Source organism: Lethenteron reissneri, chromosome 34 (genome assembly GCF_015708825.2).
Source record: "Lethenteron reissneri isolate LAM-NWPU_2019-01 chromosome 34, ASM1570882v1, whole genome shotgun sequence".
Lineage (NCBI taxonomy): Eukaryota > Metazoa > Chordata > Hyperoartia > Petromyzontiformes > Petromyzontidae > Lethenteron > Lethenteron reissneri.
In genome coordinates, this window is record NC_083812.1 from 2,856,121 (window position 1) to 2,915,256 (window position 59,136).

General features: G+C 45.5%; 3 protein-coding genes across 10 annotated transcripts; all 3 read right to left on the reverse strand.

Moving 5' to 3' along the window:
- Positions 1–1,830: 1,830 nt before the first annotated feature.
- Positions 1,831–7,787, reverse strand: LOC133350546 (CDGSH iron-sulfur domain-containing protein 1-like). Its single transcript, XM_061564978.1, has 3 exons — positions 7,530–7,787; positions 5,836–6,065; positions 1,831–2,639 (listed from the first exon to the last, which is right to left on the reverse strand). The coding sequence occupies exons 1-3, from the start codon at positions 7,543–7,545 to the stop codon at positions 2,544–2,546; spliced, it is 342 nt and encodes a 113-aa protein (XP_061420962.1). The 5' UTR covers positions 7,546–7,787; the 3' UTR covers positions 1,831–2,543.
- A 4,717-nt stretch (positions 7,788–12,504) lies between these two features.
- On the reverse strand, positions 12,505–23,615 carry LOC133350547 (dnaJ homolog subfamily B member 14-like). 8 transcript variants are annotated; one of them, XM_061564983.1, is made up of 7 exons: positions 23,285–23,615; positions 21,888–21,920; positions 20,602–20,815; positions 19,033–19,084; positions 18,125–18,270; positions 15,977–16,215; positions 12,505–13,384 (listed from the first exon to the last, which is right to left on the reverse strand). In XM_061564983.1, the coding sequence occupies exons 3-7, from the start codon at positions 20,753–20,755 to the stop codon at positions 13,238–13,240; spliced, it is 738 nt and encodes a 245-aa protein (XP_061420967.1). In that variant the 5' UTR covers positions 20,756–20,815; positions 21,888–21,920; positions 23,285–23,615; the 3' UTR covers positions 12,505–13,237. The 8 variants fall into 8 exon arrangements, with proteins under 8 accessions (XP_061420967.1, XP_061420965.1, XP_061420969.1 ...); XM_061564981.1 differs by having other exon boundaries at positions 23,246–23,615; XM_061564985.1 differs by lacking the exon at positions 21,888–21,920 and adding an exon at positions 14,980–15,110 and having other exon boundaries at positions 23,246–23,613.
- A 13,260-nt stretch (positions 23,616–36,875) lies between these two features.
- Positions 36,876–42,400, reverse strand: LOC133350476 (uncharacterized). Its single transcript, XM_061564815.1, has 2 exons — positions 41,824–42,400; positions 36,876–38,264 (listed from the first exon to the last, which is right to left on the reverse strand). Exons 1-2 carry the CDS (start codon positions 42,050–42,052, stop codon positions 37,585–37,587), a joined length of 909 nt encoding a protein of 302 aa, XP_061420799.1. The 5' UTR covers positions 42,053–42,400; the 3' UTR covers positions 36,876–37,584.
- Between the last annotated feature and the right edge of the window lie 16,736 nt (positions 42,401–59,136).

The window sequence follows — 59,136 nt, forward strand, 5'->3', positions numbered from 1 at the left end:
TCATGAATATTCAGCACAGCCACCTAAGCTCCACACATGTGATTTTCCCTCTATATCCTTTATCCCACTCTTACGAATGCATCTCCCGCATATCGCTTTTCTAACCTCTGATATTTCTGATGGGCACAATTAGGAATTATACCACGTAAAAACGCAGCAGCATCTCAAGTCACGGTTCAAAGAGTAGGGGTCAATCGAAGGCAGGATTCAAAAGACTTGAGCCTGGACTTGAGCAGGGGTAGAGAATAAGAATCGCAGATTGATAAGGGGGCATTCTCGACGATGTGGGCAATGATCGAGAGGAAGCCAAAGAGGAAAAAATACTATTCAGTGCATAACCAACCGCGCTAATCGGAGGTGCGGGGAAGGACAACACAACTAAAAACACAAAGCAGTTCTCAAGACATCTATAATCCCTACCTATAATCCACATACGTATGCATTACTGCAGGAGGCATGGCTGCTATTTTCCAATATTGGGATGCAAACGTTGAGTTATCAGCCTCAGGGAATATTCTAGACTGACGTTCCCTGTCCAGTTTGATCCAGCATGTTCCTTTTCATTCAGCACGTGGACCCTCTGTTCTTCAAGTTATCCAACGGCACATTCTTTTTTAACCTCTTGACCCTTTCCCCATCCTTCCGAGCTTCCATCAGCAAGCCTTCTCCTCTGACAATATGCCCCATTTATATCTCGTCATGAAAAATAGTGGCAAGTGCACCCTCATATACCCAAGACGGAAAATGCGTTTATTGACTTGGGTCTGGCCATACCTGTTGGGATTCAAATGGAGTCACATTTCAGTCATTTTTTTTGCAGCCATCATCATACACACTAGGCATGCATTCAGATCATTCATTTGGCATTGTCCATCGACCGGTCAGAGACACAATAAGCTCCTCCATGTGCCTGTCTTGTGCTGCTAACATCTGTCCGCGCTCTTCCTTTTTCGTTTTCATCGCCGCTCGTTGTCTTCCTCTTGGTCTTTTCCCAAAGAATCCTCCATCGATCACCGCCTTCAGCTCATTCCCTCCCCACGACATGCCCAATTCAGATGTTCCTCTTTTCATCGATTCAAATCCTTACACTATGGATCATTCATTGAATCGTGCGTGCAAATACGATTTAAGAAAATACACCAACAATTGTTTTTACTATCTTTATATGAAGCTTTCGTGACTGCAGGAATCCATACTCTTTGGTCCTTTCAGGAAAAGCCACGTGACTTTACCGAAAAAACCAAAGAGTATGAATTATCTTAACTACTCTTCAATGTACATGCCCATAAATAAATCCACGGATCTTCATATTATCCACATTAATAGCAAATATCAGGACTTGTAACTATAACTGGTGGCAATGTCACATCGTCAGGATTATCAACATTAACTGAGCAAATCAGTGGCCCATGCTTTGTGCACTGCACTCTGAACCAGTAAAGACAAGTTCATTTCTAACCACAGCTAACATCGCTCAGCTCCTATAAGCACAGTTAGCTACGTACGGTGCAAAAGAAGTTCAACGAACAATACAATCGTTGATAAGTGATATCTGTACACCAGTCCTTCCCCTACCCTTTCGCCAACTTGCGCTCACCAGAAAAAAGTTCGGTAAAACAACCCCCCGTTACCAGCGGTCGATCAGTAAAACTGCTGGAAATTATGACTACACTATACACACATGCACAATAAATATCACGAGTGACAATCTATCCGCTGCTGGCTAAAGGCTTCAAGCCGTTAGTAAGTAGCCCTCAATTGAGCTGAATTTAGCAGTTTCCCCCAAAGAAGCAAAAATTTAAAAGAACAAGACAAGTTTTGAAAAACCCATTTTGCAATGAATGTTATTTATTAATAATCAACACAGAGCATTGCAATTCAATCGAAAATACCCTTATACATTTACATATCTACCATAAAGCGTTTTTGAGGTCATGGATTAAGTTTATTTTTACTCTGCAGCAATTACAAGTTAAGGCTATGTGATTTGTAATTCAAATCAATTTAGTGCATTCCCACAAAAATAATGAATGGCAGCTGAAACATTAAATGCTTGCCTTCGTTTTGCCACAGGTTATTTTTGCACAGCCTGTTCCAGAAAACGGGATGATTAAATATAATTGTATTCTGTTAATTTCACATATTCGGAATTGCACATATCAGTGATGATTTTGTTTCCGCCAAGAATTTTTTTTTCTTCCAAAAATAGATGGCTTCTGTCTAAAAGGCAATCATGTTACCGAAGGCAGAATTAAGTCCTATACGTATATATGTGCACTTGGATATGCAACAATAAATGAATTCTGTATACGAATAAAGAATTATCTTTACTATTCCTCTTTCACCATCCTGTCCACACCTTGTACAGTATATTTCACTGGCAGATAAAATAATCGGAGGCAGCACGCTTTAAACACCAAATATCTGACATTTAACCCAAAAAAATGTTTATTACACCAAAATGAACCCAGATCGATAACCAAACTCTTCCCAGGGTGGACGGACGGACCACTCATGCCCAGCTGCAGTGGATCTTGGACGTCTCATTCGGAGCTCTTCTTGTTGTTGATGATGAGTGGTCCGACGTTGTCTCCCGTCGTCTCATTGTGCTTGGCGTGCGCGCCGTCACAGTACGGGAACTGGGATGTCGGTAGGCAAGCACAGGCACAAGCGCGCGCACACACGCACACATCACTTCTATCCATTACGGTGGGCACCGAAGAGCTTACGTTGCAATAGAACTTCACGCTTTATCTTCTTGGTTCTTTCGGTAAAGTCACGTAGAAGGGAAACAATAAAATAATAAAATTCAAATGTACATTTTTTTATTAATTTATAATAAAATAATAAAAATAAAGCATAATTAAATAATTATTTTGTTGGTTCTTTCGGTAAAGTCACGTAGAAGGGAAATAATAAAATAATAAAAATAAAACGTTATAAAATCATTATTTTATTTTATTATGTTTATTTTTATTTCCCTTATACGCGACTTTACCGAAAGAACCAATAAAATAATTATTTTATTATGCTTTACTTTTATTATTTTATTATTTCCCTTCTACGTGACTTTACCGAAAGAACCAAGAAGATGAATCCCTGCAGGCACGAAAGTTTTAAATCGAAATTTCACGCTTTATCTTCATCTAATTACTTAATTGTGGGAAAAAAAAACATATAGCGATGTGGCCGCACCACTGGCAAAAACTCATGCTCATTTGCAGGCTGGAACCCGATACAAATTTAAAACGTCAAAAGTTGCCTCTCGGAGTCCCCCCCGTGGCTCCACTGCAGCAGCGCAGTGTAATGGTTTTGAGATGAATTGTGGTGTCAAGTGGCGTGTGTTGCTGAGGCACGAAAATGCTGCCTGAATGCGAAATCCTTTTCCTTGTCAATTAAGCCCTGGATGAAGGCCTCCAACCACCACGTCGGTCATGGAAGTTGTCTCAACGTGCTTCCCCATATGAGTCGGTACAAGTTGGTGGAGGGAGGGGCCCCACAACTGATTCAGTTATCACCTGCCGCTAGTACTCGCTCTGGCTGTGAAATGAACTTTGGTCACTGGTTTCATAATCTAGTGCATTTACCACTTAGCTAAGTTGAAACTGCATCTGTCTCCATTATAAGAAACGTAATTTGTCTATCTGTAATTCAGTATTTCAGTTACTGAACTTATAAGAGTATTTTTCTTTCTTGCAGAGCAAGGGCTTAACATGAGCTATTGTATAAACTACAAACTACGTAAATCTATAACCTTTTACCGAGAGCAAAACAATCTGATAGTGAACATGCACCATGGAAAATCTAATGGCATTTTGTTACTTTCAAGTTCCTAGATGTTTAGTGTTGAGAGTTTGACATTTTTTGTAAAATGCCAAAAAATCTAAGTACCTTCACAATTGATGGTCTAAGCATAGCGAGGCTTCAAGTCACTCATGCAATGTAGCTTGATTAAAAAAAATTCTTTCAACAAAGATTAACTGCCTATAAAACGGTTTATTACTGGCTTGTATTTGCTATAAGAATAGCCAATTTCCATCTCGTCAACACCACAACTCCAACGTTTTCAAAATGTACGCTTAAATACTTCAATATGCTCCATAATGGCTGAGACACGGAGGGAGGCATATTTAACATTTTAAATAAAGCAAAAACAGAAGCCATGGTTTTGCAATATACAACAGCAGAGTTTGGCATCTCTCCCACTTAGTCAAGGCGAAAACTGACAAACGCTACCGAGAGGACCTATCACATGTTTCAAATTTTCCTGTTACAATAGAATAATTAGGCCGTCACCACTATTCTCGGAAAATTCCATTATATACCTGGAAACGAAAAATCATGAAAAGGTACATCTATAGTGTGAGCCACCCATGCAAAATATACACAGAAAGTATGTGTATAGGTTGTTTGAGACAAAGCCAATAATGTCCAAGGGCTTTAATGCTTGAATGTTCAGACAAGCATCGCAATTGTTTTTGGGCCAACAGAAGTCAAAACCAACCGCAGGCGTATGTGTTGGCAGACGTCGAATATTCTTTAGTTGGCTGTGAACTCTGCGGTTTTATTCACACACTTCATAAACCAATGTTATGATTTCGATTTAAAGTTTTCGTGACTGCAGGGTTTCATCTTCTTGGTTCTTTCGGTAAAGTCACATAGAAGGAAAATAGGAATTTAAAAAAATTCTCACGACGTTTCGGCCACAACACAGAATGGCTGCTTGCGTTGTGGCCGAAACGTCGTGAAAATTTTTTTTTTCTGCGTGACTTTACCGAAAAAAACAAGAAGAACAATGTTATGATGTATTACTGTATTCCATAGGGAGGGTGGGTAAGCAGTAGCACGGTGGTCAGTGCACTTTGCTATGAACCAGAAAACCTGATTTTGTTTTCTGGCCATGGCTAAAATCAGTGATGAGTCACATCTGAACTGATATTGACCCACTTCACCAGTTCCCGCAATTTACCAGTGTGAAGTATGGTAAAAAAAAACCTCAACGATCGACATGTCGGAGGGAAGTCTTCACCTGGCAATGTATTGACAAAAAGCTGCCAATTAGTATTAATGTATAAAGCAGGTCGGGGTAAAGCTATGAAACATGTGCTTTGCTCATGCCACAACTTGCACAAGAGCCTCCGCCACTACATGGAGAACTAGGGAGTGCTCATACTTTATCCTGTTGGGTGAGCGGAGGTGAAGGGGAGATTTTTTGTTTTAAAAGACGTGTTTACTGTTTCAACGACTGCATCAAGAGATCGAATATAACCGGCCACGCTCGGAGTTAAAATCCAGTGTGCTAACCATTCTACCACGACATGCCCTCTTGTGACCCCTACGTGCCCTCTGTTACGGTTACTCATTCCTCGGCCCTTGCACGCCCCTGCCATCTCCAAGTAACTCAAATTGTGTCCCCGCTTTTTAAACTATGTAAAGCGCCTTGAACTAAGGCGCTCTGTAAACAAAAGATAAGATATAGGTCACAAACACTACAGGCCACAGGCAATGCTTATACACGAACGAGGTGTAAAACGCATGTAGCCCATGCAGAAAGCAATAACCGTGGGCACACACCCGTGTCATGTACGCATGTCGAGTGTGGAATACATCTTCTTGGTTCTTTCGGTAAAGTCACGTAGAAGGGAAGTAATAAAATAATAAATAATAAAACATAATAAAATAATTCTCACTGTCATACCTAACCATTATGTTTTATTTTTATTATTTTATTACTTCCCTTCTACGTGACTTTACCGAAAGAACCAAGAAGATGCATCCCTGCAGTCACGAAAGCTTTAAATCGAAAAAATGTGGAATACATGTCAAGCAATTTGCCTTTTTGGAGCGCCAGCAGCGACAGAAGGCAGCCTTCTCGCCGAGATCTTCCACATCAATGGCGTGAACCACCTTGGGGTTGTCCTTGTCCAGTCCCGGGTTCGCCTGGCACTCCTTGCCAGAGCAGCAGCCACCTTTTTTCGCGTAGCAACACTTGTAGCCCTTGTAGCCCAGGTAGCCGACGAGCGCTACGCCACCCGTCACTCCAAGAAGCTTGGCCCAGTTCCAATCTGAAATCGTTTTGATTTGCAAAGGACGTGCGAGTGAGACCAGTTGTGGACCCCCCCACACATCATTTTTAGCGATTGGGATTGTCCACTATGGCGCGTGAACTCAACACATTTCCTCGTGTGCATCGCCAAAAAAACTACACATTGCCAAGAGGAATCACACTATAAGCGACTAAAGAGCAGTGATACATCAGTTCACGTGCAGGAGATGGTGTGAAACAGCGGTATCAAATTTCGATTTAAAGCTTTCGTGACTGCAGGGATTCATCTTCTTGGTTCTTTCGGTAAAGTCACGTAGAATGGAAATAATAAAATAATAAAAATAAAACAGACTCTGTCTACTCGACAGACCTGCTCTCCACCTGAGGACGGCTGCTTGCGTTGTGGCCGAAACGTCGTGAGAATTATTTTATGTTTTATTTTTATTATTTTATTATTTCTATTCTACGTGACTTTACCGATAGAACCAAGAAGACAGCGGGATCAATTGACGCAAACAGCGTGGAAAGAACGTCATCCAGATGTGATGTGGATAACTAATGACCGATGATGATGCGCTGGATGAGAAAATTAAGATAATGCTTGGGTATGGCAATACGTTCTGGAGCTAAATGTAAGTGTCGAGGTCTGCAAGCCACGAGATTGCTTCAGCAGAGAGGTCGTGTAGTTGTGATATTACTCCTCCTTACAAGGAGTGCAGACTATCGTGGTTTACTGCATGGTCCACAGGCGTAACGTGGCTAGAGTCGCACTGTAGCTAGTTTTTAATGTTCTATTCACGAAGGAGATGTGCGCATCGGCCTGTAGATGTTCTGATGCAGTTCATGGTTCCATCACCGGTGTCTTCGAGAAATGTCAAAGTCAGGATGTGTCAGGCGTTTGGGTATCGAATTAGTTGGTTCATTACGGGCGTGCCAATTGTTCCACTCTCTTCGCCAGCATACTTGCGGTTCTGGGTGAGTCTAGGATGGTGACAACGCAAACCCAGAATGGTTTCATAATTATGCCGATGAACGAATCTAATCAACAATGACTGCGGCAAAGGATGGTAATGATGGTGGTGGTTGATGATAATGATTGATACATTTGATTTTTAATTAATTATCGTGTGTTTATTACAAGCAGGCTGTGCAGGCATCGACAATCAATGATTCGTCCCAAGCAACGTACGCTAACTGCGATCAATCGGGCGCCAACCGGTGTCCATCCATGAGCGCGCACACCACCCGGCAACGCTTCCAGACAAGACCGTGGTCGCAATCCAGGCCTAGAGCGAGGCGCGGTGAACGGGACCGCGAACAAGCTGGGTTTTTTTTACTTTACCTAAAATAACTTCCAGTTAAAAACACCCACGCACACACACAGACACAAGGGCAAGGCGATGAAAGCTTCGCTGACATCTAGGAGGGGGGGGAGGTAGGCGCGCACGTAAAGAAAGGAGGTAAAGGATGAGGCGAGCGATACCTTTCAGGACATCCATGTCGGCGCACGGGTCGAACACGTGTGTACTTGGGTCAAGGGCGTTAGGCGCTTCCGGGCCACGTGACCCAGGCGGTTACGCGGTTGCCGTGGCGACGCGATTACCGTGGCGACGCGGTTGCCATGGCGATCCGGTTACCAGGGCAACCGCGCGACTTTATTCGCTGTCGTTAAGTGTGGTCCAGAATCAGACTGATCACAATTCGCATTTGTACTGGAGGAATCCGATGAGCTGTAAGCCTGTAACCTACAAACAATACAAAAAAAAGAACACGATAAGAGTGCGAAGTATAGCAAAAGGTAAACAAATCACTTCGGCATAAAATATGTATACACAAATAAAAGTAAAAAAAATATATTTTATTTTACACAGATGAGGCCCACTGAGCTATGTAGCCACTTTTTCAGAAGCGAACCGGTCAAATAATCTAAACGCGTGATTTTGATTCTAAATGTGGAGGAAAAAAAAGCGGAAGACCCGGAGAATATCAACGCGACCACGGGGAGAGAGACACGCAAACTCCAAATATACAGCAGGTTGGGATCGAACCGACGACCTCCTGCATACCAGGTGACTCCATGAAGCAAAACTTAATTGGTGATGCTGCTGCTCCTGCGTTGGCAGAGGTGCATAAGCACAAATAACAACAACAACATCCTAGACACGCTCATCATTAGCACTGTGTTCTTAAAAGGAAAAAGATATATAACACATTCCTGCGGAGGGAGCTGGTAGGAACGTTGGGTTGCTCGGTCAATGGCCTGCAGGGTCAACGGCGGCGTGGTGTATTCCGCAAATATGCCCGACTGTGAGGGCGGGCACAAGCCGGCGTGAGTAGGTTAAATGTTGAGTTCTATAAGGGCACCACGGGGTGACCAGCCCCTCCCCACCCAGCCCCACCCCTCCCACCCCCCACCCAGCCCCACCATCCCCACCCAGCCCCTCCCCACCCAGCCCCACCCCACCCAGCCCCACCCTCCCCACCCAGCCCCACCCCTCCCACCCCCTACCCAGCCCCACCCTCCCGACCCAGCCCCTCCCCACCCTCCCCACCCAGCCCCTCTCACCCTCCCCTCCCCTCCCCACCCATCCTTACCCCTCCCATTTTTGGATGCAGGACGGGCGGACGGACACAATAATCCCCTGTGGGCTGGTGGAACCAGGAGGTTCCTACCAGTATAATATTTAAAATTAAGCAATATACAGCAGCAGAGTTTGGCATCTCTCCCACTTAGTCAAGGCCAAATCTGACAAATGCTACCGAGAGGACCTATCACATGTTTCAAATTTTCCTGTTACAAGTAGAATAATTAGGCCGACGCCACTGCGTGTTATCTTTGAGTCAGGACTGCTTTGAAGTTCCTCGCACTACAACAGCTGATGACACTCTTGGAAGGCTTCTCTTCAGGAGACCCAGATGTTGTCACCTAATCCTAACCCAACGCGACTCTGACAACCAGTACGTGTGTTTATTATTGCAAACGGGGAATTCCTTATCTGTTAAAATGATGTTTCTTCCTCTGACGTTCACACCTGTGACGACATCGCATTTATCGCCTCGATTTAAGACCATAACCAGAGGATTTCTCAAACAACTGCCCTCTATTGCCCACCACGTACCTCCACAGCATTTAACACTCGTTACGCACGGCGGACACACCCCATCACTATCCAGGTTTCAGAGATCTGCTAATGAGATATGGCACATTCTCGGTGACTGTTTAATAGGCCAGGACAGGTAAATTAACTGCATTTTGTCTCTGGTGCAGCCTCCAGCAAGGTGGGGGAAGGGTGGGGGGGTCCTTGGCCCCCTCCTCCCTGACACTGTGGGGGCTGCTATCTACAACGGTGTGCTGCTCTCATATCCATGCCATGCGCTCCGATAGCCACGCCAAACGGTGTGGACAGTACTTGATTCACATGCAACGGGCGCAGCACTCATGGAGGGTAAATATTCCGGTTTGTTTCCATTTACTTTACCGAGTGTTAACATCCCCAGTGTTTAACAGTACTCTCTTTATTGTCAGCCAACATTGGTATAAACATGGGCATTTTCGTTCTTTTCTATCATGTGTATCAACAGGTGCTTGTGCATAGGCATGTCCACGTACACTTGCACCCCTTGCTCTCTTTTAGCCCTCCCCCCCTTCCAATACGTTCCATTCATTGGCATCTTGAATCCCTGCCTCACTTGATGCAGCAAATCTGGCTGTGACGGTCCCACCTGATGACGGAGACTTGTGTTGCCTCCGAAACGTCGTGATTTTTATTTTATTTTTCATTAATAAAAATTTAATTTTCTACCTACGTGACTTTACCGAAAGAACTAAGAGTGTGAAACGGAAACTTGAAGTTTGATGTGTCAATGCCTTCACGTTTGTGTACCTGACGCAGTGACCCCCTGGGGTGTGATGCACGGTGATTTCCAATTATCTTCTTGCATATAGAAATGTTCAGAAGCTAAATGCCAATGTCAGGGTCTGTTAGCTACGAGGGCTTCAGAAGAGATTGGGTGTAGTCTTGATTTAGAAACGTGCGTTTAGAGTATTTGGCTGCTATAAATTTCCACGTGATAAGCCACTTTGTTGAAATATAATTTGTGGCCAAGGCACTTCTGAAAAAGTGCTATATAGCTCAGTGTGTCTTACATGGTAAAATAAAATAAAGTTTCGTTCTAGTTTATTTCTCAAATGAATGACCGCTGATTATAATGGTTTAGTTTAAAACGTAGGCTTTCGCGACCAATATTATTCATAATCAACGTTTTTGGGTTTCGATCGCGTTATTTATAAATGTGTCGTAACCCTCCATCACCCGACACGGCCAATCAGTAAAAAAGTGTCACGTTGACAAAAGACAAATAGTTCACTGCTTTAGCCCACCGGTGTGTTGAAGCGTGAAACCACAACATTTACAAAAAAAAAATTTCATGATTTTGCCTGTCCATTGCATAATGGGGGAATTCCAATGAAGTAACATGGTCCAGCAGGAGCTGGGTACAGGAAAAGTGACAATCGGTTATGAGCACTTGGCATATTCCTCTCAAACACTCATTCTTCTAAAGCAAGTTTACATATGAATAAATTATACGGCTGATACAGGACTCATTTAATGACGTTTAAGTAACATGTTTATTGGGATAATAAACAGAAGACGTATAATGATGCATTCATATCGATTCTTAAACTCTTACACATACATGGAAATTCATGTGTAGGAATCAATGTTTCTTAATTCCTATATATACATTATTGCTTTGTGTTTCACGTGATCCCTTTAGCCTACTAATAATATCGATTTTGGAATCAAATCTTGGCGATCAATCTCGACAATTCATTGAACTGAATTTCAACAGGCACTTTCATCATCAGTAACAAAAACACAACATTTGGTTCCATCTGCCTATGGTCCTTTTGAACTCATGTTTTCCAGCAGCATGATTGTCTGATGGGAACGCAGCTTCAACGAACACTTTGAGTCCCAATCACTGCAGTCCAGCATTATTTAAAACAAATATTGGGAGCCGTACACCCATTATGCACAGATATACGCTAAGGACCACTGCATTCTATTCAGCTGCTCCAATACTTACGTGATTCATGTTTTTTCTACATTTCTCACATTTTGATTAAAATAAAAAATACTCAAGTGTTTTTCCCCCCCGCTCAATGGAGCACAGGGCCCTCCCTACATTCTCCATTCCAATATCGGGGGCCGGACTCTTCATCGGATAACTGCCCTATAGAGGGGTGAAGGGCCGAGTTTAACCCTGAACTGTGATTTTAACTAGCAACCTTCCGAATATAAGACACACACTCTAGACATTCCATTCATTGGCTGCCACACCATAATTATTCTTGAACCATCATCCATATTCTAGCGATGTGTCCTGTTCAAGGGCAAGCTATTTTCTAAACAGTTTGAATTTATCACATCCCTGTGATGGTGTGCAGAGGTCTTGTCCAGCAGGTGATAGGAAATGGCTGCTGCTGATGATGATGGTAGTAAAAGAGCTCTGTATTTTTTTCTTAAAACAGAATAAAACGAATATTTCACAAAACTCACAAGCAAAAAAAGGTTTTGTATTTGTCGCCTGAAGAGTGTTTTTATACTGAGGCTTACGACGAAAATTGCATCTCTTCTCAATTACTCTTCATGAAACTTAGCAACAATTGTAGATATTTATATAGAGTAACCTAATTAATATTTGACTTTTTTATGACATGGCCTCCATCCTTTCCGAATGGCACTTATCCCAACACGGAACTAAGAGGCAGTATTCCACCATTGTAAACAGATCAACCGTCATCACGTACAGTAGTGCCATTTTTTATAATGTTTCCAACATAACCCATCAAATCGCAGAAAATGCTCAAGTGTGAGGGTGCCAGGAATTGGCTGTAGAGTAGATGATGCAGCACCATCGGCTCAACTGGAAAATGACTTCTGACGTCCTTGGGCTCATGCGTAGTCAGGCATTTCCACTATCGGATGTTTCAAAAATAACACCATATAAGTCCGCTGCTGTTATTTTGTGAGTCTAGAGCAGGGTTTCTTAAACGGCAGTCCTCGTGACCAACCACGCTATGTTTTACCGCGTTCACCAATTTACTCCTCTCATTCCCATTCAACTATTTACTCGCTCCACGCGGCACGCGCTCGATGATTGTAAAACGTGTCCTATGAGGACTCGAGTTTTGGACACCCTGGCTTAGAGCAGATTATGTTAATTTGCAAATTTGTTTGGCAAGCCTTGGTAAATATACTGGTAGGAACCCACTGGTCCCACCAGCCCACAGGAGATTATTGTGTCCGTCCGTCGTGCAGGGAGGGGCTGAGTGGGGAGGGAGGGGCTGGGAGGGGAGGGTGGGAAGGGGCTGGGTGGGGAGGTTGGGGCTGGGTGGGGGGTGGGAGGGGTGGGGCTGGATGGGGTTGGGCTGGGTGGGGAGGGGCTGGTCACCCCGTGGTGCCCTTATAAAACTCAACGTTTAACCTACTCACGCCGGCTTATGCCCGCCCTCACAGTCAGGGCATATTTGCGGAATACACCACGCCGCCGTTGACCCTGGCCATTGACCGAGCAACCCAACGTTCCTACCAGCTCCCTCCGCAGGAATGTGTTACCACACATATCTATGGGCCCATTTTTTGCCAGTATCTAAAATGGTGTTTGAACATCTTAACACCTGTTTATTGGCAGAAAGGGAAAAACCTATTTTTACCACAGAGCAGTCGAGAATATGTTTTTCAATTATATGATACAATAATTTTTTTAAAAGCTCCTGCAATATACATTCACAATTACAATGCAAGTTTTGAAAATTGCGAACATCTTAAGTATGCAAAACACAGTTCCTGATAAAAATAATAATAATCATAGTAATTCGTGCACATAGCTATATAAATATCTATATAAAAGCATATGCACATAAAGTGTCGTCGTGTTTTAGATCAAGAAGATAATTTGTGTTCTTGACATTCTGTTTCAGAGTGTTGTGGATAATGTGTTTGGTTGTATTCCAAATTGTCTCATTGCATCATCATGTTCTATATCTTATCTGATTTTGTTCCAGATAGTGTGTGTGTTTGTCATCATATACTGGCTCTTCCGTCGAGCGTAGTAAAAAATAGTAAAGGTATTACCAATGTAACTGGAATATTCGTACTCAATAAAAACGAAGTATTTCTGAGTTCACCCATTCTGGCATGGTAACTTCAGCCACCGAAGTGTGTGTTGCAAAGGCTGGTAGCACAGAGGGGCAGTGTGACCCAGAGTTGACACCACAAGAACGTCATCTTGCTCATCCTTCATGAAGGAGATTCTCAACATCTTTAGAGCCTGCAACGTCATTAGAATGATTAGAGTATCACGAGTCAAACATTGCGAAGTGTATCTATTTGGGTAAGTCTGCCACAACACTTTGTTTTTAAAGCTAACAGTTAATACATCTTGACTTAAAGCTTTCGTGACTGCAGGAATTCATATTCTTGACTTTACCGAAAGACCCAAGAATACTAACATTTTATACGTTTTCATTTCTACACGAATAGCACACGTACTCCCTCGTGCCATCCTGTTAAAGCTGCATTGTGAATAACTCAAATGTGTCAAAAGCTGTGAAAACGCGTTAGCTTTCCTGTACATGTCTTCCTCCATTTTATTCGTGCTCATGGCTGAATTCATTTATGCTCCATAGAGTGTGTATAATAAAGCATGCCTTGATGTATAACTTACATTAATCTCAAGCAATTTCTACAGCGAAATTATCAAAGTTCGCCACTTTCTGTAATCGATATTTTTGCAGTCATTTTTCAATACAATGCTGCATGAAAGCCTCCCCACACAATGTTGGTCACGGCAGTTATTTTACCGTACTTCACCACACTGGTCAATGTGGGTTAATGAGAAGAAGGCCCAGGAGGGGGGGGGGGGGGGTTAGATATTACTTGCCGCTAATGTTAGCTGTGGCAGAGAGTCTAACTCACGTGGCCAGGTTCACAGGGCAGTATGTGAACGACTGCTTTCTCCTCCTCCCAAGACCTCGTAACATCACCATAATTAATCCTCATCAGTTCTCATCAACCGAACGGATATATGTCAATAAGTTCTACCCCTTCTAATAGCTACAACATATTATTTATTACCTATAGCTGTCATAGTAAGTCGTATCCTGTATGGAAACATTTGTGTTTTGGTAACCACCAACAACAGAGAGTTGTATTGGACTGCCCACTAAGATGTGCAATATCCAGCTCGCTGGGTGACTCAGGAGGCTGATACACTGCCAGTCAGCACTGCAGAGAGCCTGGGTTTAAATCTGGGTTTTAGACGCCAATGATAAAACCAGTTTATGAAGTGGAGAAACTTGGTGGTTTCAGCCGTGTCAACAATGACTGCAGAAAGAAAACATCACCAGGGGTTTTCACCAAAGTTGACTCAATTCCAGCTCTGAGGATAAGGTGTTCCATTTTGGCATGCAATTAATATTGTCTATCGGTAAGGCATTTGAGAATAAGTACCACCTTGTGTGGATGAGAGGCAATGGAAGGGATTTCAAAAGTAATTCTGTAGTACTCCTTGGTTCTTTCGGCAAAGTCACGTAGTTAGAAATAAAATAAAACAAATCACGACGTTTCGATTGGAACACAAGCAATTTTCATCAGGTGGTAAAACCACAGGAAGAAAAGAATTGCTGAAGTAGGAGAGAGAGCTGCCGTGGCAAGAGGTTATATAGGTAAGAAGAAGGGAGGAGCAAGGAGGGAGAGAGAGAGGGGGGGTAGGGGAGCGCTGCGTGAGCGCTAAGGGGAGAGAAGATGCGAGGCTGGGGGGGAAGTGGATGGGGCTGGAAGTAGTTCTCTAACATGCAGTGATGTTCCACTGCTTTCTGTCAAAGTCACAAATACAAATGCCTTCGTCATTATCAATGGCCTCACCGAAATATATGCATCTTTAGTTTCGGAGACCACTTGTATAAGGATATCTGGTACATCGTGCTCGCCACCATTACCACCACAAGGCCAAGTAATATCCAGTTGAAATCGGCACAAAACTTCTGCACTCGACGCTGGCAGAGGGGGGAGAGGGGCCAATAAACAATCAGTTCTAGATTTGAAGCTTTCGTGACTGCAAGGATTCATACTCTTAGTTCTTTCGGTAAAGGTACGTAGGTAAAAAATGAAATTAAAATTAATCAAAATAAAATTAAAATAAAAATCACGACGTTTCGGAGGCAAAACAAGTCTCCGTCATCAGGTGGGACCGTCACAGCCAGATTTGCTGCATCAAGTGAGGCATGGATTCAAGATGCAAGCTCTTAAATACAAGTTAAGGGGGAGGAGAGGGGGGGGGGAGCTTATCAGACCTCCTGATTACGGAGACTTGTGTTGCCTCCGAAACGTCGTGATTTTTATTTTTATTTAATTTGTATTAATTTTTATTTCATTTTTTACCTACGTGACTTTACCGAAAGAACTAAGAGTAGTAACAATCAGCTGTAACAACCGTAGTCTACATTCGACTGAGCTCGAGACGTCATCGTGCAGCACCTCTGCAAAATGTTTTCCAGAGTAATTTACGGAATGATAGTTACATGAACTCGATATGTTCGCTGTAAATGTATTTGCTTCATTATTTACTTAAGTAATTGACAGCATTTGCACTCTAAGCGTTGTAGATTGTGGAGTTGCAATGCTTAATATACTTGTCAAGATTATGTGGAGTGGACCGCAGTTTAATTACTTTGATGTCAACGTTCTTTATTATATACTGGAGGTACAGCAACGCACAACAATTATACAATAACATTCCCAAGTACAATTGCACACGTAGGAAACTGATATAGCGATAGGTCACATTGTGAAAATTGCTTTGTATTGTACAGTGAAAGATGACACCGTGCCACATCCTGTCATTAAGTCACCCAAAACTTACCCTGACGGTCTTGGCTCCATATTCCCTTCTTGTAAATGAGTGGCACGGCTTGCGTGGGGATGATGGCGCGTCTCCGTCACTGTTGCTGGAGCACGTGTCGCGGTTCGCGCTGCGTTGGAAGGGGCGGCTGTCTTCGGCGTTGTCGCTGTCGCTGTATCTTGACGCGAACGTATGCCACCCAAGATCGTATCTGCCACGTTCTACCGGATCCGTGAGCACCTCGTGAGACGCGTTGAGTTCTAAAAAACCATTGCAGGCACGGACAATGTCATTCTGACAGGGCCGTTATCTTCCATTGTGTCTGCAGCATGGACATATGCGTGACTTGCAAAGAGTTTAAAAGGCACAAAACAGAAAATATGCAAAAAGCTGCTGTGCTGCTTGAGCAAACCATCGCACTCGTAATTGGTTCACAGTTACGTACAGAGGTTTGTCTAAGAGATGTGCTCATGCTCAACTTTTTCCTTCCACACCAGTATGGGATCGTGCTCACGGAATTATGTAACCGAGTGGCAATGATGTATGATGTCACGTCTTGCTGATTAGACTCAATGAAGTTGAAATCGGTCCACAGTTTCCATTCTCAAACACATACATGAATATCGAATTCCTCTTGACTAGAGGATTAAACCTTCTTGGTTCTTTCGGTAAAGTCACGTAGAAGGGAAGTAATAAAATAATTAGTCACGTAGAAGGGAAGTAATAATTATTTTATTACTTCCCTTCTACGTGACTTTACCGAAAGAACCAAGAAGATGAATCCCTGCAGTCACGAAAGCTTTAAATCGAAATTTAGAGGATTAAACTCGATTTGCTTGAATAAAATTAAGTACATTCTTTTTGTTGCTTAGTTCATTTATGAAAGCACACCTGAGCATAGATCACCATGGACTATTACCAGGTGTAAGGACAAAAGTGTTTGGATAATGGCTCAATATAATCAATGCCCAAGAGATGGCTGCGTGGTGTGGGTGGCTGATACCAAGTAAGAGACAGAGCAGATGGGGGTACTGCTGGAGATGCTGGGTTTGAATAATAGCAGATGCCTATGATTACATACATTTATTAAGTATAGCAAGTTGACAGTCGCAGTCACTTGATACAGCTATCGTGCTGTGACTGTTCCACCTGAAGACGGAAGCTTGTGTTGCTTCCGAAACGTCGTGATTTTTTATTTTATTTTTATTTTACTTTTATTAATTTTAATGTTTTACCTACGTGACTTTACCGAAAAAACTTAAGAATATGAATTATTGCAGTCACGAAAGCTTCAAATCTAGAAGTCGCAGTCAGACCGCGAATGATGGCTTAAAAATAACCGTATTATTACATTCGGATTTCCATTTGGAATATGTCAGTTCAGGGTTATAGACACGTTGGTGTCCTTGCCATAACGTGAACTCTCTTTGCAGGCCTTATAGGAGAAGTGTGCCCCTAACATGGATACAAAGGCTTTTAAAGTGGCACCAACATTATTCCCGTGCCATCATGTTCCAAAGGCGATCTGCGACACGAGGTGTTTGCACAGTTGTATGCATTTCTGTCGACATTCTTTCACACCGTGCGTCGCCAACCGTGCGAATCGGAGGTGCAGGGTAAGGACAGTTGGCTGAGAGTTCTGTATTGCAATGTCTAGAGTTCTGTGACAGATAATTGGTTTTTTACCCTTTTATCTGGCAACAAAACTGACACCTTTTTTACGAGGAGTCATGTTTGCATAGACCACAATACCTGCAGTCATAATGCAAACAAAAAACATTACTCTGATAATGTATGCACTGTCCTTGAAGTTGATTGGTTCACACCCGAGACAGCTTTCCTTAGAGCCTAGTCTCACATGGGTTGGACCAGATGACGCCAAAAGGCGCACAACTCAAAGACAATGCACCATCAGAGTATGGGAGCTCGGGGTAAGCATTTACACCATTGGTACCTCATTTGCCAGTAAAAAAAATTATAATTAGTTTTTTACCCTTTTATCTGGCAACAAAACTGACACCTTTTAAAAAAAAGTTCTGTGACAATTTGCCAAGAGCACACGTGGAACGTACAGTTGAGGAGTAATAAACAAATTAAAGAATCAATGCACGGATGCGTTGTGATAAATGGATTTCGATTTTTGTGAAAGACAAAGCGTAGCTTGTTTACTTTTGAATGCATCCGCAGCTCGTGGCATGTGGTTCTTGTCTGGATGAACTTTCAAAGACTGCAACTTGAATGCCCGTCTGATCTCCTCTGTCGACGCTGCAGACTGGACCTCCAACACTTCATAGTAGTTACACGCATTGCATATCCTGTCCATTGGAAGACAATACCGGCCAGCAATTTTGCAAGTTAAAGCTAAAAGTGCAATTGTTTAGCCACATTAGAACTCAAGGGACTCGGAGAGTCTCATTTCCCAGGGTGACCTGGATCACTAAAATGGCAAAAGCAATGGCATAAAATAAAATAGCATCTTGAAGGAAATCTAAATTGGAGATTAAACAATCATACATGTGTGGAGAGAACACATTTATAATGAACTGACAAGGATTTGGTCTTTATATATATAATTAACGTACAGCGTTATGGGATGCACCCAGCTTGAATAACGCTATATAAAATTCAATTATTTTTACAAGTCTGCCTCTCGTTGTACAATGTGTCTACCTGCATACGGGCCTTCCAGACCCCAACGTTATAAAATAATGTGTTTTCATCATATAACTCTGTATCTTGGCAATTAATGCAATCATGGAGAATCATCCATGGAGAATCGTCACGTGCTATAATGAATGGAGCAGGACCTGTTTTCAGCAGTGGCAAAATTAAAAACTGTAACATTTTGGACTGTGAGCCACATTTTTTCAGCAACATTTGTTTAAGCGTGCAAAGTCTGGGCTGATTTTGACCGTCGGACCTTTTAACAACTGCTACTGCCAAATGTTTTTGCAAAGACTACTTGACGAAAATTGTAGAGGCCCATTCAGCAAAAACAAAAAGCCCGATGCAAAGGCCAGCGTGCGCTGTGGTGGAAGAACAAGAGTAAAACAAAAACGTAAATGTGTGGCCCTCACCTCTCCACGTCCTTCAACATCACTGCGGCTTCTTCAACGCGGGCCAGCAGCTCTGCGCGAGAGGCCAACACACGAGGCGTGGAGTTCTCTGGTCTCCGCTCAAACATAAATCGGCCCACTGTACAACGTGCGCTGCCACCAGCAGTCAACTCCATCATCAACATCATATTTTTCATCATCATTTATTTTTTATACCGCGCCTCCAACGCAGTATATCATAAAGGCGCGCTGTGGCAGGGGGCACCCGAAGGCAGCTGTCCCTGTGCAGTGCAAAATGAATGCAACACCGGTCCTGCAAGTGGACTTGAGTCTGCCAGGAGGGGGACCATGTTGCTGTCACTCTCATTGAGGTACTATGCGTGGCATTTATCAAACTGGGAAGATTTAAACCGCGATGTCGGCACGCCCGCAATTATTTCAAATGACACCATGGAGTTGCTCACGTCTCCTGTTTAGCAGGAGTGTCTTTGTCGTGGACACACCTGCAGTATTAACCAGGACGGCCGCTGTCCTTGAACCACAAACCGTCGCAACAAAGTGGCAAATGCGCTGTCACCGCCAGTATCATTACACTTATTTTAGCCTGCCATGCCTTTTCTGGTTCATACGTTTTTTTTCGTGAGCAAGTATTAAGAGTTGGTTTATCCTTTCCCTGAATGGATAAAAAAAACACTAAAGGTGATGGCCAGATGATGATGAAGATGATGTCAGTGATCGCAATGAAGGTAATACAAATAGACGAGTTTAAATTTTGACTTTAAACTTTTGTGACTGCAGGAATTCATATTATATGGTTCTTTCGGTAAAGTCACGTAGATAGAAAATGTAATGAAAATAATAAAATATTTTAAAAATATAAAAAAACAAAAAAACTCACGACGCTTCGATCGCAACACAAGCGGTCGTCATCAGGCGGAGAGAAAAAAGGGGGGCAAGCCTCTAACTGCAACTGCTTATAAAGGTCTAGAATGGGCGCACGAGCAGTGGAGCAGCATGAATGGACGAACTAAAGTTGTGAGTGGGCTGGGGACAAGAGTCGTGGTGCCGTGCTCGTTCGGCGTAGTCCAAGTGTGCCAGCAGCATGGGCGGGGCAGCAAATGTTGATGTTGATGTAGGAGATTTTATTCAAACCTTCTTTCCCCCAAATATAAAAGGACCTGTCAAATGTACCAAACGTCTATAAGCAAAATCCTCCAGGTACGTAAGAGGATTTACTGGGAAAAGGAATAAATATTAGGCCTACTCTACACAAATATAATTAAATAAACGCATGAATCACGAACACTGCCTTCAAAAGGTAAACATAAAAACGATTCTAGCCATTCTCAATCCACTAATGGATGAAGGCCTCACCTTGCCACATCAGTTCGGGGAATTTTTTTTTACCATTCTTCACCACACTGGTCAGTGAGGGTTGGTGAAGGTGGGGGGGGGGGGCATGACTGATTCTGATACAACTTAGTTGTGGCCGGGAATCAAACTCGGGGCTCCCGTGGTCATGCTGCCTTAAAGAGCCCTCCGCTAGTTCGTGATAAATTCTGACGACGGAGGGTGCGTGGTTGCAGTTACCATGATCTTCCTCGTCGCAGGGGTAAAGTTGCTGGGCCTTGTCGATGAATCTTCTCGCTTGCTTCGTGTCGCCTATACCCAGAGCCGCTCGGGCATTCTCTCGACAGCTCATTGCTGCGTCTCTATTGGCCTCCATAGTCCCGAGCAGATCCATTACCCGCTACCGGAAGAGAGGAACAGCTCAACCCGGCTGAACTGGGCCTCTTCCAGTCACCTGCTTGCAAAAGAGAAAAGCCATTTACTCCATCACTGCCATCATCAACATCATCTTTGACAATTACAGTATTCTACTGCAACTGAATGACTCCCACCTGCAATCCGCCGCGATATTGCAGCGCTACCAGAGATGGGAAGAAAAAAACAGAAGCAACACCGACCTTCCCATCCACCAACACCTGAACAATCAAACACAAAAGCGGTGAAAATCATTACCGGCCATTCTGGGAAACAAGCGGCCAATATCCATGCAGCTGGTACCAACCCATTATCGGCATTTACGGAATGGCAACGTCAAAAACCGACACTTCATGAACATCCTAACAGCATTGGTCCTTGGCGATGCGGCCACCTCTTTCACAAGTGGCAGATAAGGGATGCCCCCAGGTGCGACTGTGGCCACGAGTCCCAGACGGTAGCACGTATCGCATTGACCTGCACATGAAGGTCTGTTGTGGTAGGGGATAGCACAACGAGACATTCCATTTTTTTTTCAATTTAAAGCTTTCGTGACTGCAGGGATTCATATTCTTGGTTCTTTTGGTAAATTCACGTAGAAGGGAAACGTCGTGAGAATTTTATTGTTTTATTTTTATTATTTTATTAATTCCCTTCTACGTGACATTACCGAAAGAACCAAGAATACAGACATTCCATTGTGAGCTTTTCCCATAATACAAATTATCGTTGACAATTACAGTACGGCAGTCATCATCTATTACAATGACAAAGCACTGAAGATGTGGATACAGATACCTAATAACTGTATTCCTGCAATGCCGCACCTTAACTTTTAAACATAATAAAGTGTGGTGAACTTGTATTCGTTCAGTAACCTATTACATTACAAGTGAAATGTAAGCACCACCACCACTAAAACCCTTCCGATAGCGAACCACATCAATATCTAGCAGTGCTTCGCAACCAGTGCATAGTGCGCTGCAGGAAAAGTTCCAGAGTGTGTTACAGGAAAGTAATGAACCTCTTTCCGTTGGCCCCAAGTGCTACGTTTACTGGGTATATTTTCATGATCATCACACACTCAGGACAAGTGAAGAAGCTCAACTCACCACAAGAGTTGAAGGGATGGCGGTTGTGAATGGCTGTGACCCGGATCACACCCACAGAGTGAATGATACATTAGTTGCAGATCGCTGGCACACCGACGAGCCATAATTACTTACTAAGAGTTGCAAGCGATTGGATGGAACCTTAAGTGCCCTCGCTCAACGCGGCGTTCTTCATTGCAACATCGGGCGCGGTCTTTCATGCGGTAAAAAAAACGTAAGAGGCAAAAAAGAAACCATCGCGATCGTGCTGTCAAACCCGAGCACGTGGCCGACCTCACACCGATGCTGTCTTATCGGCGAAAAATGAATGAAGAGCACACTGGGTTCAAACCTCTCCGACTACACAGGCGGCCCGCAGCGTAACAATGATACACACGTGCCGTGAAATATCACGCGCTAATCCTGCCAGTCGGGATGTGATAGTGTCTCAAGGAAATCAGAATATTCATTAATACTGGAAGAATCCGATGAGCTGTAAAGCTCTGCTTCACAGGTCAGAAGGTTACAGCAAATACAACAAAAAAACACGATAGGAGTGCGATGTGTAGGAAAGGTAAACGCATCACTTCAAAATACGCACACAAATGAAACTCAACTACTTTTTTACACTTCCCAGGTAAGGCCCACCGAGTTATTAGCTTATTGTTCACAAGTGGACCCGGCCACGACCGAACGATGGCTCATCAGGTGTGGCTTCTCATGTGGACATTTTTTTTATAATCACGAGTCGCCGGACAGCTGTTCCATCGGTCGATCTCGTTGAGTTGTCGCCGTTTCCTTCCGCCGTGTCTGCGCGCCACTACCGATGCACTACGTGTACTGTGTTGACCAAATATCGTTCACGTTGCGGTGAACCGGAATAGCGGCGTCTAGTGGCTGGAGGAATGAACACAAAACGGGCACGAAAGCGACGATGCTTATCCACACACACGCACCGTGTGAGCTGTTATTATTATGATGACAATCAGCCCTTTGTCTTGGTTCTTTCGGTAAAGTCACGTAGAAGGGAAATAATAAAATAAATAAAATAAACAATCAAATAACATTCTCACGACGTTTCGGCCACAACGCAAGCAGCCGTCCTCAGCTGAACAACAGGGCTGTCGGAAAGACAGCGTCCGAATGTTTGATTTTTATTACTTCCCTTCTACGTGACTTTACCGAAAGAACCAAGAAGATGAATCACTGCAGTCACGAACGCTTTCAATCGAAATCAGCCCTTTGTCAATCCACCGCTGGATGAAGTTCCTCCTCCTCCTGCTGCTGCTGCACGCCGTGTCAGCTCTGCGGTTGTTTATCAATACCTCAACCATTGCGCGTGTTCCGTGAACAGGAGGGCCCAGACACAACGCGATTACCGTGCGTGAAATCCGCGCGTGGGCGAGCGGGGCTCGAACCGGGATGTGCCCGGTTCGGGGCGCGGTGCGCTCCACTCCACGGCCGCCGCTGGACACATCGCGGAATCGCTGCCCCGTAGCGCGCCTCTTGTTTACGACTCTTCACGAACGAAACGAAAGACTTGCGGACAACGGATCCGGCACGGGAGTTCAACGGAGCGCGCATCGGGGAGGAGGGTGGCCCAGCCTCGACGCGGAAGTTGAAACTTGCCACGTCGGTGCGACTCGCAACCCGCCCGCGGGCAACTCTCGCTCCAGCGACTTAGTTGCATCCAGCCCCTCGCTCCCGTCTCCCTCCTTCCCTCCATCTCTCTCCTCCCCCCCACCTCTCTTTTTTTATTAATATTTTTTGTGTTATTTATTTCTTTTTGTATCGTGAAAACTGATAACGGCGGTGTATATTTTCAGGTTAGGAGCAGAGTTGGAATGACCGTCCGAAACCCATTGCCCCCTTTATTTCTAGAATTACATTACGGGAAAAAGCCATTCCTATTAACGACATTTCGTTGTACCCGCGTATCTCTCTTTAAGAACGCCCATCCCTTTCCGTAAATCCACTCCCTCCCTCCCTCCACTCCCTCCCTCCACTCCCTCCCTCTCTCTCCGTGCGCGGTGCGTCGAGCGCCACAGCGCGTGGATGTATAGTGTTTGTTATTTGTCTGCTGGTGACTTTGTGTATTTCGTATCGGAATCGCCTCCAGTGCTGGTGCTGTTGCTGCTGGCGGCAATAAAAGTTGTTTAAAAGTCAAAAGTCTCCGTGCCTCCATCTCTCTCCGTGCCTCCATCTCTCTCTGTTCTTCTCTGTCTCCCGCCATTTCTCGGAACGACCGGCAAATGGCATCCGTGGAAAAGGCTGTGCATATATAGACTTTTGACTTTTAAACAACTTTTATTGCCGCCAGCAGCAACAGCACCGGAGGTGCAAAGTCACCAGCAAACAAATGAAACAAACGCTATTCATAGTAGAAGAAGACAACCCTGACGATTGATTGAAGTCAGTGATGAGAAGGAAACCGGCACTAATTTGGACACAGCGGGGGCATTTAAAAGTGCGTTGTTCCCGTTTTTTTCGAGAAAATTTGAAGGAACCGGAGAGAGAGAGTAAGACTTTCAAGAGAATGGGCTTGGCCACGACGACGTCAGAGATTGATGCCGGAAAGAGGTGGCCCACCACTTGAGAACAAGACAGAGGAAAGTGGGAACAAATTGCGACATGTGCTGTGTACACATCAAGTTCAAGTTCATTCAAGTTCATTTATTAGGTGTAGCCCTGTGAGCCATTCGGCTCTTGAATCGGGTGCAACCGCAACAAACAAACAAAATTACAAGAAAACATATTAAAGTGAATATGTGACTAAGTGCAAACAGAAAATCCAAGCAAAGACAGCAAAATATTGCAGAAAAAACACCGTACACACATACGGTCTATCTTCCCAGTGGATCGTCATGGTGAGGATGATGGCTCACTTGGAAGCGAGACCAAATGAAGGTTAATAGAGGCATTAGGCTAAAGAGGAGGAACGCGTCTAATTACGTATTACACATTGTAAAAACAAAAGTTAGCAAACTTTATTTATGTACCCATGTAAAATCAACACGTGTATTCGACTCATAGCTAATTCATCAAACATGTAAAAACAAAACTCACTACATGTATTTCTTCAAACAAACAACTTTCATCTTGATTTGAAGCTTTCGTGACTGCAGGAATCCATACTCTTTGGTTCTTTCGGTAAAGTCACGTAGGGAGGATAAATAAAATATAAAATCAATTACGACGTTTCGATCGCAACACAAGCGGTCGTCCTCAGGCGGCCCGCAGTCTGTTTACATGACAACCCTTACTAGTTGGCTGTGTCGGGTGGTGGCGGGTTTTAACGACGCATTTATATATTTACGCGATCTAACCCAAAAAAACCTCCGTTATGAACTACGAATAAGTTTGAACCCATATGTTAACCTAGAACAATATAAACTACCTTTATAAACTCACTGATCATACACAATGCGGTTTCCAAGAGTAACCAGCGAGCGCTTCGAGTGCGTCCGTTGAATTTTAGTTGTATTCGCTAGCTAGTTAGAATTCCTCACAAAATGGCCAATTTATTAAAATATTGATGTTCATTATTCATACATTTATTTCTCTGAACCATGTTGGGTCAGGCAAGGTGGGGGGGGGGGGGTACTCGGTTGTAACTAAATTCAACAAGGGGATTACAGTAGCCAAATAAGTTTGAGAACCACTGCTTTAGATAATCTGCTTGACAAAGGGCTGTGAAATCTTATTGAAGTACCTGTATGCATCAGGCCGCAACCATCATCACCGCAATGTAAAAAAAAAAACCCCAATCTATTCTTGAATCGAATCAACATCCGAAATCTTGCCAGTGAAATCGTCGCGAAAGTGCCTTGAATCGTTATTACACAACGTATTTGCGTGAGATGATGGCAGATGGTCGAGAACAATGACGGAGTCGCAGCATAGGAATGGAACGCGCGCAAATGGAGCGATGAAATCAATTCACGTGCAAGGCGCCGGATGGGTTGTTGTATCACAGTGTGTCTGCGCGTTGCACTTCTTTCGCGCCGTACGTAGCCAACCGTGCTAATCGGAGGCGGCTTTGGGAGGGTCGTCTACTCGTCTCCCATCGGTGGCTTGAGCCACGGAGTGAGAGCGATGGTGATTTTTTGTCTTCTGCTAAACAGTCCGCTAGAGGGCACCATCGCTCAACACCACGGCCTGCTAACGTCTCGTCGAATTCTGGGCTGATGCGGCAGAGGGTGCGGGGGTAACCCCCATTCGAGGTCTGTTTGGTTATTGGATGAGAACCCTTTATATGCAGTACAGTACATTGTATATATCTGCTACGGTGTTTAAGGTCGAACAATCCAAAGGGTAGCTGATCACAGCCACGCTCCTGTCTCTGTGGCAACAACAAATGACACACGTGACTGACAGCCAATTAGTACGGTTTGTCACGTAAACGAAACATGCCAAATGCGTTACTAGTCCAGCACACCGGTGATTACAACTAGCATCATCAGGCGACAGCCAGAGTGGTGGAGACATCTTCCTGTGTCGGTCTTAAATCGAGGTGGTGAATGTGATGTCGTCACTTGTGAGTTAATCAGGTGCGAAGGCCAGCTGAGATTGGTGAGGGGGGGGGGTTAATGTATACATGTAAATTACCATGCCAAACAAGAATTGCAACGACCGCATTTATACAAGATCAACAAAGACGTCTGCACAACGACTATGGGCAGTGCATATAATAAACAGAGCTCATAAAACACCTTGCAGCCTCTGTCGAGTTCACCGATCATCTCAGACGGCTGTATTGTCAATTCACTGCTGGATGAGTGCCCCCCCCCCCCCCACAACAGACGTTGCAATTCTTGATTGGCATTGTAATTTATATGTATACATTAACCCCCCCCCCCCCCACCAATCTCATCTGGCCTTCGCACCTGATTGACTCACAAGTAACGGCATCACATTCACCCCCTCGATTTAAGACCGAAACGGAATCCATCGACGAAAGGAATGATGGATTGAGACTCGTGGTGGAATGGCAGCCGAAAGAGAGAACGTAACACGAGAGGGAGGACCGCCTTCCTCCAGCAGTGGATAGAGCATGGCTCGTGACGATGGTGATTAAATAAAGCTGCCCCAAAGACGCTTTGCAATCTCAACATATGACACGGACTTTAAGTTTTGGTTTATTGAAAACGATTTAAAAGGAGGGAAATGGGTACTGTAGTTGCAGTGGTTCGTTAACGGCGCTATAAAGTTAGTTGCTTACGTTTAATTGGTGGACAAAATAAATCTAAATCAGTACTCTTACTCCCACCTTGCACCAAACACACATTGACCAGCGTGGTGAAGTATGGTCAACCGACCGCCGTGTTTGACATGGAATGGGAATCCTGCATTAGATTGACCAAGGTCTGCAAATTATTGTTCGCCATTAGAATTATAACAACTCGTAAAATATGACATTATAAACGCTCTTTCGAATTGTTGTTGAAAAACAACGATGAGCTCTTCAGTTCCAGTTCGGGTTGGAGAGTGAGTTGCAAATTTGACGTCAACAAAAAACAAAGAACTCGCTGTTCGAACGTTTTCGATATTTCAGTTGAACGTGTAGAAAATTGTCATCTATTATTAACTTACATTTTTAAAACAATAATCTGTTGAACGAACATTACGAACGGGAACACAGGCACAAGCCAATCCCCCCCCCCCCAAAAAAAAGAGTATAACCCCTACCAATAATTATATTTACTGTACTGTCAGATAAACAAAAGTGTTTATCCAATTGCATACGCAATCACTGTACGGCAAATCAGTCTGAGATGTTTCATTGGTGTTGGCAAGTCTTCGTATTGTCAATAAATATAAACAAGACTGATACACGATTATTTACAGCCCTTGTTAATACACTGCTGGAAAAAGCCATTCGCCACATTGTGCCGGTCACGTTAGTTCTAGTTGACCTAACTTCACGACGCCGGTTGTCGCGGAATGTTCTGGAGGTGGCCAAATACCTGGACACCATCGCCACTGCCGTTAGCCGTGACCGGGACACAAGCTAGGGTCGCCGTGTCCATAACAACCCACTGCCCCACGACTGATACAAACATTTATTCACGCAATTTAAATCGCCATTACCGGTCCATTTCTGTTGCTGCCCGTTATACTCACTTGCGCGCACTATTTCGTTTCACAGGGTTTGATTTGTCTTGTAGAATGTTGGCGTTTTCCATTGTCTCCCGCAGATAAATTAGTGCCGTGGATGCCTCTAATCCAGTACTTTAAAGGTAATGTTCACAGACCCCACGGGGCTGCAAGGTGCTCAGGAGAGGACAGGCAGCACTGCAAGTGGGTTCGTGTACCCGTGTGTGTGGACCTTTGACCGTTAGCTCCTCGTATGCTCGGTAGGTTATCTCCGGGCACAATCACTTTGGTTTCGCTCCCACGTTAAGCAAAACGCCTGTCGCATTGGACATGGACAAATGCACCATTGCAGGACACTCTTGAAAGATAATTATCCAGAGACTCCGTAAGAATATCCTTCATAATTAAATCACCTTGTTGTTATTTGTGCTACGATAGAGTGGAATGGTGGCGCAAGAGTTACCGCACTTCGCTACGAGCCCAGTGACCCGTGTGCGATTTCAGACCATGGGTAACACCAGTGGCGAGTGTTTATCTGAACTGTTTCTGAGTCAATGTCCTCCGCCAGCACGCACTGACTAACGTGGTGAAGTATGGTCAACCTGCCCCCATGACTGACACTGCGAGGTTGAATGACAAATTGAAGGATACAAAAAAATAACCATTGTAAATAAAATAAAACATTTTCTCACAGGGCTTCCACTATGGTTCAATATACTGTACAGTAAAACACTTGCGTCCACACATCTGTCTTAAATAAAATAAAAACTGAATCTCAACGGGCTCTCTAAAAAAAAGCTATTTTTATATTAGCAGGCAAGGCCCCACTGAGCCACACAGCTGTTTTTCAGAAGCGACCACGCTATTACAAATGATTGCTCAGCCAAGTGACTTATCACGTGGAAATGTATGGCAGCCAAACACCATGAACGCGTGTTGATTCTAAATGTGGAGGGGAAAACCGCGGGACCCGGAGAAAAATCCACGCGACCGTGGGGAGAATCATGCAAACTCCAAACGTGCACGCTTCGCTACCGTGACTACCCCTTAGCGAAGGTATGAATCAGAATCAATTATTCACAACCAATTAAGAAAAAACGTGCTCGCACTAACACATTCCTGCGGAGGGAGCTGGTAGGAACGTTGGGTTGCTTGGTCAATGGCCAGGGTCAATTTCGGCGTGGTGTATTCCGCAAATATGCCCGACTGTGAGGACGGGCACAAGCCGGCGTGAGTAGGTTAAACGTTGAGTTTTATAAGGGCACCACGGGGTGACCAGCCCCTCCCCACCCAGCCCAGCCCCACCCCTCCCTCCCTCCCCACCCAGCCCCACCCTCCCCACCCAGCCCCTCCCCACCCTCCCCTCCCCACCCAGCCCCTACCTCCTGACCCAGCCCCTCCCTGCACGATGGACGGACGGACACAATCATCCCCTGTGGGCTAGTGTAACCAGGAGGTTCCTCCCAGTATAATTTGTGTGTGTGCGCGTATGTGTGTGTGTGTTATATTGGGGAGCGGTAGTGTAGCGGTTAGCGCGCTGCACTACGAACCCGGCGACCCGAGTTCGATTCACGCTCAGGTCAACACCAGTGAGGATTTTCTGAGCCGGTCCTGGGCCTCCCCTAGGTCAACTCAGCCTCAAATTAGTACCTGGCGCGGTGTGTAAAAACACCGCTCCTGGGGAGACAAAGGCGACCGGGCGTGGTTGCTGGCCACCCACACCCTCGTGTGCCACAGCGCCGGCCTTCATAGGTGCTGCTCGCTAACAGCACTTGCCCCTACAGCCTCTTTAAAGCCCACACGGGGCATCTTTGCCTTGATCACAATTGGGAGGCGTGGCTAACGGGGGCGTTTTCCCTTTGCGGCGTCTCTCATTGGCCGATCCCTGCCACGGCAACAAGTGAAGTCACCGTCAGCTGCCCCACGTAGAACGAGAGGGAGGGCGGGTTACAGAGGGCGCTTGGCACGGGACAGAACGGGCATGGGCGGTCGAGCGACTTGGCAAGCACATGGCTCCCTCCTCCGTATCGACCCCGACGTGCACTGGAGGGAGTTTGCGTGATTGGCGTGAAGCCTGGTGCACGAACTTAAATGCCACCACTCCGCCACCCCTCCCACCTCCTCAACCACCCCCACCATCATCGGAAGGTGCGCGTGGCTCAGGGAGGGGCCTAAGATTTCAATAAAATACTCTCAAGAGAAGTGAAACATCACGAGACGGATTAACACAAGGCACCGCAACGCATCTCTCTAATCTGTATTAGTGTCTGCATCTCTCATTTTTCAATAATTTTACCACATCCCTACTCGAGTTTTCTTCTTCTCTTATCTCACGTCATCAATATCTATTGTCTGCATCTTGTGATAGTGGGAAGAGAATGCCACCAGACGTAACTTCTGCTAAGGGTTCCCCAAAGGACTAGCACCACCAGTGCCCCCCCGTCCAATTTCCCCTCCCCCTGGACCCCATCTGGGCTCATCTGACCCCGCGGGGTCCTGTGCAGTTGCATAGCCTGCACACTGTGTAACTGTGTCCACTGCCAAGCAGCCGACACAAACAACTCGGGATTTGCTAACTCCGTGCGCGTTGAGCTTGACTCCGGTGTCGGGTTTTGTGCACGGACGTAACCACCACCAGCAGCAGAGCCATCACAGAAATAACTTGGCCATTCCTATGTGAGTATAACGCCTACAGGGTGGGTTAACGGAGGTCACAATGCATGGCAGTCATCGTCATCATTAGCAGCATCACCGCCAGCCATGGCCAATCCACCGCTGGATGAAGGCCTTCCCAAGTCGTCACCATCTCTCTGCGACGGAACGATCCGCCCAGCGCCTGCACACGAACTGATACCATCGGTTCATTTCCTTGGTGGACCACGTGGTACTGATGATGTGATTAATGACCGTCTGTGAGCTTGTCTGTCGGTCATCACTTGAGTAATTTTAGCATTAGCTAGCAGTCAAGTAGCTCTCTGTATGGCTGGATGTTGATGCTGAGATTCGTACGTACCTTTGAAGTAAGTACAAACAAAAAATGAAAAAAAATATTTAGCCAAGCTAAAGTTTGGGGATTTATAAATGTATCGTCTGTTTTCATTCCTCGAATTATTGTTCAATTGAGAGTTGGCAATAGCGTTGCAAAGTGATCATCCTTGAGTAACATGTGGGGACAAATATAGTCTTTTGGATGGCTTAAACTGTGATATTTCTCGGCTTTTTTCTCGTTATATTTACAGATTTTGCATCGCGATGAAAATTAGTGATGTGCTCCAAATGTGTCGCAGTCGACTCAATATTCACACGTCATCCGAATAGCAGTTGCACTGAGAATTGTGGTTATGGTGAAGTTATAACGGGGCAAATCAGTTTGCTCAAGTGGTCTATTGGCTGGAATATAGCAGATTGTACAAGTTACATTCCTGGCCAGTGTCAACTCAGCACCATCATCACTCATTAATAGACTTGGGCAAACGTCATCGTGTTTGCTATCTGTTTCCAAAATGAGCAATTTGTGCGCAAAAATGGACCGACAAACATTGGCTACTCTTGTTTGAAGAACATCACGGGGACCTTTAACGTCCACTCTGAAGCCGGCGGGATTTGAACCTTCGCAACTGGATGAAATCGTGCGAAAAACCCTGCACCATGATGATTCCACAAGTGGTGATAACAACATTGACAATGCTTATAACAGTGATGATTATTGATGGATGAATAGTTGATTTGCATGGATTGCTCGCGATTGAGTCGGCTGTAGCTTGACTTTGTCTACGGTCCCATTATTCTCAACATCTCGTCACACACTCAGGGCAAATTAAGCAGCGTGGAGAGTTTCACAGGCGTGCGAGACTATTCCGTGACACCACGGTGAGCTTGCTATGCAAGCGCTATGCTCAGTATAACCACAACGTAGCAGGCAACTGTCACGAGGTCTCATTTGGAAGTCGCATGACCGGCAATTTTTAGTCCAAGCACCGAATGTGTATATTTCGCACGCACGATAGAAGTAATAATCATAATGAATGTCTCTACCAGTCTACCCATATTAACCCTTTCCCATTCTGACGACGTACACATACTTCATTGAAATGGAATCGGAAGAAAAAATACAATAATTTTGATTGGTACCAAGGCTCCCACAATGTCATGCGGGAGGGCGTGTGGTACAGTTTGGCGCCAGCTATTATCGAGTGCGGTCGTGTCGCTACGGTTCTCTGTGGTGAGTAAAATATCTAAAAATTAACGCTGAACGCTTTCGCGTTCCGGAATCCAGTGGTGAACGTGACCCACCCTGCAACTTGCAGACGTCTCGCAACGGGCAAGGGTGAATCTACCCACTTGAGCGGTGGTGCAGTGCTGAGTGCAATGAGCTTTGAACCTGGCTCCCTGAGTTTGTTCCCCAGCCACGGCAAACATCTTAACCGGTCCTGGGCCTGCCCCCCCCCCCCCCCAGACTTTACCAATCCGCACTGACCAGCGCAGTGAAGTATGGTAAACCCCCATGATCGTCATGGGGGGGGGGGGTGAGGCCTTCATCTAGCAGTAGTTTGACAGAGGTTTATAAATTATGTTTAATAATTAAAGTATCATCGAGTGAGTCTGTGTTACATTTCAGGATAGTCTAATTTATAGCTTAGATGCTAAAATGTGTGAGAATGAAATGATGTATCGTCCACATTTATTCGTGAATGGGTAATTCGGTGAACTGGATGGAAACGATCCACACAATGGTAAGTCAGTGAGAAGTTGAGATTGAAAAGCCTGCCTTTCGTTAATATTCTCTCATCTTTAATATTCTCTTCATCATCATCATCAGCCATGGTCAATCCACCGCTGGACAAAAGCCTCACCAATCCTCCGCCATCTCTCACGATCTTGCGCCGTAATCCTTTTTATCCAGGAAAATAGAGACGACACTCGATCACTTGTGTGTTCCAATACACTTTTTGTTTCCGTGTTCATTTTATTTTAGTTCATGTAGAGGCTCACACTGTGGGACTAGGCGCATCGCTGGCATCTTAGAGCAAGGACCATACGTCACGCTTTAAAGAAAGAAAAAGAAACCGAGAAATATATTCAGAATAAAAAGACAATTGTCAAGGCAGCACGAAGCTCAATCTTCTCTGCTCGAAGTGAAGGCAAAAAACCCCCGTATCGCCTTGAACAGACTGTTGGGGCGAGCGCTGTTAGCGAGAACCTATTAAGGCCGGCACCACACTACGAGGGTGTGGTGGCACCACGCCCGGCTGCCTTTGTCTCCCGAGTGGCGATGTACTCATTTGAGGCTGAGTCTACCTAGGGGAGGCCCAGGAGCGGCTCAGAAAATCGCCACTGGTGTTGGCACTTAGCGGAAATCAAACTCGGGTCGCCGGGTTCGTAGCGCAGTGCGTTAACCGCTGCACCACCGCTCCTCACAACACACGTTGCACATACACGCACGCGCATTACACGTGCGTGTCTTTCTCAAACTATATTCGCACCGACTAGGGACAACTTAAACACACGACGTGCAGATCTCTTGATGCTTCGGGAAGTTTGTTGCTGTCTTTTTGCCTCTATTCTGGGGGTCCGCGTTGACTTGGTTGAGACAGTCGCAATGTTTGTTTGCGGGCACAAAATGGATTTGCTACTTCTCAGGACCCTGGGAGTAGGTGAAGGTGGCGGCTCGGGGAGGAGGCCTTCATCCAGCAGTGAATTGGCCATGGCTGGTGGTGATGGTAATGAATTCGTTTTTTTTTAAGGAGTCCGCATGAGCATTGAGTCGTCCTTAAAGAGCCGGAAGCATTTCATATTTACAATATTTGGCCGAAATTAGTTTGAAAGCATTACTCCCAAACCACGTTGTATGTGTGTGCGCACAATGATACAAAAAAAACGTGTCCAAAAAGAAAGTACGAAATACCATACAGAAAAACATTCTTGTATTTTTTTCCCACATAAACAAACACATTGCAGTCACATTGTTACAACTCTTTGATATGCCAAGAGAACTGTGGCGCTCCCATCGACCGCTTGAGACAGCGGCTGGTCGCCGAGCGCGCCCTCTGTCCGCTCGTGGGGACATTCAAGATGACCCTTCCCCCCCCCCCGCCGCTCACACAGTCCAGTGACAGTCGGCCACCCGAACCACGCAACGGACCGGCAGCGGCCAACGACTGCACCAAACCACGCCCGCTCTCCGGCAGGACCGGACGGTGTTATTCGCGCCACTCCCAAAAGCTATTATCCCGTGGCTCGCACACTTCAACCTGGACGTGCGCGTTACACGTACTCGCCATGCTCTCGAACAGTGCTTATTCATCATCTTTACTGCAGGCCTTGAACGCCGTTGGTTCCCATTCGTTAAAGTGTGTAATAATGTTAATAAATACATGGGTTTGGTGAAGCAAAGTAATTGGACTTACATGCCCCGGCTTAATTTGTGTTTTTAATGGTTTAGCTTCTTAAAAAAAATCTGGCCACGTTCTCGCTCCCCCAGAAACGGCATCTCGCACCCCAGGGGGGTTGCGTGCACCCCAGGTTAAGAAGAAGAAGAACCACTGGCCTAGAGAGAAGAAGAAGACGTTGCCATGGTAACGGACAATCTTGTGTCAGTGCATGAGTGAAACGCCAACACGTGCAATGAAGGTGTGCACGAGGAGCTTGACGCGAGTGCATGGCCACGCCTGCAAGACGATGATGATGATGATGGCGATTGCTCTTTTTCTCTTTTTTTAATGGGCAGTGACAGGGCCCATCGGCAAGCGGGTTCGCCTCTCGCTGCAGATGATCACGGATGAAATCCAGTGGCCGCCCTGGTTATTATTGCGGTGCATGTACACGTGTTGAACTTCTTTCGCGCCGTACGTAGCCGACCGTGCTAATCGGAGGTGCGCACCGTCTGCTTCACTCACAGTGGCCCATAAAATGATCGACTCGCGAGATTCGCAAGAGTAGGTCAATGTGTAAGTCTCATCACGGGTCAAATTCGCCAAATAAAAATATATATATATATACCTGCAAATTACCCAATTGGGATAATGCATACCAATCATCATCATCGTTATCATCACATCCTCCTGCGAAAACTTGGCAAGACCCTCCTGAAAATGAGTCACGAGACTCGGCAAAGGCTTTTCGGGGTAAACAAGCGCGATGATAACCCTAATAATGATCCTCGTATTCTTGGTTCTTGCAGTAAAGTCACGTAGGTGTGAATGATGATTGCTTGTGTTGCAGTCGAAACGTCGTGAGAATTTGTATTGTTTAATATTTGTATTATTTTCATTATTTCCCTTCTACGTGACTTTACAGAAATAACCAAGAATATGAATCCCTGCAGTCACGAAAGCTTTAAATCGAAATTTAATGATCCTCATGTTATGAACCGAACCACGTGTGCAAATGCATGTCCACGCTGCTAAGTGCTCTAGGTTAATAGCTGCCGCACATACGTGCGTGCGCACGTGTGCACGCATGCTGTTTAGAGGACACGCAGAGTGCATGTGCAACAGGTGTCCCGACTTTATAAAGTGCAACGCAGCAAAGTCAGTGAACTCCCCCCCCCTCCCTTTCCCCCCCTCCCCCCACAACTTCTCGCTTCCTCCCAACAGGCGTTCCAGTGTTAAAACGATACCACATGCCGACCTACATTTGTATCCAAATTCTGAAGAGGCTTGTGGGAGCTGTGCAACGCAGATGTATATCGAGACCGCAATATGTGCCCCACATTTAGACTATTAGCTACCCCCAAGTGCGAGTGCATCTGCGTGTTTATTTTTGGGATGTATGAGCCCACTGGAGACCCAATTGTTTAAACATTTTCTTTCAAGATGAACGCTTTCACTTGGGTTAATATTTAGAACCACGGCCGGCCTAAGTGTTGCATAAAAAACCGTGACAGAAAATTTGGATGGATCTCACCCCCCCACTCCCCCCTCCAATCTCCCACCGCGTGTGCCTCAAACCACCAACACGTTCCCTGCCACCACCACCACCACCCCCAAACCATTCACCTCTTCCACAGCCAAAGCGCCTTCTACGACGACCAGGTTTGCCCAATTTCATCGTCAAACTATTCCTGTTACCGTCAAAAGGAACGATGGGGGCGGCGGCGGCGGCGGCGGCGGGAAAGGTTTGTGCTACGAACCCGTCGACCTAGAATTCTATTCTCGGCCACGGATTACCGCGGAACCAGCCCTGGACCCGTCACCAAATTCCTTCAGGACCCCCCCCCCCCCCTCGCAACGTGTGGTCAGGTACGGCGAGAGGACCGCCGTGACCAACACGCCGTGACCAACACGGCGTGGGGAAGCCCTCACCCAGCAGTGGATTGACAAAGGGGGCATGGATTGTAATTGATTTACCGATTGGCAGAGACGATGTTCAAATGTGTGCCTGTATGTGTGTGTGGGCCACCACTAGTGACGATTGTATGAACCGGTCCCGGGACTCTGCTAGGTCGACTCAGTCTCAAATGATTACCTGGTGCGATGTTTAAACATCGCCACTGGGGAGACAAAGGCGGTCGGGCGTGGTGCTGGCCACCCACCCCCTCGTGTGCCGTGCCGGCCTTCATAGGTGCTCGCTAACAGCACTGGCCCCAACAGTCTGTTAAGACTTTGCAGGGGATTTCTTTGTCTCTCTTTGTTAAACTAAACTTTTATTTTACGAGGTAAAGTACATTATTAGAATGGCATGGAATGAGGGGGTAGTGTGACTCTAACCTAAATACTGTACGTATCACAGTTTAAAAAGCCACCGGTGTTATTACTTTAGCGTTTTCATTTCCTACTGTATGTGTGCCTGTCCGTTGCCGCCAGTGATTTTCCAAGATTCAATTTCATCATCCTGCCACGGGAAGGGGGTGGCCTTAAGTTGCACTGCAGAAGCCATGGAGGCAGCGGCCAAAAAGTCACCAACGCAAATCGAAGAGCTCTAGTTTTATTTTATTTCAAATATAAAACTAATTCTGGAATCGGTCAGTTGGCGCTGATAAAAAGGGGGGGGGGGTAACGTCTAAAAGGCCACCACTTTGTACTTTGTTATCCATCTGAGCGCCTGACATTCATGTCTGCGAAAAAAGATATTTGCAGCTCATCGAATTTCTTCCAATATAAATGAAACATTCAGATTTTGATGTATAAATAAGAGTTTAAATTAGTCACGGTTGCTTTGCCAATCCACTGCTGGCTGAAGTGCGTGTCGTCTGTGGGGGTTGTTTGACCATATTTTACCTCCCTTGCCAGGGAGGGTTGCTGAATGTGTGGGGTGGGGGGTGGTGTGTGGAGGGAGAGCCCGGGACCGGTTCAGATGTCGACTGACCTCAGGTCACCGGATCCAGATAACCATTGCACCACCACTCCACACACCGCCTGAATAACACCGCAACGGAAGAACTCGCGCGCTCCCCAACAACACTGCCTTGTGCACCGCTGCCAACGCAGCATCGCCAAACGATTCGCGTAACGCTACAATGGCATCGAGGGTGCCTGAATTTGAATGCCAAAATAACGACAATATAAAACGATCCCCTCTCAAAACCACCCACTGGTGTCATCATACAAAGTGCACCGAACCTGGCAACATTTTTCCTCCAGAGTCCCAAATCTCTCCACATCGGAGCCGATTACACGAGTCCTCAGCCAACTACAGGAGTCCTCAATGCGTCTTCCTCCTCCTCCTCCTCCACATCCTCCAGGGCACAGTGTTCCTCGGGGTGACGGTAGAGCTTCCGCTTGACGATCCTGAAGCCGCCGCTCAGCCGCACCGTCCGCTCCGCCGAGCTGCGCTCCGCCACCAAGCGCCGCAGGCACGAGCCGGGGGGCAGCAGCAGCGGCAGGCGCAGGAGAGCGTCGCTCCAGCGCCACGCTCGCTCCCGGCGCAGGAGGACGGTCACCTCGAACGTCGGCGCCCGGCCCGGGTCGAGCTCCAGACGCGCCAGGCACGGCGCCGGTGGAACGTCACGCGACGAGGAGGACGACGAGGACGACTGCGGAGGGGCACTGTCCAGCGGCGGCAGCAGCAGCACGTGAACCACGGCGCCGGCCAAGCCGCAGGGCTCGCGCTCAGCGGCGCGCACCACCAGCCGGGCCACCCGCTCCAGGAGGCGCTCGGGCGCCAGGATGGTGTCGCAGCGCAGCGGGCCCGACTTGGCGGCCGCCAGGCCCGCCTCGAGCCGCGACGCCAGGCGGGAGCACGCGGCCGAGAGGGACGCCCCGTGAGCGGGGCCCGGCCCCAACCACGAGGGGTCGGAGGCAGCGGATCTGGACTCGAACCCATCGGCCCACGGGTCGCCAGCGGCTTCGAATGAGTCGAAGTCTGCAGGAACAGGGTATCGTCATCGTCGTCGTTATCGCGTGTATGTTGAACTTCTTTCGCAACGTACGTAGCCGACCGTGCTAATCGGAAGGACAACAAGCTAAACACCACAGGCATTTCTTAAGGAATGAGTTTTCTATCGAGATTTAAAATGGCATGGCTCCAGTGACTTTCTAATATCGGGAGGAAGCGCGTGTAGAGTGAGAAGCGAGAGGAAAGGAATGGCACAAGGTTCAGGAATTTGCAATTGGTTCTCTATGTCATCGTTTTTGTCTTTTGTTTCACGAAATTGTATAAGACTTTGTAAATCCACTGCTGGATGAAGGCCTCCCCACACCATCACAGTGTTTGCGCTTGCGTTCAATTGGTAGACACGTCAAGCCGGTGGTGTGTCGTCGGTATTTGCATGATAGTGCTCGAGTTCAGTGGGAGCCATGCACAGGTGAACCAAGAATGCTGAAATCGCAACGATGGAAGTTTAATAATTCCGGGAGGGATTTCACTATATAACACTAATTGGAAACGCATTCTACATACGTTTAACAATTCCCAGATTTCAATTCCAGAGATTAATTGTCACAGGGGGTTGTTATACCTGGGGAAATGTATAAGATGTATTAATAGAGAAATGGGATCCTGCCTAAAAACATAATGCTTAATTAAGAGCAGGGATTGATAATTGGGTAGCAACGTTTGCACGCAACTACACTGATATATAGACCGTTAGGCTGCAACCTATTCATACATAAAAACTCGTTAAAGTGGCATTTAATTAAACATATGTATTTAGCATGCAAATAATCACACCGTGGCTCGTATGCGCAAACAATTTGCATAAGCAATGCAGAATTGTCGTTGCGATTTTACCGCAAAGGGGATATAAACAGCAGCCTTCATTTGCATGTGCCCGTGCTAAGCGTGTCACGAGACCTGTATCCAATCTCCCGGCTTCTCTGATTCCCGAGTTCTTAAATTGGATCCCCACACAGGGACACCGAAGGCAGGCGAAGTCTCACGTGCACTTGGCAAAATATGCCGAGTGAGTCTCGAGCCCTGAGTTTTGAGTGTCTATCCATATTCTCTTGCCAGTGGCAGACATGTATTAACTCTGAGCTAATTAGAATGTCTTCAGATCTCGTCAGATCTTGGAAGCCAAGCAGGGCGAAGCTTGTTTAGTGCTTGGATCGATGACTGGTTGGGAAAAAAAGGTGTTTTTTTAAGCATGAGATGTGGGATTGCTATGAGATCAAAGTTAGAAATGTTTTTTTTATCTTTCTGTGTGGAGCTTTGAGTGTCACCGGGCATTCGTGGAATAAGCCAAACAATTCATCCAATGCAGGAATCCGACTGATAAACAGACTCCGTGAGACTTTTCGTTTGCAAACAAAAGGGCTTTGCTATTGGTATTTATGGGACAGTTTAAGTGCAGGTAACGTTCGAGCAGTAATTAAGCTTGCTTTGTTATTACAGCCCAAGCAGGCATATCATAATTTCGTTTAGCATCAGCCATGATCAAACCACTGCTGAAGGCAGGCCATTCTGCCTTCATCATTTTGCAATTTATTATTGTTCAATATGAGAAACCTAAGATATTGTTACTTATTTCAACAAGCTTAATCTCGACTCGGCCGTGTATATGGCTCTATACGAGTGTGTCGTCCTCTGGAAAGGAGCGTTAGGTTTCACGGATTCTATTACCTGAGAAACATGAGTTTAGAGTATTTGGCTGCCATACATTTCCACTTCGTAGAACTATCAATTGTGGCCAAGTCGCTCCTGAAACAGAGATATATAGCTCAGCGGGCCTTACTTGGTGAAATAAAATAGTTTTGGTTTGACCTTCGTGCAACCTACGACACTCATAATTCCATGGGCCCGAGACCAAATATTGTACATCTTGGGACCACCTGAGATTGATTAAACTTGAATAGTAGCAACATCTTTGAATAGCAAATAAAGTTGAACCATTCAACAACGTTATTTAATAAGTATGTCATACTTCACGACACTGGTCAATGCGGGACCATTCTTTGTCGAGCCTCTCACCCGGGGTGTACCTAGCCAGGATGGGTGCCCCATACCGCAGCATAGCTACTCAGGTCTACACACCACTCAAGCCTCCCTCGTCGAAGAGGTGTTATATAAATCCACCAATATGAGCGTTTAGTTTTGGTGCCGTTTCTGAATTTGTTTATTCATATTTTATTCTGCTTGGTAGCAGGGTTTCCATTTGCTTGGTAGTGGCTGTCTATGGGATTTGGTCTCCAACTATATAATTAATGTACAGCGTTACATGATGCCATGAGCACGAATGACACTAGAAAAAATGAAAGTATTATTATTATATACAGAATATGTTATCGATAAACACGCATTGACCACCATCTGCGGTACCGAATTCTGGATGTGTAGCCCATGGACTACACATGGACAATTGCGTGGCGGTGGCATCTCAGTGCATTGCTCCCCTGTGGTGTGCGGGTCCATGTCAGCCGCGGTACTTTTCCATTGCCTCCAATGCACGGGTAGCTCTGGCTTGTTGGGGAAGCCTACGGCTGCAGTACACAAAGTGCCCAGCAAAGGTGGCACGTGTCTTTTTTTAACACCCTGTTTAGCCAGAAAAACAATCTCGCGGAGTCTCAAGACGTGTTTTTTAAGGAGGGTCCTGCCAAGTTTTTGTTAGCAGTTCTGGGCGATGGTTTCTAACTCTATCCCGATTGAGTAATGTGCGGAGTAACTTTGACGCCGAAACACAGTGGCCCGCTCTTGCGAATGGCATCAAAGCGGGGATCTTTAACGTCCACTGTGAAGCAGGCGGCAGTATTAATTAGGGCGGCCGCTGGATTGGCACTCTTGAAAAAAATCGGCGAACGCGCCAGGGCTATGTCAAGTCACCGCCCCGTGGTCTCCAGGCGGATGAAAGTCCAAACCCAACGACTCCACCCCCCCACTGCCACCCACACGAAGTTTCAAAAGCAGTGCAGTGGTAATCCACAATGCCCATTTGCTAAACAAGCCCTCGGACTAATCGCATGGCGTATAACGAGGATGCAATGTTTGTTAAATTGTATTTTGTAAAAGCAGCTGTTAAACCGATGAGTACCAGGAGGAAGTCTATTGTCTGTGTATTCGGTGTGAAATGTTTCCTGGAATTTCATTAACCAGATGAAGCCTCGCCGATGCATCAAGATATGTAATTGAATAGCGTCCAGGCAAATACGTTGTTGACTACCTTTGCGTGAATAATTATGAAACCGGATCGAGGCCACCCACGCACACACAAACAGGCGGAGAAACACTTTAACGAAGTGAAGTATAACATCCTTAGAGCCATAGAGTGGAGTGTACTCCCCCCTGCCTGCAAAGAGTAACCGCGTCTTCGCGACCCACTAAGCGGATGGAAGCCAAAAACGCTGTACAAAAAAAAGTGTTCATGCGGAGCTGCGTTAAATCGCATGCCGCTTGGAATCGAAGAAGAGTTTAAGAACCCGTGGTGTGTATATCATTGCCGTGAATGCGTGAAAGTCTTGCGAGCTTCAAGATCGGTAGTTCAACTCACGGCGCAAATTCTGATCCGCCTTGTGCCTGCCGGGCGCGATGTCCATGCGGGATGTGGCTGCCTCTGCTGCTGCTGCGTCGGGGATGATCGATTCGCGGGGAACCGGCGACTCAACCCGAGACCGAAGCAGCACTTTGGGAGCTCCGGGCAGCCGCGTGGAGCGCTCTTTCCTGCAGCTTCCCGCTCCCTTGCCGTTGAATGTGGCCACGAGCGTGCTTCCGAAGATCATCTTGGCCGTGACTCTTCCGATGTTATTTGCACAGCGTAGAGACGAACACACACACAAACACACGCACAAACGCGTACCCGCTCGTGCACGATGGACAGCGAGTGGTGTAACTCAGCGGGGTGAGGGAGGGAGGGAGGGCGTCAAACTGCTCGAAGTTATTTTGTTTGTGCCGAGCCCGCTTAGAAGTCACCCAAACGCGGCGTGTCGTTCCGTTCGCTCGCAAAAGTTAGCGACGCACAAAAAGCGTCCCCGCGCTTTCAACGCCGGCCTCTCTATCCACGACACACACAGACACAGACACCGCCCTCTCACGCTCCGTCCCGATCCTCCGGTTCACCGCCTTCTCGCTTGCAGCTCGCTCATAGAACACTTGGCAGCGGGGGCTCTTAAATACTAGAAGGATGCGCGCAGCAAATCACGTGTGCGCGCACCACCCCCAATGCACCCCCCCCCCACCCAATGCACTGAACTCAACCCAATCTACCCCCCCCTACCCAATGCACCCCCCCCCCCACCCAATGCACTGAACTCAACCCAATCTACCCCCCCCTACCCAATGTACCCCCCTCCCACCCAATGCACCCCCCCCCCACCCAATGTACTGAACCCAACCCAATCTACCCCCCCCACCCAATCTACCCCTCCACCCAATGTACCCCCACCCACCCAATGTACCCCCACCCACCCAATACACCCCTCACCCAATGCACCCACCCAATGTACCCCGCCCAATGTACCCCCTCACACCCAATGCCCCCCCTCCCCTCTCCCGTTTCTCCCTCCCGTCACGGTGTTCTTTACGCCCGATAGGAAACCCGCTGCTTGACCAAGCCCCAATAATCAACACGCTCAAACTACATGCTCACTGACACGCTCCGCGCTCACTACATGCCCCCATACCACGATCGCATTTCGCGATTATTATGATATACTAATTAATTAATTGATGATTATAAATAATACCCCGGTGAAGGCCTCCCAACGCTGCGTCGGTCATGGGAGTTGCGTGACCATACTTCACCACGCCGGTCACTGTGAGTCGGTCGGGGGGTAGAGCCTAAGACAAGTTGATATCACGTGTCACTTATGTTAGCCTTGGCTGGGAATCAAACTCCGTTCGTCGGATTTATAATGCAGGACGTGAACTAACCACTGAGCCAAAGCCTCCACGCCCTTATACTATTTTTCGATTTAAAGCTTTCGTGACTGCAGGGATTCATCTTCTTGGTTCTTTCGGTAAAGTCACGTAGAAGGGAAGTAATAAAATAATAAAAATAAAACATAATAAAATAATTCTCACGACGTTTCGGCCACTACGTGACTTTACCGAAAGAACCAAGAAAAAGCCCTTATACTAATTCACAATCAACCCATTACTGGATGAAGGCCGTGGGGGTTGTTTGACCATACTTCACCACGCTGGTCAGTGCCAGTTTGTGAATGTGGTTTGGGACAGGAGTGGTTTAGACATCGCTCGCCACCGTTGGTCAGGAATCAAACCTAGGTGGCCGGGTTTGTGAGGTCGCGTGAAAACCACGACGCCACCGCTCCACCCTCACGATATCACACGGCAGTAGCGCCGATTTATTTAAAGATGTTTGTCGTTCCGCTTATAACTTGAGAATAAAAACGTAGAACAAGAATTGGCAATACAGCGAAAACAGCACACACACACGAACATATTGCCCCTTCCATAAAACGCGTTGGATTGTTGAAAGGGCACGACCGGGTAAGCAGATACGAACGTTTCGTTTAAATGATTGTGATTGCTCGCAAGAGACGCATATGGATGGTTGGCTGAATAACACAAATTTTCAAAAATCGTTACAGTCTCGCGGCTCTTGATCTATTTAAAAGAAAAAATGTTTGTCATTCCGCTTTCAACTCGAGAACTAAAAGTAGCACGAGGATGGATTTGCAGATACCGAAGATTAGCTGGGACACTCAGTCCTCCATTAATTATATTAATACAACAACACAAATGTTGTCGTTACTCAGGCACCCTTTCAAATCGTTGGCCGACTCCCGAAGTTGGGAAACCCCATACAGGCCCCCACCTCGCACAATGCGGATGACGCCATCAAGCCCCACCCATCACCTCCCGTCTAGCAACACATGTGGCAACATAAGCTTGATATTTTTATTTCATAACTCACCGTATATAAAACGTATAATTGTGCAAACGATTACATTGGAGTGAGGGGAAGAGATGTGAAGATGGTAAGCGATGTTGGAAAATGAGAATTAGATCATGTCTTCGTTAAGGTGATATATATAGCATGCTGAATTTAATTGTTTCAGTAATTTTAAATATCTTTATCAAGCAAAAACAATGAACAATATATTCTATCCACTGGGAATATATACATTTAATCCGGACAACTGGCCTTAACAGAGAAATGTAAATGAGACATCACATATGCTTGGTTCTTTCGGTAAAGTCACGTAGAAGGGAAATAATAAAATAATACAAATAAAACTATAAAATTCTCACGACGTTTCGATTGCAACACAGCAATCATCATCGTGACTCGGTTATCCTGCTTGACCACCTGAATGTGAAATTGTATCTGTTGCTCTGCATCAACATCAGCCATACAAAAGTAAGAAGAAGAAGTCATCTGGTTCAGAATGAATGTGGAAGCTGATGGCTCGGAGGTCAGCACACTGACCTCTCACCATTGAGACCCTGGGTTCGAATCCTGGATTCTGCCGCCTACGATTAAGCCGGCTTCTCAAGTGTCGTGAGTTTATGGTCTCAGCCAGGGGCGGTTTCTTCATTAGGGCGATTGGGCGACGCACCACCAATGCCATTCAACCACAGAGTCACGCTAGCCGTCACTGTGCCTCTGGATATAGTCCAATCAGCGTCATGTCACGTTCTGTGGAGTACCGCCTCTTTTTGGGCGATTTCACTCCGGCTGAGAATCTCTCCGAGTGGCCCCATAGACTTACATTCAAAGATGTTTTTTTTCGACCGGGGGGCGCTGCAATGCATTCTCTATGGCTTCCGGGAGGGCTCGCCCTAACGTGCTTACGTCATCATACGTAAGCACGTTTCATCCAACAATATAATTTGTCGCCACCTAGTGGAATCTTTAATAAAAGAAACTTGAGTGGATTGTATTAATAGTGAGTATAGAAACAAACAAGATGTATTGTAAGAGTCACTTTATTTTTCATTAATATTAAATAAGTGAAGTTGCCTTTACATGCTTAAGCTGTTAATTTATCCATTGCATGGGTGGACCTTATCCTTATCAATCATCCAGACATTTGCCCCCCCTGAGAGATTTTGCAGGAGCCGCCACTGGTCTCAGCCCAATCATCAAGGACGACGTGAACAACAGTTACGTAACTAACTTTGTTTTAGAATGCATTGGGCTAAATTCCAACTATAAGACTCGGCATGAATCTCGTTGCGATAAACTCAGATCTCATAGAAAAATCTGAAAGCGCATACACACCTATTGAGTAGAGGTTAACAATGCCACACAAAGCATGTTTCCAGTTCTGGGACCGCCTGAGCGTTGCAAGGCAGGGGTTGCAATATTCGGCGAGAGTCCAACATTGATTCTTTGTCCCACGATACCGGATAGCACGGTGAGAATACAATTTGAGACCTATACAAAACAAAAGTGACCAAACATGTTTTTTGTTCTCTCTCTCAACATGTGAACATAAGTATAATCGGCGGCAATGAGCTACTTTCTGTGCTTGGCGTGGTAGCCAAGTTACACAGCACAGAAAGTGCACGCATTTGAAACTTTAAGGGTTCTCATTCGAATTAATTCAGCAATGAAGGCACATCGCCTCTGTGCATGTGTAAAACCGACGCATGGAGACGCTCTCCATGCGGAGTGAACTTCATCCAGTTTCAAAAGTTGTACTTTTAAGTCCAGCTGGATTGGAACCCAGATGGGAACAATGAGTGATTGGTATACTGGCTATCGGAGCTGGCTGCCAATTGCTCGCAGAGCACAGGTCCCACTCTCCATAGGCAATACAATGCGAGGATTAAAGCCGTTTAATTGTGGAAGGAATCCTCGGGCTAACAAATGATGCTATTTCAGACCAACAGTTGAATGTGGACTTGGGACAGAGAATGTGCGAAAGTTGCCAAAATAATCTCGGTCAACATCTTCTCGCCAATCTCGGCTTCATCCAAATTACTGCAGACACTTTGATTATGTAACACGAAATGAGACTCTTCGACTTATTTGTCCAAGACGTCCTTTGAGGCCGCCGTAACTACCAATAAATACTGTGCCTTTTAAACTCAGGGCGTAGGGTTTCGGGGCTCTGCTCAACAGCCCTCCGATGTGATGTTTTTTTCAGATCGTACCGCGTGATGTCCGAAGTTTTGATTGCCCATGCTGGGAGTTGCTTCAGGAATTGAGGAAAAAGATCGGACATCGTGCCGAGCAATACGCAGTACAACCCGAACAGATTGTTTTGTAGGAACAAATAAATATCTTCTTGGTTCTTTCGGTAAAGTCACGTAGAATGGAAATAATAAAATAATAAAAATAAAACATAATAAAATCATTCTCACGACGTTTCGGCCACAACGCAAGCGTCTCTGTCTAATCGACAGACCTGCTCTCCACCTGAGGACGGCTGCTTGCGTTGTGGCCGAAACGTCGTGAGAATTATTTTATTATGTTTTATTTTTATTATTTTATTATTTCCATTCTACGTTACTTTACCGAAAGAACCAAGAAGATGAATCCCTGCAGTCACGAAAGCTTTAAATCGAAACAAATAAATAAATAATAAGACTATTTACATCCATTGTTAATGCCCTGCAGGATTAAGGACTCCCCACCGCCACCTTGCTCGCAGGGAGCATTGCCCAGATGCACTGCCCTGGTCAGTTGCGGCTTACAAATGATGGGACCCAGACCTGCTTCAGACATCACCAGGGCTTGCCAGGTGTTGTAGGCACGAGGCTACGAGGTGTGACCGGAAGATGACAGTGCTGAGTGTGTGTCCCCCACCCAGCCACTCGTACACGTTGTGAGTTTTCTCCAAGATCTCTGGTCTCCTTCAACACTGAAGCAAGCCACTAATTCGTGGTGTTCGCCAAACAATCATTGCAACCCCTCCTGAAGAAGCCTTGAACCCCAGGCAGGTTTTTTTTCACGGAGAACTATTTCGCGTTATAGTGACGAGGCCTTAATAGATAATATTCCAGTGATTTAGAAACACCCTCTTTCGTCTCAACAGGTGGTTGAAAATTGTGGAAGCGATAGCTTCCGTATCGAAGAGAGAGGATGTTAGCGCCTTCGAAAACCGTTCTCGCCGACGCGATTCACACCCGCTTGAGCTTTGCTGCGTTCGAGCACTTGTGACATTTCGTTTGGTATCTGGCAGCGGCGCGTGTTTACGAGCGAGCGTGTTTACCGGTCTCGAGTGCGTGCGCTTGCGATACCGGAGCTGAGCGAGCCTCTCGCTTTGCCCCCCGTGTCCGTGCGCTGTCAACACACCACGACAGCTGGTCGAAACGTGCCCGTGCAACCTACGTCCAAAACGTTGCCTCGTGTACGCGAGCACAATTGTGGCCTTTAATTCAGAAAAAAAAGAGGTGGGGTGGGGGGGGCGAAACAGAGTTAAGTTGCGGTGCATGCAGCAGTGCACGTACTCCCTCTCAAGAGCAACGGCCGTCATTCGCCACTGAGTGCTGGTGATGTAACCCCAACGCGTGTTTTTGCCATGCTAGGTGCACTTTGAGGCCACGTGAAGTGGCGAATACTTTTTTTTCTGGCAGGGAGGTCACGGGACTGACTCAGGCGTTATGGGTTGACTTGCTGCGGTGTTCTTCATTGCAAGGCTCGTGAGCAACTGGCGGCCTCCTAAGGTGCTGCCCCCGACAGTACACAACGTGTGACAACACCTCCCCTTGTCGTCGTGCTGTCAAACCTCACCGGTTTAAAATGTGTGGCGGCCCTCACACTGATGTATTGCACTGGTTAACAAAAAATAAATTCTGGCCTGGACTTTTGCAGCTGTTTTTGACTAATTTCAGGGTGCTGATTCCAAATTTGATCTCAGATTTGCTCTATCACATCTCATTTTTATGCTATCGGCATACCCCATTTTCATTGATTTTACCCGAAATTAACTCTGTCACTTATGATTGCAAGTTGTTGCGAGTCAGTGACTGCTTTAGTGTTAAAATATGGTGCTGTATTTTTAGGATAGTGTGTTTATAATATCATCTTATGTAGATATACACATTTATTTAATATTTTTCTTCTGCCGTTTTTATTGAAAATGCAATATTTGATATCTCAAAAACCTGATGTGATAGACAAAAACTGATGCCAGATTTGGAATCAGCACCCCAAAATTACCTTAAAACCGTTGGAATACCTTATGCCAGAAAAAGTGTGTTGACCAGTTAAATTATTGGCGAAAGTGTCTCCGCTGTTAAAATGAGTGAAGAGCACTGACTTACTGCGATGACCGGTAAATGTCCAACTTGTACTCCAAACTTTGTCAACTTGCTGCGTTTTAGCCGCCCGGACGCTCCGCTCGCTGTTGTGAGCATTTCTCCCTGCGTTCTTACTGGAGGGCGACTGCCTCCAACTGCTCAGTAGCGTATTTCAGGAGCCTCCTCCACAGAGGCCGATCTTTACAACCTTTGGCAAGTCCAATCGTCCCATCACCACATTAGCCCATCTCCTCGCTAGCTCGTACCGCACCCGATTAACCCCCTGTATCTGGCCAAACAGAAGCTTATTGGGCATGCATACGCACACACACACACATTTTCTGTAGGGTCCTCAAAGGGCATACACATTACACACATAGCGTAAGTATATATAAATAATAATATAAATATTAAGCCAGGCTTAATTTCTCATTTGATATTTTCCTGACGCTGCAAAGCTGTCTTGGAGTCGGTATTATCGGCATACAGCACTCCCACTTAAGTACATGGAATGTCTTCCCATAATAGTCATATATATGAACAGTATATATGTAAACCTGCAAAGGAGGAATTTCTCACCCTGAACAGACTGTTCACTCCATCAGGAGATGGCCACGTAGATGATGATGATGATTTACAAAAGGTTTTCTCAATAATTGAAGATATGTCCGAGATGAACAATAAAGAATGGTCCACGTGCTTCTACAGCCACCAAAACCATGAACCACATAGGGGCCGTCCATAAATGACGTCACGCGATTTTGGACGATTTTTTACCCCCCCTCTGGTCACACGGCGTCACAAAAAGTCAGACCCCCCCCCTCAAATATGACGTAACAAAGCTCTGCCCCCCCTGCCAAAACCATATTTCCATTTAGAAAATAAAACATGCTTCAAATCGCTTTAAACTATTGTCATTGTAGTGCGTATTTAATGTGGCGCTGCACTCTGATGTTGTAGGAGAAAACATTTATGAAAAAGTATATTTAATTAAGTAGAACGTGTTGTCTATATTTATTTAAAGTTGCGCATTTTAATGTGACGTCACATTTCTCAACCCCCCCTCGTCACACATCGTTACAAATGTCTGACGCCCCCCCCCCCCCGAGGTGCCTGACGTCATTTATGGACGGCCCCATAGTAACGGCACTTCCATCTTCGATCATTCGCTGGAATTTCAGATATTCACCAAGTGTCATCGTGTGTGTTTGTGGATGTCTGTGTGAGTTTATTGGTATCTATGCGAGCCGATGGGTCTCTATTGTAGGTCCATGAACCTCCTCGTGAGTTTATATCTCAAACCATGGACCACATATTCTTGGTTCTTTCGGTAAAGTCACGTAGAAGGGAAATAATATTAACGCCACTGCTCCATCTATCATTCGCGAGCAGCATTTCAGATCATCAAAGGGCCAACACTGAAGCAGTCCACTAACTCACTCGTCCACCTTTACATGTACAGATATGTGTTGCTGATCAACCTCCTGCCATACGTATGAAGACTATATCTGTCGGAGAGACACAGCTGGAAGATGCATCAGAGCATGTGCACATCGGCCAGTCAGAGAAGGCGAACTGGAATCACAATTATGAAATAAATAGGCAAATGACAGGAGATCGGGATGCTTTTTGAAAATGTATTTTGACTATAAAGAAACCTACCAATGTGCCTTAACAAGATAGTTTTCCATCATAGTATATTAGCTACGATGACATGGATAAGAAATATAGGCATTGGTAAATGAAACGGAACATGAGCTCAAAATTATGCATAGAAAGAAGTGTGTGGAGCTGCATGATTGGAACTACATTGAGAGGCAGAATACGGAACACATGGCTTAAAGAACAAACGCGAATGAGCCATCATATTGATTGTTAGCAAAAGTAAGCGAGTTTTGGGAAGTACAAGTTTCAGTTTTTTCCTTTTTATTTCAGTTTTCATTTATTAGGTATAGCCCTGTGAGCCATTCGGCTTTTGAATCGGGTGCAACCGCAACAAACAAAAACATGAACAAGAAAACAACTTAGAGTGACTATGCGCAAACAGAAAAATCCAGGAAAAAACAGCAAAATCTTCCAGAAAAAGCACCGTACACCAACGCTGTGTGCAAAAATCCCAGTGGGATGCAAATCAAACAACAACAACAACAACCACAAGACAACTTAGATTATAGCCATCAGTCTAACACCGTACTACAACAAACAAACATGGCCAAACCAAAAAACGTTTTCGAAATCATCAAAATAAAGCCATAAAAGCAATGTAACAGTGACCATAGGACCTGTGACCGAAATTTCACAATAAACGACATAAACAACATGTACCACCAAACCCTGTAGCCATAGCTGGCTGCATAAGTCACTCCACAACAGCAGGAGCATCAGTAAGAGTATAAAAAAATTGCAATGCACCTTTAAAGATCAGCACACTAAATCAAAACACAAGATCATACGTTGCAGCGGTTATCCGGAGCTAAACATTTGATTTTACGCCACTGAATAGCAGTGGCAGCTGGGGGTGTACAACTCCTCCAGAGCAATCTTAATTTTGGAGCTTTCGTGACTGCAGGAATTATTCTTTGGTTCTTTCGGTTAAGTCACGTCTAAAGATATATGTCCTCTCTCTGTGTGTCCTTGTGATGTCTGTCTGCTTGTATGTCTGTCTATAGTTTTCTAGTTAGATTTTTGTTGCTATTTCTTTTATGCCTGATGATGATTGCTTGTGTTGCAATCGAAACGTCGTAATATGCTATTATTTTAATTTATTATTTTATCTTTAGACGTGACTTAACCGAAAGAACCAAGGAATCCTCCAGAGCAGTTTTGAGTGAAGATCTCATAGGTAGTGATTCAAGTTTCAGCTTATTGGCAATTGCATTCAGACCCTGTGGCATCAATAGCAAGGGCCCTTCCTCCAGTATTTGTACGGCAATAAGGAATGTGAAGCTGGTACATGAGCGAAGAAAGAAGTTGCTAGGACGATGGCCATTGGTTCAGAATAAAGGCAGAGGCAGCGAAGGTAGAGATTTTGCTTTTGTTGGATGCCAAGTGCGAAGATACATCTGATGAAATCCGCTTGTGTGTGGGAGCTCGATGGATTGGTGCATCGCGTGACCTTGACGGATGGCTACGTCCTGGGGGAGGCTTTCATCCATCCAGCCATTGGCCGAGCATTGGCTGATAAAGGTTTTGACGACGACAACTGAATGCTGCTTAAACTGTGCCATGTATACGCCCATGAGCATCATCGTTTCGTGCAAGCTCAACTTGTTTAAACCGGCCACTTTGGCCGAGTGCATGCACAGTGAGGAGGAGGAGGAGGAGGAGGAATTCTACCGGATCTTTTTTTGTTTTGGCTAAGTGGATCTTATTCCATTCCTTTTATAGATTTTCCCTGCTCTCGATTTGGCATTGCAGCGGAAATGTAGCTGGCCTACTGTGGTGTATCAGGATGATACAACAGTGCCAAAGCGTGTTTGGCGTCGGCCCCGGCTTAAGGAATGAAATGGGATGGGCCCCCTTGTACTGATTTCGCCCCCTCTACATCGCTCGGCGTCTGGGCAGCCAGCGGCACATTGGGTCCTCCGTGCAGTTGAACTTTACGCAGACAGGATCGCCACATCAGACGTGATTCTATGTGCTCGTTGTCCTTCCCCCGCACCTCCGATTAGCACGGTTGGCTTCGAACGGTGCGAAAGAAGTTCAACATACATACAGTGAGGGAAGAAAAGTATTTGATCCCCTGCTGATTTTGTACGTTTGCCCACTGACAAAGAGCTCGTTACCTGTATAAAAGACACCTGGGAGCCAGAAATCTTTCTGATTGAGAGGGGGTCAAATTATTTCTTCCCTCATTAAAATGCAAATCAATTTATAACATTTTTGACATGCGTTTTTCTGGATGTTTTCGTTGTTATTCTGTCTCTCACTGTTCAAACAAACCTACCATTAAAATTATAGACTGATCATTTCTTTGTCAGTGGGCAAACGTACAAAATCAGCAGGGGATCAAATACTTTTTTCCCTCACTGTATTACACATCACTGTCAAATATACTGATTGTTATACACCTGAAGTCGGCGACCTGAAATGCTTCATCTGCACGTGCCACACAACATCCAAGATACCACTCACTATGGCCTTGGCTAAAAAGCTACGTGTCTACCCGAGTCTACCAGCGGCCCGGCAAATCTTTTACGAGAAATTGAGCCTTGGAAATGTCGACGCTGTCTGTTCACGCGTTGGTACTAGCTGCGGCAAGCTGATATAGAGGATACTGTGGGGGTGAGGATTTTGACAGCCGGGTTATAAATTACCTCCCGTGACTGCTAAAGCTACATGTGCACCTTTGAGATCGCATTGCCTCTCGATATGACTGTTCTTGTGGGTGCGGATCATGCAAATGGATGAGATGGATCATTCCACTGCTGCATAACGGCCTCCCGAAGCTGTTGCCATCTCTCTCTCTCTCAGTCACGCAATGTAGTGAGTCCATCTAACACCTGCACGCGAGCTGATTTCAAAGCTCCATCTCCACAGTGCTCGTACTTCTTGGAACATGGTCCCTGCTTGACCAGCGCACCACCGTCCATTCTTTAGCGACGTGTCCTGCCCAAGTGCACTTACTTTGCGTAACGGTCAATATTGTTTCGATTTAAAGCTTTCGTGACTGCAGGGATTCATCTTCTTGATTCTTTCCGTAAATTCTAGATTTGAAGCTTTCGTGACTGCAATGATTCATATTCTTGATACAGCTGTCGTGGCTGTGACGGTTCCACCTGAAGACGGAAGCTTGTGTTGCCTCCGAAACGTCGTGATTTTTATTTTACTTTTATTTTTATTAATTTTAATGTTTTACCTACGTGACTTTACCGATAAAACCTAAGAATATCTTTCCGTAAAGTCACGTAGAAGGGAAATAATAAAATAATATAAAGAAAACATAATAAAATACAATTCTGTCGGAAAGACAGCGTCTGAATGACGCTGTCTTTCCGACAGACCTGTTCTTCACCTGAGGACGGCTGCTTGCGTTGTGGCCGAAACGTCGTGAGAATTGTATTTTATTATGTTTAATTTTTATTATTTATTATTTCCCTTCTACGTGACTTTACCGAAAGAACCAAGAAGGTCAATATTGTGTCTCTTACATGCGCATGTTCTCTCATCCGTGTGTTCCTCTTGCCTGCCTCTAAATGTGGATTTGGTAACGAGACGGTTGTCCTCTGAAGGGTGGAGGTGAAACGATCCCTCTCGTGGAAAAATGTCACCCCATTGTCGCGGAGAGGCAGTTTACCAAGAACCGTATCTCATTGTAAACACATGGCCTGGTGGACACAGGAGAGGCTATGGCAGTGCTGGAGTTGCCAGTGGACCATTTGAAGGTGTTCGATGTCTCCGAAATATAAGCTACCCATTTCAAATGCACTAAGGTATGCGTTGCTTTAAATGACATACAAACATGCGTAGTATTCGCAGCACGTGACAAACACGGTTTTTTTTGGTCTTACGTTTAAAACTTTGCTCATCAATCACGTCAAGAAAGTCATCCAGTCATCTTTATGGATACAAACTACGTTAGCTGCCAAATATAAATAACTTTGGAAGCTGACTTGCACGGTAGAAAATTGAAAAATTATAATATATTGGCAATGAACGTTTGTCCATAAAATTTTCATTAAAAGTTCAAACGCAAAATATATCAAAGTGCAAATAAACCTATCTGTGTTGATTTTCCAGCAAGCCGTGTCAGTCACGAAACGGAGCAATCTGGAAAGACATTTTAAAACAGTACACAGCGATTATCCAGTACGTTTTCAGGCGGGATCTACAAATCGACAAGTACATGTAAAGATACTGAAAGCTTCCCAGAATTACCAGGAGCAGTTGTTATCTCAAGCAACTGAGCAAGAATCAGCAGTTATTGATGTATCCTTTCGCATTGTAAGGATTTTACTGAAACACACGTAGGCTTTGAGTGACACGGAAATTGTTAATGAGTGCTTCATTGAATCAGAAAAAAATGTATGTACGCTAACTTTCCAACAAAGACAAAAACAATATATCAGTCTCTTGCAACTATCGGGCACAACACTGACAAGGCGATGTGAGCTTCTTGGTACGGATGTTTCCGAAGCTCCAATGAATACGGGTAATGCAAAAACTAAATGTGTTTTTACGTATGTGGTGGGACAAAATCACAGTTTCTAATGTGGTGGCCCTCCACAATATTTTAGTGGGGAACACTGGCCCAACACATGGGCGAATCATCGGCTGCATAATTGTACTGAACTTGCGTGCGTTTGCGTGGCACAGTTCGTACACCAGAGGGCAGCAATGAAATGATATTTGGATCAAGAGCGCGGCCATTGTCCACCTGGAGGAAATTTAGGGAGCGTTTGGATTTTTTTTTTTGTTACGTCTATGACCAACCAAATCACTCGGAATGCGTCGCATTCCATCATATCTCAAAAGCCAAGCAGAATTGAGCCTGGATTGGAATTTAATAGATGGGTGACCACCACACATGAGATAAAATGGTGTAATAGGCTCCTGTGTGGTTCCGTGCTGGGCAGCAGAGGGCAGTAGAGCCAAAACACGAGCTGTGCTCCCTGTATGTATGTTGAACTTCTTTCGCACCGTACGTAGCCAACCGTGCTCAAGCCTGCACCACCCAGCGCTTATCAGCATGGTACAGCTAATGAAAACATTCCGGGAAAAAAGTTGGTCGTGATGTGTAATTTATAATCCATAGACTGCCAGTGAAAAAAGTGCAATTAATGAAAGCGTGAATGGTATCTGACATGTTAATCAAAGCGTATTGGTAAGATACCATAGCCTCCCGAATATAAAACGCTCCGGAAAGTAAGACGCACCCCAAACGTGTACCCAGCGTTAATAAAGTTCATACAAATCACTTACTGAATTCTAAAACATTCCCACAACCTTTTTTTTAATTGCAGGGGAAGAAACTGCGTCTCGTAATCCATATGATTCTGTCCGGGTATGCGTTTGAGATCAACTAAACTAAACTTTTTATTTTACCAGATAAAACACTGAGTTATATATTTCTTTTTCAAAAGCCACCTGACCACAAATTATTGCTCAACGAAGTGGCTTATCATGTGGGCATTTATAGCAACCAAGTACTCCAACCGCGTGTTTCTAAATCTGCAGGGGAAAACCGGAGGACCCGGAGAGAGACGTGCAAACTCCAAATATACAGCAGCAGGCGTCAGGGTCGTGATCAAACCCACGACCTCCTGCATACCAGGCGAGGTAGTTAACATCTCGCCACCACGGCACCCTATTAGATACAGCGGTAATAATCCATTGCTTGGTAGCAAATCACTCTGAATGCGACAGATATCTGAATTGAACAGCAGAGGGCAGTGCAGTTTAACCAAACAATCCATTGTGCTGGGGTATGTTCCCAAGTCACTCTCGGCATAACACACCAACCGGTGTTGGCCAGCGTGAACATTGTTAAAGAACCCGTCTTTAGAGAGTTTTAGGCCATGCACAAACCCTGCACTGGGTCAGGGTGGGTATGTGACGGACGGATATGCGACGTAACTGAATCCTAAACCGCCCAGGGTTGCGCACCGTAATTTCCCGACGTCCTAAAGTTTACGCGATGTCTTGTCAAACTTCTCGTACTACTCGGCTTAGATGTGTGCAGTCATGCAATCACACGACAGCACGTATACGTAATGTAATGCATTGTGTCAACGAAGTCTGGCTACCATTGGAACCTCATTTGCCAGTAAAAAATATGATAATTGGTTTATTTACCCTTCTATCTGGCAACAAAACTGACACCTTTTTTACAAGGAGTCATGTTTGCATACCACAATACCTAAAGTCATAATGCAAACAAAAAACATAACTCTGATAATGTATGCACAATATATACACTGTCCTTGATAATGTATGCACTGTCCTTCAAGGACAGTGCATACATTATCAGAGTTATGTTTTTGTTTGCATTATGACTGCAGGTATTGTGGTCTATGCAAACATGACTCCTTGTAAAAAAGGTGTCAGTTTTGTTGCCAGATAGAAGGGTAAAAAACCAATTATCGAAGTCTGGCTACTACACATTAACATTGATGCGCACAAATAGACAAAAAACGGTGAATTAAGCTCCAAGAAGAGACTGTGAGGCAGACTTGAGCGCACGTTACATTTTCTGTTCATGAACGTGGCTGGATATGGCTCAGAGGTCGGAGCGCTGAGCGGGCGCGAAATCGAGATTCTGGGTTCAAGGCCATGCAAGCCACCTGCGGTTAAACTGGGGTTCTCCAGCGTGACAAGTTGATGGTGTGTCATCCAAGTCACCAATTTCTGGAGTTAATTTTGCCAAATTCGAACCCTCGATAAAATTGGCAGTTTGACTGCCATGCAACGAACACGATGACATGCATTGGTGGGAGGCGAGGCGGAAAGCGCTTCTGCGATAGTCAGCAGACCAAAGGTCAATCGAGGCGGTCTCAGGCGTCGATATGTGATACCTCACTTCCAATGGCCGTTCTGTAAGACAAAGGGTTGTTCTGCGATGCGAGATCCAAATTGCTACTTCATCTCGTGACGTTGCCCGAAAAAACAAATCACGATAAAATTGAGGACATAACTTTTTTTTATTATCCTGTTCACAATATATGTTTAACTTATTTCGTTGTCAACCGTGCGAATTGGAGGTGCGGGTCCATACCATGTGGACCCAGGTCATATATCTCACTTGTCAGTGCCAAGTGACGTGTTTATGTTTTCAATATAGGTTAATGTACACAATAGCCTCATATTCGTGAGTTCTCAGGTCATCATGTACAGCCCCATATGTATGCATTGTATGTTGAACCTCTTTCGCACCGTACGCAGCCAACCGTGCTAATCGAAGGTACTGGAAAAAGACCCCCCCACGCCTTTTGGTCATCGGGGTTGTTTCACCATACTTCACTGCCATGGTCAGCGCGTTGCTGGTGACAAGTGATCGGCCATGGGCGAGAATCGAACACGAGTTAGTTACCGGGTTTGTAGCGCAGCGCGTGAACTCTCGTGACTGCCACACCCCGATGATGACATCAATCGTCTCTTGTGAGACACATAAAACAACGGGTACAAGTGACGTGTGCCCGCCCCATGTGACATTGAGATCTGCTATGGATAATGGATTACAATCAACCGTATTCATGTTGGCTTTGATAAATGTTAGAGAAGTTTACTCAGTAAAACGCCGAAGACCAGAATGCATCCTTACTATGCCTATAGCTTCGCATGGTTGAGCCTAGATGTGCGACGAAAGTATGGTACAGAATAGTGTACTTCTGTGCTCCTACCACGTTGTGGAGAGGCCTTCATTCAGCAGTCGATTGACAAAGGGCATGCTTACTTCTGCCCTTCCCCCGCACCTCCGATCAGCACGTTTGGCTCTGTACGGTGCGAAATAAGTGCAACATAGTAAGCATACTATGCGGGTATTCTTGGCTGGATGCCCTTTATGTAAAATTGAGACGAGACGCCTTAGGACAGAGACGAAAACGCCATAAGTCAATACAGCACTGTGCTTTAATTACCACAAATACAATGTGTGCCATATAATCTCACAGAGCATAACATCAAAATGAAGTAATCTTACCAAATAACTGACTTAATCAGAATGTTTTGTTGTTGCTTTACCCCCTGTGGACAATTCCATTAAATATTTCAAGAGACCCCCTGCTCGATGTGTCTCACACGGCTCTTTGCAATGGGGTTGTTTGACCGTACTTTACGCAGGTCAGTGCGAGCTGAATGTTGGAGCAATGCCCGGTTCAGGCACATACCTGTCAACCCAGACGGTTTGCTCGTATTCTTGTGCAGGGAAATTGAGCTTTCAGGTCCAGACGGCGTGCAGCCATTTCGAAACGGGCAATGTTTCGTCCATTTGTTTGCCCCCCTTGTCATGGGACTTCGTATGATGAACGTTGAGATTTATAAGGGCACGGGGTGACCAATCAGGTCGGAATTGGTCTGTAAGAAGGTAGGCACTCTGATAAGGGGTTAACAGGCATGTAGACATCACTCGCCACCGGTGTAAGCCGTGGCCGGGAATCGAACTCAGGTCGCCGAGTTCATAGTGCAGGACGCGAGCCACTAAACTCATGCACAGTGACGCTTGAACAATATTAACATTTGTGTTTAAACTTCTGACGCTGGAAAGAAGCATTAAGGACTCGCATGTGTTTGTCGAAAACATGTGATTGAACATGAAAAGAATGCTGCTCGCACGCTCCTGAAAAACTGGAACTTACAGTATCTAAGACAGCCATAAAGTAAAAGTATATATGTGGCGACGTTTTGTACAATGGACATTCTTCACGGCACATTGGCCATGGATGTATAGAGTGGCATTGACGAATGTGTAGATTTTGCTTCTGTGATTTGCAGCGGTATCACCAAATACTGTAACCTGTATCTGGTAAGAGGGAGAAAATGTCCACAATTAGGTGATAGTCAGAATATTTATTTACACTGGAGGAATTCCGTGAGCTGTAAAGCTCTCCTTCACAGATGTCCAGTAAGGTCCATGTGTAGCCCCGCAATTGCTTGGTCACACCACTGTTAGTGGAAGGGCACCGCACTGCAAGTTTCAAGTTTAATTTATTAG

Coding starts and splice junctions, on each gene's coding strand:
- LOC133350476 (XM_061564815.1), bottom strand. CDS start 42,052: ATGATCTTCGGAAGCACGCTCGTGGCCACATTCAACGGCAAGGGAGCG. Junction 38,265..41,823: donor GGCGGATCAGAATTTGCGCC/GTGAGTTGAACT, acceptor CTGTTCCTGCAG/ACTTCGACTCATTCGAAGCC.
- LOC133350547 (XM_061564983.1), bottom strand. CDS start 20,755: ATGGATCTGCTCGGGACTATGGAGGCCAATAGAGACGCAGCAATGAGC. Junction 19,085..20,601: donor CTGCGACGAGGAAGATCATG/GTAACTGCAACC, acceptor CCTCTCGCGCAG/AGCTGCTGGCCCGCGTTGAA. Junction 13,385..15,976: donor ATGGAGCCAAGACCGTCAGG/GTAAGTTTTGGG, acceptor ATGACGTTGCAG/GCTCTAAAGATGTTGAGAAT.
- LOC133350546 (XM_061564978.1), bottom strand. Junction 2,640..5,835: donor GCTGCTGGCGCTCCAAAAAG/GCAAATTGCTTG, acceptor CCGACATCCCAG/TTCCCGTACTGTGACGGCGC.